Genomic DNA, 72,089 nt, shown 5'->3' with positions numbered 1-72,089 from the left:
CATTTGTTCTTTCAGCATTTTACCTCAGGACTGTCAGGAAGCCCAACTATGTGACAAGCTATGAATATACTAATGTTTTATTAACTTTGGGTTTGTGTAATACAAGGATATCAGCCCCTAAAATAGGATGCCTTTGCCACAGAATCCAGCCCAGAAACCAGACCAGAAATCAATGCAAAGGATCTTATGAATTCAGCAATTTTCTACCCTTGAGGGAGGCCAGAGAAGAAAAACTCCTCATCTCAGGAGCTGCTATCATCTCTCACACAGGACCAAACCAAAATGTTACCTAGGAGAGAATTTGTTTCCTGGTACTTCCCGTGCTCCCCACGCACTAGGTGGACACAGCTTCAAGAGAAGCTGTTCCTGCACACTGCAGGCTTGCACTCATTCCTTCATCAGAACTCGGACGTGACCACAGCAAAGGTGCTGAAGACCCCTTCCCTTACCTTTAATAATGAAATAGGTTCACCTGGGCTCATGAGGCATGCACTCTACACTCTCAACCTGCTGACACAGATTTTTTAATTGAGCTATGCTAAAAAGATTGCACAGCTCAGTAAAATACATCCTGTCCACAGACAGCCCAGATGATAGGCTCTCTTCTTTATCCTGTATTTACACTATGTGGAAACGTATTTTTGAAAGTGCAATCAATACCAGTCCTTTAGAATTTAGCTCTAATAGGGAGTATTATAGTGAAAAAAAATCAGAAGATAATGGCATATTAAATCTTATCTCAGTAAAGTAGAATAGTGGTTTTATTAATGAGAAATATTAGAGCAGGAGGCAGAAGGAACTACTGAAACTTACTGCTATGATCCTACGTTCTATGCCATGGCAGAGGCCATGAACCTAAGGGCTCGCTTTAATTAAAGAACATTAAAAAACCCTAAATCTCAAACAAATTGAAAAGAAAATACCCTGTACTGGCCACTGCGTCGTTCCATTCCTTTATTGCCATTGGTGACAGTTTTAAATTTAAATCTGAATACATCTAATTTCAACTCCCAAAACTTGGGGTTTTTTTTAATATTCTCACATATTTCTTAGAAGATATCTGTCCTTTCTCAGATACCTGCAAATCACAATTCATTCTCTTTCTCTTTTGCCAGCCAAATATTTCCTGGAATCTCTCAATTTACAGCAAACTTTTTCCTTTCTTGACTCTTCACTGAATTTTCTCAGACTTGGCAACTTCTGTTTTGAATTTTGCACATTCAAAAATGATCCAACATTCTGAAAAAAGTTGCTCTAGAGCTAAATACAAAAGTAGCCTATCTTCTGGTTTTCTTTTCATGTATCTCTGATTCACTCTGCAGTTTAGTTCAAATAATTAGGGAAATGCAATCAAAGTTGTTAGTAATAATAAGATGCAGAATCCGAATGAAGTGTTCTTCATGGGCAGTATTAAAATCATGGTTTACACTCTAGCCAATAACTTGTTCATTTTCAAGTATCACAGATTACAGTGAAAAGATAATGGGCCAAGAAAAAAAATTAATCCCAGTACTTTGGACTCCTGGTGTCTGGTTTGATTTTGGTTTTGGTTTTTTGGGGGGGATGGGGGTTTGAAGTTTTGTGCAGTTTTGTGGAATTACTCTTACTAAGAAAAGAATGCAGCTATTCTCAAAAGATCGCTGTTATTAACATATCACTCACAACCTTTATAAGATAGTCTGGTGTACTGTAATAGTCGTGAAGAAAAACCTGCTGTATTGCATGCATGCATGCTCAGCTGCAAGCGAGAAACAAAACAATCCTTAGAAATGCCAAAGCACAGAGGAAGTATTAAACAATCTGAGATGTTGAACAGATTGTAAATAAATAAAATGGAAAATGGTTAGTCATATCTGAAGACATCATTAAAAATTTCCAATAATTTATTAGCTGGTAAGTTTTTTGCCTCAAGCCAAGAAAATTTATTTTTCTAATTCTCATATTTTCATGTTGGAAACCAGAAGAACAAGAAGAAAAATATTATTTCTTTACCAGGTACAGCAAACAGTTTAACTGCAGAGGGGAGGCAAAGGAAACTTTTTAAATAAGATTTGATATTACTAAAATCTACTCAGAAATTGATCGGGTGCAGTCAAATGACTGTGAAATGATAAGACCATCTGAACCAATTATATTTCACAGAATTGACAGCCACTAACATAATTTTGAACATTGGAACCAGTTTGCTCATATAACTAATGCCTACTGTTGAGGTCTGTATTTCAATAAAGCAAATGTGCAAATGGCATGGTTCCTGTTAGAAAAGAGTCTTCCATCAAGTTAAATAGCTGCACAACAAAATCCAGATAGCTATCATTCAACATCATTTTCGCATCTGTCTAAATTCTTGTTGCAGTAAACAAGACAAAAAGTGCTAGAGGTTCAGAAATTACCAGGATTTATTGTTCTTATTCCATTTGCTAGCCTTTCCAAGACAATGTCTACAATAAACAACATCATTAATAATCATCATCATCATCATCATTACAGTTAAAAAAACCCTGAAAAAATCCAGAAATATTATAGAAATAGAACTATACTATAATGTGGACTTCTCTGAGAGCAGCATCTATAGAGGACACACTCTCTAGGCAATTTTGATAATTTGTTAATTAGAAGATCTCTTATTGCCACACTGCCATTCCTTTTTTTTTTTTTAAGAAACCCAGATGAACACCCACATAATAGTAGAGAACTACAATTGGTGTCAAAACAGTAATAGGTATTTGTCACTAATAAATTAGCATCATTCAATATTTAATTACCATAATTCCACATATTTTGTTGTTCCTGTTGGCCCAGCTCTTTGCCAAAATTGGGCATGTCATTTTTGTTAAGATACTTCCAGCAAACTCCTCATTCTTTCAGCAACCTCTCAAAACAAAATCTTTTCATGACCTCCCTGATTAGCTCCCATGTCACCATTTCAGAGAAGGTGCTGCCTTAGGGACCTGGCAGAGGAGAAAAAATAGAAATTCAACATACTAATTTAGCATTAGTAATCTTTTTTGCAGCTGCAATGATCTGGAGAGAAGTAAATTACAAGGTATTGGGAATCAAAGGGTGACTGGATTTGCTATTTTCTGATGATATAAAACTCCTCTAGCCTGTAATAGCAAATTTTGCCCAGCACACCACTTTAAGAGTGTAATTTAGCAACATATTGTTTAGGCTTGATCTCTTTTGTGGTCTGTTCCATGAGATCAGACAGTTTTAACTTCAAAAAACCTGGAGTATGTGTCTCAGTTTTAAGTGCTGCTACAGTTTGAGATCATTAGCATAGATTTTTTTAGACATATTCAGAAAAAAAAAATAAATACAAATCCCAGCATCTAAAAATAAAGAAAATTTTTACCTCAGGTATCCGGGTGTCAGAAAAATCCTTGTAATTATTATAAATTAAGCCGATTTTTAATATTAGAAAATAGAGTTATATTATTTTAGTAAGAAAGCTTTTCTATCACTGCAGTAAAAATCTTCCCTCCTTAATGCTTATGCAGGAAGAAAAGCATACTTTTCACAATTTGAGCTCCAGCTTGCTCCCTTTGTTTCTCAGTGAGCATTACCCAAAAATTTATCCAGCACAGAAAGACATCTACTCACTTAACAATTTCCTGAAGAAAACTGTTCATTAACCTTTTAAAAGGAACAGTTTCTCCTAAGAGAGGAGGCATGTTTCAGATAAAAGGACAGAGAGAGCCCATAATCGAAAGAGTTTTCATATTAAAGGTTGGTTGGCAGGCATCAATAGCATGAAAACCCAAGAAATATAGAAGTAATTAAAAACCAAAACCTCAGCCTTCTTGCTAGCATCCCAATTGTAGCCAAACTCCACTAGACAAATTGCTGGCTGCAAGCCACCTTTTATTTTCAGATAAAAGCTTGGTATGTCTAATGTACGGTTGTGCTTTTCACATATCTATTCCCTTCAAAGGTAGCAATTTTCTCAAAGCAGGGGAATATTCATGTGTAGAGGAGTCCTTTAGTAGCTGACTCCAGTCACTGTGCCCCAGATTTCCCCCTGTACTCAGGGGGTGCTGGGCCACCACTTTGGGCCAGCAAAGAATTGCACTCAGTGGAATGATTTGCGCTCTATGCTGAACTTATTCCATGCTGAAGCTGACCTCAAGACATTCTCCTTCTGAACCTCTGCTTTCTAAAGGTCTCTGTTTAAATGATTCTTTCTTTTCCTCTTAACAGTTTCATCTTCACCAAGGCCTTGTTCTTTACTTATTTCTGAAGTTACCAGATGGCAGCATTGACTAAAGTAAGAAAAGAGAACACAAGGCCTGAATGTACACAGGACTATTTTCATACTGAACAAATGGCAAACAACATGTTTTAAAAAGTCTTACAGACATAACAATCTCAAAACTCTTCATGCAATAAATGTACGCAAAATAATTTCTGCCACTAGCATTATTTCTTTTCCACAATCCTCTCAGAATTGAAAGCAGGGGTTTATTTTGCCTTTTTATTCCCCAGTCTGGCCTTTTCCAGGACAAAATATATGACTTTACAGTGCAAAACACTGAGAGTGGTTTCTGGGGTTTTTTTAAATTCATTTGTGAATTCATTTGAAGTGCTTCATTCACTTACATTTTTTTAATATTACCAAATAATAGATTCTGACCACTGAGCTTCATACATGTGTGAGACTCCATCTACTTGCAAGTAAGAGATCTAGTAGCAATAAAAGAGTGCAGTGAATAATGGCAGTGGGTGTATGTGGTGCATGAGCAGAGAAATGTAGTCAGCTTGTTCTGCCATTGGTAGCCGTCCTCAACACCCTAAATTTTTGAGCAGTTTTAATTGCTTGTCTCCCTTGATTAATAGTTGAAGGAGACATGAAGTTATGCTTTAGGAAGCAAAGGATAGTGGATAGGAAGGAAATAATACAATTTTAAGACATCTGAATGTGAAGAAAAGGCACTTGAAATAAGTCCAATGAAGGACATCTACACTGGAGTTTCAAAGAGGTGACAGCACTGTCCAGGCTATTTGCAGATCATTATATAAGCTTCATTTTTAACATCCTTCATCGTCTGAGGTAAGTGAAAGACAATTAAAATCAAAATTAAAACTAAAAACACTGAATTGGAGAAACAAAAGAAATCCTATAAGCAAAGGTTATTACTTTAGAAACTATTTCTGTCCACTGCCCTTCCTATTTTCTTGCTAATCTGCACTGGTGCCTGAGAGGAGAAATATTCAGAAATACTCAGCCCCACTGAAATCCAATTTCTTTTTCTATTTTTAAAATTAAAGGTCTTGAGTCAAACCATGATGTATTATGCAATGAATCTGTAACAGGAAGAGCTGTATAACATTGCCAGCTAGTGGTCACTTGACTTCAGAGCACAATAACTCAATTCTAGCACAGTTTAAATATTTTTGAAATGTAATAAAACCTTTTATAGTTGTAGCTTAAGAAGATGACAAATAAATTGTGAACATATTTCAATACCTTAGCCATCAGAACATAAAATTCTGCATGAAGGTAACATTTAGCTCATGAATATGCTATTCCTTCATTTATGTTTTGGTTTCCACTTGAAAAGTACATTAAATTTTTAAGTTCATACCAGCACTGATTCCAGTGGTGCAGGTAACATATCTTCATTAATGTTGTTTAACTTTACTATATAATCTCTAAGCTGTATCTTCTAACACCTGGATAATAATATGCTGGGTTTTTTTTTTACAATTGTTGCTGCTATAGACTTTTTATTCATTAGAAGTGAGCTTTCACAAAGACACAGACATCAGCAAAACAAACATGTAATGGATACAAAAGAGACTACAAAAATTCCAGAATCTGCATTTATAATAACACATGCATTTATAATAATTGCACTTACAATATTAATGATGCATCTTTCTGAATTCTCTCTGCAGTCTAAGGTCTGGATTCAAACAAGTTGTTTGATGAACATATAAAGGGGCATGAACACCAAGTAATGCATAATACACAGTATAAGAGACAAAAGGAGGAGAGAAAGAATGGATCCTAACATAAATGTCGTGCCCTGCAAAAACATATACACTTAAATGTTTCTATGGATAGCTTCACTAGCTACACTACAAAAATTAAGTCAGTTGGCATTTGTGTGTCAGTATGCAAAGGTCATAGAGCAGAATATAGATTTGGGAAGCCAACATTTCCTTCAGGCTAACATAAGAAAAAATGGAAAATTTAGGGAATTATAAAAGAAATTAAAAGCAAGCAGATGATGATGATGTAAACAGCTATCACCAAAGAGTTCATATTAAGTCATTGTTGGCCTTAATATGTTAAATGTTTCTCATCATTTGCAGCCAGTTTTAAAATTGCACTTTTCACACTTGCATCAGAATTGGGAGCAGTCATCCCCTTGCAACAAATATGTGTTAATTCATCCTGCCCTGCAGACAGATCTGTTGTGTGGATTTCATTTCTGAGCTGGCTGTGGTTATGGAGCCCGCACAGTTCAGAATGAGAGTGCACCATGCTCATGCTGGCAGTGTGCACCAGCAGGACCAATCTGGTTTTGCCTGTAAAGGACTGGGCAAGCATATCGTAAAATCAATCTGTTTAAGGTCCTTCCAGCCTCACGGCACCATTCTGCAAAGATTTACGTGCCCATTTAATTTTATTCTGACTTCAGCAGGACTACTCATGGATAGGTACAAGCATAGCAGGCAGCTTTGCAAATGACTCTGAGAGTCAGGATAATTCCAAGGTGTGACCTGAGATACTGAGTCTCAGGGCCGAGTCTACAGTTGTCTGGAAAATTGTGCTGCCATTAAAATTCATGTGAGGACTATCCCTAGAGGAAAAGATCTGGCAACAAAGTCAGAGACCTACCGAGGAGGCCTTACTCAGAATCCTTTAAAATTATCCACTACTTACAGTGGAAGACCTAATTTAAAAGATGTCTTTAGAAAGGGGATCCACCTTTTAATCTGAAAGAGGGGTTTAAAAAGGCAAAAGGAAATTTGTTCCCTTTAGACCAAATCCACATGAGCCACTTCAGAGCAGTTTTGAAGCCCTTCCATTAACTGACCCTACAGAACAGTTTTCTTTCACAGGATGGTTTTCCTGTACACTGGACAAGTGCCTTGGGCATTGCAATTAGTCTCTGTTTCACAACAAAGTCCAGTCAGCCTTTAAACATTTCATCTTTAGATATCTGCACTCTACCTGTGTGGTGGAGACTTTTGGCATAGGGGATCAAGCTAGATGAAACTCAGAGTAAAAATCCCCTGAACAACAAATATATAAAAAACCTGAAGTCCAGAACCAGCTTCCAAATACCAATCCGTTTCTGATGTACCATATGATCTCCTAATGAAGATATAAAAATAGGTACTGAGTAAACAAAGCCAAGCTCTTTTTACATTGTAAGTCACAATTAACAGAACACAGGTCTTCAAAGACACAGGCATAACTTGTTAACAAATTATTTAATCAGCCTCAGGAGTGCCAGGTACTGTGCATCCCAGGTTTCTGATGGCACAAGCAGACTTCCTGTCAGGCACTGAAGTTAGTAAGTCTAAATGGGCTGTAGTCATCCCAACAAGTGTCCAGGGATTACTTAGATTTTCCTAGCCAACATAATGCACTACAGAGCTCATCCTGTTCAAATTCTTCAATACTTCCAAAAGTCCCCACCTGCTGGGAAATGCATGTTTTCACATTACATATTCAGGCTCTTCTATCAATGACTGGCACATATCCTCCTCCAGCCAAAGGATGCTCTGCAGCTCCAGCTTCCCCTGAGTCACAGTTGGCAGCCTTGGTAGTGCTATGATCCAGTTCTATACGTCACGGTTTTTTCCCCCATTTCCAGTGAGAGGAAGTTTATGGTTTTGCTTTCTTGCCAAAAAGGTATTGGCAACACTTTTTCAGCTAACTTGATAGTTTCTAAGCAGCTTGTGTAGGAGCGCTTTAAGGCTGACAGTCTTACAGTTCCAATGCTGTCCATGACTGCAAAAGTACATTTGTCACTCTTGAATCATTCTATGCTGTGCCACCACTGGTCAATTTTTACAATGTTTTATATAATCCCCTCCACAATCTTCAACTCTCTACAGTTCAAAAACTTTGACCAGCCAAAGCCTCATTAATCTCTACTTCCACTTTTCCCTCTTTGTCCCACATAAACCACTACCTGATCAGGCATTTATTCTCCTCCTTCCAGCAATTACTACCTTCAATACACATACATATGCTTTATTATTTTTTTAAATACTTAGAATTTCTGCTGATGTATGCTTCACTTGTGTACAGAAAGCAGTATTTCTAAATTTTCTGTAATGCAATTGCACAGCTAGATCATCTGACCAAGATAAAGGAAAGACACTAAAACCGAACTTTGTAGCATTGCCACCAATGCAAGAAATGATCCTCTGATAGACTTGCTTTTTGGTAGCACCACTTGCCTTTGTCAACACAAAGAAAAGTACTCTCTAGTTGCTACCCACTCTACTAAAATGCCGTCAGTCATGGCAAGGCTTTTGACTCACTCCTGTATTTCTGGGAAATTAATGTAGCAAAATTTAATGCCAGATGTTACAGAAGAGGGAGGTGATTTCATTAAACAAAATTATCTCAAATACACTGTGCATGCAGTTGCATTCTGTGAAGTACCAAGGTGTGGTTTCTCTCTTTCTTTTACAGGCTGGGGATGAGCAGATGGAGAACAGCCCTGTGAGAAGGCCCTGGGGGTGTTGGTGGGTGAGAGGCTGGACATGACCCAGCCATGGGCACTCCCAGCCCAGAGAGCCAAACATGTCCTGGGCTGCATCCAAAATAGTGTGGGCAGCAGGGGAGGGAGGGGATTCTGTCCCTCTGCTCTGCTCAGCTCAGCTCAGCTCAGCTCTGCTCTGCTCTGCTCTGCTCTGCTCTGCTCTGCTCTGCTCTGCTCTGCTCTGCTCTGCTCTGCTCTGCTCTGCTCTGCTCTGGTGAGACCCCACCTGGAACCCTGCATCCAGCTCTGGAGCCTCCAACAGGACAGGATAGCTCTCACAGGAAGGACGTGGACCTACCTTTAGAGTAAGGCAAAGGAGGCCATCAAGTTGATCAGAGGGATGGAGCACCTCTCCTATGAGGAAAGGCCAAGAGAATTGGGATGGTTCAACATGGAGAGGAGAAGGCTTCAAGGTACTCAGTCACAGACTTTCAGTACCTAAAGGAAGCCTTACAAGGAAGAGGGAAAGTGACTATTTGCAAGGGCATGCAGTGACAGGACAAGGGGGAATGTCAAACTTTCAAACTGAAAGACTGCAGGTTTTGATTAGACACTAGGAAGAAATTCCAGGGGAATGGTAAGCACTGGAACAGGTTGTCCACAGAAGATGTGGATGCCCCATCCTTGGAAATGCTCAAGGCAAGGTTGCATGAAGCACTGAGCAACCTGGCCCAGTACAAGTGTCCCTGCTCATGGTAGGCAAGTTGGAATTTGATGATCTTTAATGTCCTACTCAAGCTATTCCATGATTCTAGAGTTCTATGACATCTAAGCAGTCTGGCCAGAATCACTTGGGCTTACCATGAAGGACAAACACTGCTGTCTATGCAACTCTCAAACATCTTGATTTTTTTGGATTGACTACTGCACACTCTGTCATGTGCTGAGCATAATCCTTTAATTTGGACAGTGCTGGAGCAAAATTCCCAAGACTTGTGGTTCTTTTCATTTCCTCTATGAATATTTTATGGTTCCAGATCTCTCAATTTGACAGCAAAGTTTACTGCAGGTTTTTCCTTCTTGCTATCTGTGTTGGGTCTGTACAGCATGGCTTTTGGGAGAGCAGGGGCCACAGAAGTGGCATCTTTGAGAAGCTGCAGGAATGTCCAACAGAGCCAGTTCCCTGTGGCTCGAAAGACAAATGTGCCATTGGCCAGAGCTGGCCCAATTATAAATGGTGGTAAAGCCTCTGTGATAACATATTTAGGAAGAAATCAAAGCACAGGTGGTGTCACAGTTTTAGCTGTGAGCAGAAAGAGCAGGGTGAGAACAACTCTGCAGACAGAGGTCAGTGCAGAAGGAGAGGCAGGAGGTGTTCCAGGCCCCAGAGCCGAGATTCCCCTGCAGCCCTGGTGCAGATTGTGGTGAGGCAGCTGTGCCCCTGCAGCCCGTGGAGGTTCGTGGGGGTGCAGAGATCCACCTGCAGCATGTGGAGGAGCCCAGTGCCAGCAGGTGGATGCTATAGGAAGCTGTCACCCTGTGAGAGAACTGTGGAGAGAACAGCTCTGCTCCCATGCTGGAGCCATCTCTCCTTGAAGCACTGCACCCCATGGAAGAGTGACCCAGGCTGCAGCAGTTTTGGGAGGACTGCTGCCCATGGGATGGACTCACACTGCAGCAGGTCACACAGAGCTGGTGCTCCTGAGAGGGACTGACATCAGAGAAGTTCATGGAGAGCTGTCTGCCATGGGAGAGACCCCACAGTGCAGCTGGGAAACGACTCCTCTCCCAGCCATGGATAAACCAAGGCTAATGAACTGACCATAATCCCTATTCCCTGTCAATCTGCACCACTGGGATAGCAGGTAGAGCTTGGGAAGGAAGGAAGGAAACAGTGGGGGAAAAGGTGTTTTCAAGGGCTTTTTTTTACTTCTCATTATCATAATTATTATGATTGTTTTAGCAATAAATCCACTTTATATCTCTAAGTTGAACCTGTTTTGCCCTGATGGTATTTGATAAGTGATTTCTCCTGGTCCTTATCTCAATCCATGAACCCTTTGTTACATTCCTCTCCCCTGTCCAGCTGCAGAGGGGAGTAAGTGAGCAGCTTTTGTGGCTGCCTGGCATGCAGCCAGCATCAACCCATGACACTATCAAGGAATATGAATGAAAAACTATATACACTATTCTGAAGCAATTAACACATACCATACCCTTGCTTGGCTGTTTCTAAGGTTTTCACACGTTCTTCTGTTAACACTTCAGTCACACCAGTCTTAATATTTTTGGTATAAACCTCTATACATTCTCTAAGTTAATTATCTTTGTTTCCACTTGTTTTTCAATAATTTAGCCATCTAACCTCACAGAGGCATGACTCCTACTGTGTCTCACTACTTTCAATTGCAAGTTTATTTAACACAACAGCTGACTCTGGCCAAAGGTATCCTAGTATTTGCCACATTTAATTACAAAACTGGAGTGTTTTCTGCTTTCCATCACCTGTTTCAGCAAACACATTTCTACTGCACAGAGGGTGAGTATTTTTGGAAATTATTTAATTAAATTTTTTTTCAGGTTAATGAAACTCAGCTTAACCTGTACACAAACAGAAGACAACTGTTCAAGATTACTAAAATTTTTGCAAGATTTGAGCAACAGAGACTATACAAGATTGTGCATGAATAGGCAAAGATTTTTTGTCTATCCACAGGATAATGCAACTGATCTCAGATTTCACAACTGGCACTTTCAAAGAGACAACAAGGACTTTTCACTTCCTCAGTATGTCTGTCCTGGGGGTTGTCTTATTTAGTGTTAGAACCACAGCTTGCATCCAGTTGGTAAAGCTTTTTGTGGTCCTTGGAGTTTAAGAGTGATGTCAAATATAATTTTATCAGATAGTTCAGTATCTTTTTGACATAACACAGGTGTTGTATTGTCTAAAAGAACTGACAAGGTCTCAGACTAACATCCAAGAAGTGTGTATGATGTTTTACCCAAGCATTTGAAGCTCAGTGCCTTAAGGCACTTTTTAACTCAAAACACCTCTCTGGGGTTTGTGGATGGATGTTACTTCCTCAGCTAAGATTTTCTTCTATGACTAATTTCTCTTAGGAGTAAAGTGGTACTATCTTTTTACAAAGACACCTGCACCTTACAGTACTCTTGAGACCATAACATGAAAGCTAATGCTGTGAAAACAAAAGTCAAGATTTTCTGGTATTTCTTACTATTAGCAGTAAGCTTTCTAAACATCTGCAACTAGCAGTGACAGACACTTCCAGTCTCTCCTGCCAATGGGATTATCATCACAACCTTAGCCAGTAAAAAAACAATGCAGTCAAAGTCTTAAGTGATCAGCACATTCAATGCTCTAAACAGGATCACTGTGTCAGCCTTTCCTTAGACTTTTAGGTCTTCTTTTACGTGGGACAAGAGCCATGCAAGAAAACATCAAACTAACCTTCCCTTGATAACAAGCATCTGAACACTCCAATTAAAGCATTAGTATTTTCTGCTAAATGCTGTCATGTACCAGCTGCTACAAACCTTCTCAAAAGTTGCATGGGCCGAAAAGGATTGTCATCTAAGGACGAAAATTATATTGCAGCATGAAAAAATAAATAGAAGACATTTTGCAGCACTGTAGCTAAGAAAGTGTATCCTTCTTGGAATCAGTTACAAAATGGACACCGGAGACTTGTGGCAGTTGGAGGCTTCCAACTTTAAAGAACAAGTTATCTGAGGGGTTAAGTTTCCCTCTGTTTCCTGTAAGTCTGTAGCACATGGGGTAACAGAGGAAAATGGGTATGTGAGATGGGGTTGAATTCTGTTCTTTGAAGGCTGTTTCTCAGTTTTCAGAGATCAAGTTTGCTGTGCAGGTTTTCTTAACAGCTTTTGATTCATAGGTTAAAATTCAAAATCTAGGTATATTTCAGATAAAACCTTCGCCAAAATCATTGATCAATGTCATGTCAAAAATATTTCTTTTCAAAGCTAGGTCTTCAAGGAAAACACTTTTTATCAAAATGATATTAACAAAACTTTCTGAAACCAGTGCTAATCTTTCATGTAGCTTTATCCAGAGAAACCTTGCTCACCTCATGAGGTTTTTTATCAGGTTTGAAAATTCAGTTGGTTAGAAAGTCATGCTGTCTTCTTTCCTTTTTTTTCTTCAGTAATACTATGCTATCTCAAATGCACTTCTGGTACACTTAATTACCTTATTTGCACTCTGCTCTAGGTAGGTTGGCATTTCCGGTAATTATGTTAGAAATACAATAACATAAGCTGAAACTCTTAGGTTGAGTCTGTTGTCTTTGCAATTAGGGAAAGATAAACATTTTAAAAGAAAATTTTAAAAGTACACATGGAATCTTTACTGTTCCATTTTTATTGAATTCCTCTTTATTGAAATATGACTACATTCAACACTGAATAAAACCAAATAAATTCAGATATATTTACCATGGGCTCCTTCCACAAACTTGGAGATAAGCTTTTACTTTTGTGTATTTCGTAGTAAAGTAAAAGACCTCAACCCACTGCTTGAGGCAACTGTGCAGAACTTTTTAATATGATTGCTACATGGTGATTTGATGTATTTTTCCCCCTAGAGATGGAAGAAATAGGGCAAATGAGTTGTTTTTACTACCTTCAGTTATTACCTGGAGTCATGAGTTGTTTTTCCTTTTGACAGACGCTGTAATGTCAAGGTGGCACCAGCCCACTCTTGGCAAAGCTCTATCCTAGGAAAGTGTTTTGCTCATAATAGGCTGCCTGACAGTCTGACCTTTATCACATTTTTCTTTCCTGTCACCTTCAGGAAGGGCAGTTGTGATGCTGTTGACGTATTTCATACACAGACAAATAATTTCAGAATTATTTGAAACACTAAAAATTAAGTTCTTCTCTTGATCTTGCAACATCTTCTGGTGTTTGTGTTTTGTACTAAAAATAAAAAAACTCTGAGTTTATTTTTGATTATTTGGTTCCAGGATCATTAAGAGTTTCTAGTGCTCTGTATTTCCCACAGTGCTCTCCCAAACATGCCTTCATGTCTGAAAAATGAAAGCTAACTTGTTGCTAGGGAAAGCTTACTTCTTGAGGAAAAATGGAAAACTATTGTCCAAGAAGATTAAATCCTTAACCACTCACTTAAAGTCACAAATTATCAGCTCTGCAGACAGATTTTTTCCTCTAAGGACTGCACAGAGGCCTGCAACATCTCTCTGAGGTCAAAATGCGTGCCTGACAAGGATATGCAGAATGCAATTAGCTTTAGGTGGCACAGTCTAGTTAATACCTATATTTCTCAATCTTCTTTTACAGTTTTATTTTTCTTTCAATGCTAAAAAATATATAATGTACACCTTTTGAATGTATCTTTAAATATTGTACTTAAAACATGCTACTATTCTACTTAAATACACTTTTCACACTTTCTGGAACCACTAGCTGCACTGAATTAACACTCCCAATGCATTAAAGCATGAACCCAAAGCATAATAGGACAAGGTAGCTGGGCAAGTCTGAAGTTATGTTTCAGCTATTTATGAGCCAGCTACAGGTGATGCCAATAACAAAAAAATACATTTTGTTTATTATGCAGGTATAAAGAAGCAAGACAGCAAGAAAAACCTACTTTTAGGCTTTATGCAACATGGAAGGATGCTTAGACCTGCATGTTTAATTTTTTCCTTCAGTGCTTAACACTGAAGTCTTAAAATTCAGTCTATTACTAGAGCAATTTTGTCATGTTTTGGTTCTTTTTCAGAGGATGTTTGAATCACTGCACTGAAAAATGGCATCAAGTTAGCAAAAAATGTTATCTGTATATGATAAAGCAGACACCCCCTTATATGATTAAATTTCTCTTGCAAAAGAGAACTCATCAGGACTTTCAAAAAAGACTGCAGTATTTTGCTGCAATATGTAAAATATGCCCAAAAATACTCATCAAACCTGGGAGGAAGAGAAGGGAAAAAACAGTAATTGCCTATAAAATAAAAACTTCCTATAAAACAGGTTTTCTGAACAAAACAATACAACCACTGCAAAGTTTTCAAGATCAACACTTTTCACATGTGTGGAAAAGTAATTTGTCATGAATGATGTTGGCTGACTGTTATTCAACACCAGCTTTTCTTGCATCATTAAATAAGGGCCTGCTGAGCAGATTTTTGCCTACATTCAGATGAGCAGAGCTAGCAGCACAATTTTCTTTACAGCCTGCTTCTCACACAATTATATTGACACATAAGCATTAAGGTATACATCAGGCATCAGTTAAGGGACCCTTCAGACACCAGCAGTTTTCTGAAACCCATAAGCCTAAATTCTTACTGGGGCATGCAATCAGAAGTGGCCATTTTTTCATGTCAACAGAAAAAAGGACTATAAAAAATATTGACTTCCAAACTGCTAACAAGTAATGCAGTCGATTGCACTTAAATCACACAGCTCTGTAATTCTCTGAGACTCAGCTCATGATGCAGCATTTACTTTCAAATTAAGGAAGGATTTTAAAACATTTGCTCTAAGGTGCTAGTGCTGAACATGCAATACATAAAGGCGCTTTTATAGCAACAGAAAAGAGACTGCAAGGGCAACAGAGTGGCAATGCTAGGCCTGGGATTGTACCCTGAATCATGCCCAACATCTTCCATTCTCTTACTGCAGTGTTCTTTTAGGAAACAGAGCAAGACTATTATTTTGAGGCAATGGGAGAAGACAAACAGCACCTACCTTGCTGTAAGACTTGCTGAAGAGAAATTACCTAGGAAATAAAAAACTGATTTAATTTAGTTCTTTATACATGCTGGATTCAAGATTTTACTCTTAGATCAATCTCACCAGCAAGCTCCTGAAATGGAACCATGGGACAGCATGCCACTAAACAGAGGACTAGAAGTCATGCTCAGTTTCCTCAGTCACATAAAAAATAGACTATTCTGCTGATCCATTCATCCTGGTTTACCAGGTTGACTTTTTCAGGTTGACCAGGAAGAATCTCAGCTTAGCCAACTGAGCTTGGAAGATCCTGTAAGTGAAAGCTTTTGGACCACAACACAAAAGTATGACCAAAATTTTTAAACAACTTTTTAAATCAAATTCTCTTCTTGTTAGGAGATATATTGATGCTAGTATATATAACAGATTGCTTAACATGGTTTTTAAAACAATCTAAGTCATAGGTTTATTTATGACAGATTTTATTATGATCTTCTAGGATATTATATGCAAAATTACATTTTTTACGTTGGACTTCTGGAGGGCAGACTTTGGCCTATTTAGGAGACTTATTCAGAGAGTTCCCTGGGAAGCAGCCCTTAAAAACAAAGGAGCTCAGGAAAGGTGGGTGTGCTTCAAAACCAGAGATCTTGGGGGCACAGGAACAGACTGTCCCTGTGTGCCGAAAGACAAGTCAACAAGGTAAATGTCCAGCCTGGATGGGCAAGGAGGTTTTGGAGGAACTGTCCTGGGTTGATTATGATGTTAAATTGTATCCTCATTCGTCCACCTAACCCAGACACAGATTTTGTATTGTTAAAATTTCATGTAAGAGTAAAAGTGAGTGGAAAAGAAGCACCGAGTCTGTTATCAGAGACTGTACTTGCTCCCCCCACATCGGGAGCTTTGACTACAGCACAGACAGACAACAAGACACAGATCGCCTTGGCTTTCCAGCTAGCTGGAGCAGAGAGGTCTTCCTGGACTGTTTTCTTTCCCTTTCCTGAAACGAATCGAACCTGCTCTAGACTGGGGACTCGGGGGAGCACCGAGAGCTTGCACCCGTGGACTACCGGGAGCCCAGCCTGGGCAGCGGCATTTTCCAGCGCCAGAGGGACTGATAACAAAGCGAACACCCACAGGAAAGAGACCCTCTGAAGTTTGTCATCTCTTCTGAACGGCGAGAGGTTTTGTAATTTGATATCGTTCATTTCTGTGCTGGGTGGTGCTGTGCCTGTGAAATAAACAGGTTTTTTCCACTTCTCTCAGAGAAATCTCTTCCCGAACCGGTTGGGGGTGGGAGAAAAGGGGGCAAGTATTGGAGATTTTCTCCCAAATTTGCCCTAAACCAGGACAAATACAGGAACTTACGAATAAAAAGAGGCTGTATCATCTTTGGAAGGAGGGTCAGGTCTCTCAGGAAATATTTAAGGGGGCTGCTAGAGCATGTAGGAAAAAAATTAAGGAGGCCAAAGCTCAGTTTGAACTTAAAATGGCGACTTCTGTAAAGGATAATAAAAATTGTTTCTACAAATATATTAATGGCAAAAGGAAGGGTAAGACCAGCCTTTGTTCTTGATTAGATGCTGGAGGGAATTTAGTAACTGCAGATGAGAAGGCAGAAGTGCTCAATGCCTTCTTTGCCTCAGTTTTTAGTGGGAAAACAGCTTGCCTTCTGGACAACTGTCCTCTTGGGTTGGTTGATGGTGTCAGAGAGCAGAATGGTCCCCCTGTTATCCAGGAGGAGGCAGTCAGAGAACTGCTGAGATGTTTGGATATTCATAAATCAATGGGCCCAAATGGGATCCATCCTAGGGTGATGAGGGAGCTGGCAGATGAGCTTGTGAAGCTGCTCTCCATCATTTACCAACAGTCCTGGCTTACTGGTGAGGTTCCAGATGACTGGAAGCTGGCCAATGTGACACCCATTCAAAAAAAAGGGTGGGAAGGAGGATCCTGGTAATTTTAGGCCAGTCAGCCTGACCTCAGTACCCAGTAAGGTAATGGAGCTGTTTATACTGAGTGCCATCACACAGCACTTACAGGATGGCCAGGGTATCAGACCCAGCCAGTGTGGGTTTAGGAGGGGTAGGTCGTGTTTGGCCAACCTGATCTCCTTTTATGACCAGGTGACCCACCTGGTGGATGCAGGAAGGGCTGTGGATGTTGTCTGTTTGGACTTCAGCAAGGCCTTTGACACTGTCTCCCACAGCACACTCCTGGAACAGCTGGCAGCCCTCGGCTTGGGCAGGAGCACTCTGTGCTGGGTTAGGAACTGGCTGGATGGCCGGGCCCAGAGAGTGGTGGTGAGTGGGGCTGCATCCAGCTGGGGGCTGGGCACCAGTGGTTTCCCTCAGGGGTCTATGCTGGGGCCAGTTCTGTTCAATATTTTTATTGATGATGTGGATGAGGGAATTGAATCTTTCATTAGTAAATTTGCAGAGGGCACTAAGCTGGGAGTGTGTGTTGATCTGTTGGAAGGGAGGAGAGCTCTGCAGAGGGACGTGGAACTGTTGGATGGATGGGCAGAGTCCAACAAGATGAAGTTTAATAGGTCCAAGTGCCAGGTCCTACATTTTGGCCACAATAACCCCCTGCAGCGTTACAGGCTGGGGACAGTGTGGCTGGACAGTGCCCAGGCAGAAAGGGACCTGGGGGTACTGGGGACAGCCAGCTGGACATGAGCCAGCAGTGTGTCCTTGTGGCCAAGGAGGCCAATGGCATCCTGGCCTGTACCAGGAGTGGTGTGGCCAGCAGGAGCAGGGAGGTCATTCTCCCCCTGAACTCGGCACTGGTGAGGCTGTGTGGTGAGAACCTCGAGTGCTGTGTCCAGTTCTGGGCCCTCAGTTCAGGAGGGACGTTGAGACGCTTGAGCGCGTCCAGAGGAGGCAACGAGGCTGGTGAGGGGCTTGGAACACAAACCCTGTGGGGGATGGCTGAGGGAGCTGGGGTTGTTTAGCCTGGAGAAAATGAGACTCAGGGGTGACCTCATCACTCTCTACAACTTCCTGAAAGGTGTTTGCAGTCTGGTGGGGGTTGGTCTCTTTCTTCAGGCAGCAACTGACAGAACGAGAGGACACAGCCTTAAGCTGCACCAAGGGAAATATAGGCTGGATATTAGGAAAAAGTTTTTTACAGAAGGAGTGACAAAGTACTGGAATGGTCTGCCTGGGGAGGTGGTGGAATCACCATCCCTGGATGTGATTTAAAAACAGACTGGATGTGGCACTCAGTGCCATGGTTGAGATGTTAGGGCATGGGTTGGACTCAATGATCTTGAAGGTCTCTTCCAACACAGTCATTCTGTGAATTCTGTGAAATACCATAGCATCATATTTTCAAGATAAATGCATGTCCATGGCAGAGCAAAATCTCTGAGGACAGAGGAAAAGAAGTTTCCCAAGTATATTTTTCCAGAGCTTTGTACTGTTATTCATCACGTCTTCCCCTGCTTTTTCTTTGGGGTGGGGGGAAGACTGTCTGATTTCTTCTGACAAAAATTATAAAAAAAAAAAACAAACAAGGAAAGTAAATTGCATCAGAACAACTAAAACTTTGTTTCTCTGGATCAGCACAGCTAAACACAGACACCAGCAGCTACCCCAAAAAAGCATGCCCATTAGTACCCTGAGGAAGCGAGGCTCTGTCTCACTCTTACTGCATATTCTTACATTGCAATAAAACATGCTCTGGAGCAATGGTCCCCTCTCTGGAGTACCTCAGGCCTACAAGGAGAAAAGTATTAATTATTGTCTGCTTTTTACCTAAAATAAAGGTATTTTATTTACCACAGAAGAGTATTTAGAAATAATTACAACTTTACTAACACATAACATGTCTTGGCACTGCAATCTCATCTGGTGTTTATCCAGATGGTCACACTTACGGTAGGCAGTACACAGGGTATCCTTGAGGAAGACTGGGTGCCTCACAAGGGTAGGAGGCAGTTGACAGTAACACCCCTTGCTCATTCTTTCACTTTCAGTCTAAGTGAAACATTGAGTGACATACTGACATTTAGATGTGCCCATTTAAGCAGATCTGTGGACTATATTACCTATTTGCATCTAAACTAACCCTCACAAAATGACCCAGTCTCACAAAAAGGTTCTGGGAAGAAAGCCTTGCAGATTGAAGGAAACACAAATGATACAAGCACTAACAGATCAGTCGTAGAGGTGATACTTCTGCTCCTAGTGCAAGTTCTTCGTCAACCACTTTGCATGGTGATATCACTGACAATGTAGTCAGATTTGAGAAAAAGTTGGCCAAAAAAAATTGAAAACTATCAAGGTTAGCATCAGAAATACAAATGTACAAGTGTTATTGCTAACAATGAACCTCTATTTGTGTATATATTGTACCTTTAGGCATTAGCTAACAACAGTATGGAGCTAAAAGGATTAACAGGGCATTAACAAACTAGCCATCCAGAACATGAAGAACAACATTTACAAGTTTTTTCAGCAATGTTTAAAGTCCTGTGATATTCAATCCAGTATTTCAGAAACTTCACAGAAAACTTTGCTGAAGGTTTGAAGAAACAAATACTACAGCAAGCTATTGGTTGTGGGAAATTTGAAACTACAAGTGTTCCTAAACCTGTCTCAGTTTATGGTACTTGCTAATTTTTTTTACATGATAAAGTACATAAAGAGCAACTTTTTTGTCAATCCCTAATAAAAAGATGTAATGGACAAGGTAGCTGCTCAACAGTAGATCATTCCTTTATTAAAATTTCTGTTTAGTGAAAAAACTGGGTAAACGTAACTACTTGATAAAGTGGCTGCTTTGAATAGAATAAAAAAGGGATCTAAGGATAAGGTTACAGTAAGAGTGAAATTCATTCACTGATCACTCATGTGCAAGCTAATGCAGCAAACAAATTGGAGATAAAAGCACACAAAGTCCTTTGTGTCCATTGTCATCAATGTGGTTAGCTTTATAAAAAACAAGATCTTTCAATATTAGAATATTTACAATACTTTGGAAACAGATGGGGGGTTACCATGAAAGTCTTTTATACTACAGGGTTCACTGTTTATCCCATGCCAAAATCACATTTTTCTTTCCGAAAGAAAAGCAATTGTTCCACATCTCCTGACTTTTTCTGTGATGAAAAGGACCTGCCAGTACTATGCTAAAATTTTTGAAAAATAATTTAATTTTTAACAACAATAATTTAAAAATTTAACAACATTTAATGTGTGTCTTCAAGATAAAGATGTTTTTTCTAACAATGAGCAAGAAATCTTTTCTTTTTAAAATAAACTTATTGTATGGAGGGAGCATTTAGAAAACAGAAGTTTGGAAATGTTCCCATCATCATGCCATTTTGTTGCAGAAAGAAATGTAGAAGTGTCATCAATAAAACCCTCCAATACCTGTACACTTGTACAGCGAAGTAACTTTCTAACCTGTTTTAAAAAATCTTCCGGAGGCACGTTTTTCAATACATTTGTTAAACACACAAAAATTCAAGACCTTTCAATTCATTTGCAAATCCAACTGACTGACATCAGGGAAAATGGAGGCATTCTAGTTGAGTGTTAAGCTGACTGTTAACACACCTCTGCCTAAGTAGTGGGCAGGACTGAAAAACAAGCATCATGATTAGTTAGCACAATCTTCAACACTTTCCATTTGGATCAGTATCTTTGTGAGGTATCTTTTCAGTGATGACAGATATTAAAGAGATATTAAATACATATTAAAGTTTAAAATCAAGATGAATTGAACGTAGAACCAAATCTCTGAAACTCTGTACCACAGTGTTGATTGAAAATTTCTAAAAACAATGAGGCATCAGGTATTTCTGACCATCACTTACCAGTTTTCTACTGGGAACAGAAAAATACTGTACACTACTCATAAAAATACTTGAAATTTGTTTATCTAATCTACAGCTTACCTTTTCACATTTTTATTGTGTACTTAATTAGCAGAGTAGTACATATAGTAATTTATATACAGTAAGGGTGCATGCTTAAAATATTTTTTTTGCATCCATCTCTGGATTTCCCATCAAAGGAAACCAGCTGTTGGAGTGAGGAGGCCACAAAGATGATCTGATGACTGGAGCATCTCTCCTGTGAAGACAAGCTGAGAGAGCTGGGGCTGTTTAGCCAGCAGAAAAGAATGTTCTAGGGTGAACCCTTCAATATATAAAAAAGACTTACAGGAAAGGAGGTGGCATTTCAGCAGGGCATGTAGTGACAGGACAAAGGGTTAGAGTTTTAAAATTAAAAGGGTGAAGTTTAGATTGGACATAGGGAAGAAAATGTCTACAGTAAGGGTAGTGAGGCACTGTCACAGACTGCCCAGAGAAGCTGTGGATGTTCCATTCCTGGAAGTCCTGGAAATGTTCAAGGTCGGGCTGGACAGGGTGGCTCTGAGCAATCTGCTCTAGTGAAGTAAAAGCTGTCCCTGTCTCATGATCTTTTAAAGGTCCCTTCCAACCATTCTGTGATTCTGAGATTCTACTTCAAAAATCTGATCCATTGCTGGGATAAATCTGCAGTTTAATTTATTATTCAAATTATTTCATTTTTAATATATTTTATTATTTGCAGCAATAAACTTGACAACTGCTACTTCTAACACTAACATACTGTATTTTATTCCATATATCAAATATAAGACATTCTAAGCTGGGATCATGAAAAACCTACCCAACCACAGTCTGGCTTGCAGCAAAAAAGACCATCCAGCATAGAAGCCCACGCTTGAATTGCAAGATTTTCAAAGAAAAACAGCCAAAAACCTAAGCCTCCTCAGAAAAAGCATATTAATTCTGCCATCATGTTCAGATCAGAAATTATTCTCAGCGATTTTTTTGTACTTTCATTCTTCACTTCTCTATCTCATGGATGTCATGTCAGATACCAAAGGAATTTCTAGACAAAGCATGCTTTTCACCACTCCTGATGACACAGACACAACACAACAGAACAGGAATTCAGGAATGTCAGGTACTGTCATCCAACATGAGGATAAAGCCACTTCTGTTCTGAAGCAGCAAAGGCACAACAATGAACTTAAAAGAACACACACTTACTTATGAAATCTAGAAAGCTTAATATTTATATTCATTATGCATTAGGAAATTTATTAACTTAAAAATCAACCTGCACAGTACAAAATGTTTCTTATCTGTGCTCAACGTGGAACAAGTTTCAAAATACATATTTTTAAAATTTGTTCAGTCAATACACAATCCTTTTAAAAAACTGTATAACTGTACCCTTATTACATTTATAAATACATGATTTACACAGCACCCCATCTGGAAAAACTAAAGCTCCTTACAAATATCTACATATATTGCATACATATAAAACATTCATAGGAGTATTTCATCAAAGTTGCATTTAATAGTCCATTTACATTGCAGCAAAATATGTATAAATCTCTATCTTCTTCATAAAATGTCTCTAAAAATCAGCACATTTGTTACAATTCATAACTCCTTTGAAGCATCTTTTAGGAAAAAAAAATATTAATGTATCCGTGATATTCAGCAGGTAAGACAGTGATATGAATGCTGAATGTGATTAATAACTGAACACTAAGAAGCAGTTAAGGCAGTGGTGAAAGGAATTAATAGGAAAAATTAGTTTATATGGCAGATAAAGTGACAAAATGCAGTACATACATATACATCTTGATGTAAAGTACTATGGCACCCACTCAGAAGTGTCTGCATTTCTGACACTGCCGGCTTTAAAATTAAAATTTTATTTTTTATAGTCCAAATGTTATTGGGACCTGGTTCTTGCGTGCCATCTGGACTTGCTTTAACTGCATGAAACTGAATATTCTGGAATGTGGGTTTAGGGTTTCCATATAACCTTCATTTATGGGTAACTACTGTCACGTGTGACCACACACATTCAGAATTCTGCCATCTCAGTTTCATCACTGCTTTCTGGTAACTACTAGACTACCTGTTAGTAAATAATATTTGAGAATTTCATTGATAACTACTATTTCAGGTACCAAAACTATATAGACATGAGTGCCTCCCATATCATGAAGACTACATGTGGCATAGATGCAGACAAAAAGGCATAAGAAATACAAAACAACCTATTATAGTGATGGCAGAAATTGTTTTGGCTGAAACCTGTTTATTTTGCATTATCTCACAATTTTAGGAGCTAAACATACAAGCCCTTAAAAAATTCTCTTTCTATATTCAGGCTTCTACCCAATATCAGAATTTGACACGGCACTTGCAGTCCTATATTGGGCAGAATCACACCAGTTTGTGACCTGCTGCTCTGAATAACCACTTCCGCAAGCATGACATCCACCTCAAGTATCAAACAGTAAGTGACAGCCTGTCACAGTTGCCTTCCTCTTGAAGGCAAGATACTCTGTACCTCCCACCAAGCTTCCAGAGAGACAATTCATTGCATGAATTTCTTCCATCAGCCCCTCAGAATTTAGCCTTCATACACTGCTATCCTGCAGCAATGGTTCAGTGTCCTCTTCATTACTTTGGTCTAGGTTGTTACTCAGACTACCGCTGGTGCTGTTGCTGTGTTTTTTGGTACTGCTGGCTTTTCTGTTCTCAGGAATAAATAAGGCGACTAGAAAAGCCAGAAGAACAATGCACGCTCCAACCAGGAAGGGGGGACCAGGAATGATCGCACTCTACAGGAAAACAAGCATAGTAAAGAATTCATGTTTCAGACATTGACTTCTGCATTATGAACTACACCACTAAGGCAGGAAATCATGAGAGACATATTTATGGCGACTATAAAATTTTTGCATACAGGTTCATATGTACATTGTAGAGTGAATTTTCTGCATCTAAAATCCCCACAAATTCTTTCCCTGATCTCCACACTGATCTAAAAACCAAAACCACATAAAATTGTCAACTGACAGTATGACTGCCTAGCAAACAAAACAGATGTTGACTTGATGCTTTTTTGTAATTTTGTTTTTTGCTTTAGGGAACATCCCTGTTAAAATCAACAACACTCCTCTGAACATTAATAGAATAAAGTTTTAACATCCAGAAGCACAAAATACTCAATAAATCTTAGCTTTGCTTTTCCATGGCTGAGATACTGTAGGATCAAGTTAGCCAAATAAACAAGCATCCCAAAAAAACAATATATGGGTGAGCAAAACAACAGTAAGACCATTCTCATTGCCGAGACATGTTATTCATGCATGGTAACTTAGCATTTAGAGTTATTCTCGCTTGCTTCTAAGCAGTTTATTTGAAAATTCAAAAACAAAACTTACCCACATTTCATAGCCCCAACTAAAAACAAACACCAGAAAGGTTTTAAGATAAATTTTAAATCAGCCAAGTTTGATGACAAACCTCTACAAAAGAAGTGTCAACAATCCAGCTTTTCTTTTTAATCTTTAACTTTTCTGTAACTGTGTAAACTACTAGATAAAAATCAGAAGACAAAACTTGTCAATTCAGTGTACTTTTATTCTACCAAATGAAATGTAGGAAGCTATTCTCAAATGATGTGGGAAAGTAGCTGAGCGTAAGTATAGAGCAACAGGGTATTTCTCTTGCCTCAATTTTTGTTACAATCAGAGGCCTAAATTTTTACCTGATGGTCTGTACACATGAAGTGTATAAAAATATCAAAAATATACCTTGATGATATTAAATCTTCAAGAGGTACTACATACACAGATACTTAAAGAAGAAATTAACTTCCACAAATTAATGCACCATCATTTGTAGTATAACAGCTGATTTATCTGATCAGCTTTTGAGCATTACATGATTGTGGTTTCACTGAGAGGAATAAAAATCTTTCAAAAGCTGCCCTTTGTCACTGCATTGCCAAGTGTTATTATTATCCTCCAACACAGCCTACAGCTCCACTGTTTGCTCTAAGAACTCAAACTTCAGTTCCAGTAAACTTACGTCTTGAAGTTACCTGGTACTGTCATAATACTGAAACCAATGCTACTACTACTGTAAATCTAAATACTTATACTATCACATTTAAATTAGGAGCTATCTCAATAATTTAATAAAACTGAAAAGTGAGAATTAAGTAGTTTAAGAATAAGATATGAAGATTTTAAGTCAACCAAAAAAAAACAGATTTCTGGCCCTATGAGTTCTATGCAGCAAACTGCACGTAAAATTTTGAACTAACCTTATCACTAAGATTCTGCTTTGTCTTTTTTTCAGAAGTGTTATCAGTTAGCAACTCATTGAGTTCCACATGGAAGAGAAAGAAAATAAAGCCATACAGGGCTGGTCCCAGGCCATTGCACAGTCCTCTTACTCCAGTTATTATTCCTTGGACAACACCTAATGAGAAAAATAAAAAAAAGTAGCATTTTTTTTTTATGCAAGGAAGAAATGCTCAGAGCCAAGAGCTCTCTGAGTCCATTTTAGTAATTGTTCCAAAATAGAGCATATCATAATTATTTCTACATTCTAAGATGTAAGAAGTGCATTGAAGACAAATTTGTCAGATTTGTCAGATCTGACAAATTTGTCAGATTCAGATTTTTTTTTAAAATAATCCTCTGCATCATCACAGTTCTGTCACTATACTAGAAGAATTATGATTTTTATTATTGTATATTCTTTCATTATTATGATAATGAAGTTTATGTATGTTTAATTTTTTATATTAGAGTTCTTCCATTCTCACCCAAAGCCTAGAATAAAGATAGTAAAGATAGCAGAGCTTAAATGTGGTTTACACTCAATTTATTTTCAAGTGAAATTCACAGTGATGTACCTAAGTGGTAAGAAATGTGGTTGAGAAAATGTGCACAAATTGTGACCAGTATTTATTTAAATACCAAGTAACTTACTCTGGGCAGTAAATTAAGTGTACAGCACTAAATTCACAATACTTGACTGGCTGTAGTTTTACACCAAATTCTTTTTAAAACTTGATTAATCAAAGTTCTATTTCTGTTTCAACTTCATTAAGTGATTGTGATAACAGTGCAAGAAGTGTTTTGATGATATTAACTTCACATAGTAAGAGTCTAAAAAATGCTGTTTTACACTTTTAATAATATGCGTCATTCTTAATGCAGTAATTTGTAAAGTGAGAGGAAAAGAAAACATGCAAAAAGATAGCTGTCCAAGTTTTTAATTCATAGGCTGGTAATATGAAAGTTTAAAATCTTTATGCCACTAGGTGGCAAAACCTCAGTCTTGAAAGCATTAACAACAGTTTCCTTTTTGTGAAATCAAAGTTCAATGGCTTCTGTCAGCTTAACTAAAGTAGTCATTTCCTGATCTAAACAAAAAACAAGTCTTTAAAAATCTTTAAAATGTCTTGGAAAAAAAAAAAAATGGGGGAGAGGGGAATAATTACAAAAACCCATTTGAAATACTATCTTTTTCATCTTTCAACAGAAAACCACCTCCTGGAACAGCATCTTTGTACTTCTCAGATTAACTGCATTTACCTAACTTCAGGTTGTACAATAGTCAACTATAACTGGTAGTTGAAATGTATATGTACAGCATTTTTTAAAAGAGAATACTAAATTCAGTTATTCTTACTAGCACTTAAATTCGTGATGACTTCTCATTTTGCTTTAGAGAAGAAGTAATTTCTGACTGTACATTGCTTGTCAGATCAAAACCAGTACATTTCGTGTTTTCTCAGATTAATTTCTCAGATTCTTTTCAATGCCTTGAAAATCTGAAGTATTGTATCAAATAGGGCCAACTTTTCTACAAAAAATAAAGCTTCTTTCCTACATTTATTCCAATCTGGTAAAATGTGCAATTAAAAAGATAGTATTGTTACATTAATCCTCACTGTCTACTTAGAGAATACAGCACATAATAAAAGGAAGAGAAAAAAAGAGAAAGTTTTTGTTGCCTTCATAGTACTTTTACAGAAAGACAAGAAGTAGCTCATCAGAAATCACATATTTTACAATGCAACTATGATAAACTTGTGCACTTCCTTCGTCTCTACATGGACTGGCAGACTTCCATAAGTACTACCAAGTGAAGACTCAAAGATAACTTGAAAAGTACACCTAGATAACTCTTCTGCTTCCCAGACAAAAAAGTAATAATGATGCATAAACAGCAATTGACCCAATACTAACCTTGTTGATCTGCCTCTGCATTTCGTGAAACCAGAGCACTAATTGCTGGGAATGTAATGCTTGACATCGCTGCTACAGCTCCTGCTGCCCACATCATCCTGTGTTAAATACGTAATTCAAATTAAAAATGAGACTGCCCTTATAATTACTCCCCACACTCCCAAGAGGACTATAAGGGCACCCTTATTTAACACTTAATTCTCTTTCAAAATGTTCTTATTAAAATACCTAAAGACTGGAAGTTATCTGGTTATCTTCCTTCTCCTCTCCCATATATTATTCTGAACTTGTTGGAACAGAAGCATATTTGATTTGATTCTACCCTAGCAGAGAAAAATAGGGGAATGGGAGTGAAGTGGGCTTTTCTCCCCAGACATAGTACAAAGAAACTATTTCCCAGAGTGTCCCAGTGACGCAATTCTCTAGCTTCTGCAACTGACTAGGAAGTACTCTGATGAACAACAAGCACTCCTCCCTCTCAGTAGGACACATTTCCTAAAGAAGTTGTTCTAGTTTATGGTGCTCATTGTCTCTACTTAAAGACAGTTTTTCCAACAGAAAAAACTCTAGATAGTTTCTAAGACTGATTATAGTTGGAGTTAGAGAATATGTTAGGAAAACAAAAACAAGTATTAGTCCAATACCTAATGGTTAAAATAGATCTAGTGGAATTACTAGAGAGAACATGCTACTTACTAGCTTGTGAATTTAAGAAAGAATTTTAACCACATTCATAGACTTAATACTCAGTGGAACAAAATGCTGCAAAGACTCGCTTTTCAAAAGGGCTGTATGTACAGGAAATTCTATCATTCCTACATATGCAAAATACAGACCAAATTTTGGTAATGTAATGAAAATGGGAATGCTTAATTCACAGAACATGTGAATACCCATGACAACAGAATTAAAGAGTAGAATTTTTTTGGAAAAAAAAAAAAAACCTTTCAGTTCCTTGACAAGTGTATACATACCAAAATGTATGCTTACCATGACTGAGATCCAAAACCATACCAAGCCAGCTGAAAGATCTGAAAGCCAAGGCCAAGGAGAACTGTGTTTTTGTTCCCTATAGATCTCATCAAGACACTGAGGAACACAGTCTGCAAGAGAAATTGGTTCAACCAAAAGTTGTTTTAAAAAGTCAGACTTGCTAAAGTAATTTCTCCCATGCAAAGGAATTCAGAAGACCTTTCAAATGATGAGGAAATTCGTACCATTTGTCCTCTTACTTCTCCTGAATTAAGCCCCAAATACAAATAAGTCATTTCAATATTTAATGTACAGATACTCTTAACGAGTTACTATGTTGGGACAATGAGAAGCACATGTATTGCCTTCTCTGTGTACATTAGATGACAGTGTCTATTTCTAATGCAAACAGGCTTCCATTTTCACCTCTACAAACCTATTTTTATTACAGAATAGAGCACTCCACAAAATAAAAGTTGTTACCAAGCAAAGACAGTGCAGACTGGACATGACTTGATTTTACTACATATACTAGAGAAAAAAGACAAGAAGACTTTTAGCTCAGAAGAAAGTTAACTCCTTAGGTTAGCTGAATTGCTTTTCAAATTTACATATAAACTTACAAGTTTACAGCAAGTCTGCTGCTTTGTCATCTTCATCACATACACTGAAATTTGACCGATTCCTAGGCACCATTAATTATGTTTTCTACTGACTCTTTACACCACTGACATGACCTTTTCATTTGTACATGGAAGCTAATCCTAACCAAAGATCAATGTTTCTATTTGTTAGAAGTGTTACTGCTGAGAGGGAGGGAGATCCCAATTCAGATACAACAACAAGACACTCATGGCAAGAAGCAGACAGTAATGCAAATGGACAACCTGACTCACTTAATGGACCTACACACATTTTTCTTTAACAGGAGAAACACAGAGGTAGAAATATTATAAAATAAAGGCCTTATAAAATCAGGCCTTGCTCTGATGAATTATCAGCTAGCCTGTAAATTCCCAGAAGAAAAAAATTAAAGGAATGAAAACTCAGTTAAAGACAGGTTTTCTTACTATTCTAGTAAGAAAAATAAGTTTACACCTGCATAAACAATAGATTTGTCCCATGACAATCAGTGAAGAAAATATGTAAACAATCCAAAAATGAAGAGATTTGAGAGACAGATAGAATGCCAGTTGCTAACCAGTGAATTAAGTAGCAAGAAAACTACTAGCCAATCGGAGTAAAATCCACTCTTTGAAAACTCTGTGAAAATAAGTGCGGTGAATAAAGAACTAGCTTTTCCTAGATGAAGTAACTGAGTCTCGTCTGCTTTATTTCAACACAGCAATGCTTCAGTAAAAATACAGACAAAAGCAACCAGGACCGCATAGCAGAATATACTTCCTCTCCTGTCTTGTGTCTCTTCCTGATTGTACTGAGTCTGGCTGAGATGGATTAATTTTCCCACAGCAGCTTTCATAGATCCGTGGGTAGCTGGAAAGGTGCTGTTAACACACCAGTGCTTCGGCTACTGCTGAGCAGTGCTGGCAGAGTATCAGTGCTGTCTCTCAACATTCCCCCCACAGTAAATTGGGAATGCATAAAGTCCTGGGAGGGGACAAAACTTGGCCAGCTGACCCAAACTGAACAAAAGGGATAACTCATCCCATATGGTATCAGCTCAGATATAAATGCTAGGGAAAGGAGGAGGAATGGGGCACTTGATATTCACAACGTTTGCCTTCCAGAGCAACTGCTATGTGTGCAGAAGCCTCACTTCACAGGAAGTGAGTTGATGGGAAGCAGAAAATAAACTTTTCACTTTGTTTGTGCATGCCTAAACTTTTGCTTTAACAAAATTGCCTTATCTCCACCTAAGAATTGTTTTTCACCTTAATTTTTCTACCCTGGCTGGCTGGGGAGTGCTGTAGCAACTTGGTGGGCACTTGGCATCCAGCCAAAGACAACTGTTAACCCTAGCTGTCTAAATGTTTCTCATTTTTAGTTTGAATGCTTCACAGAAAAAAAATACAGTAATTTTACCTTCAGGTATTCAGTTAATTCTGGAGATATCCAACATGCCAATACAAATCAGTATTTATGAAGCAAAGATTATTTCACTAAGCTGTACTCTTCAAAGAGCTCAAAAATCAATATATTTTCCTCATTTTAACACTGAAAATTATCAACCAGAAGGGAAGCCATCCTAGAGATTTTCAGTAAAAATACTGGTCTTCATAGAGGATGACTGCCAAATGTGAGTGCACACAATAGCCTCTGAACAAACCACAGCACAAAGATTAAAATAATGACTTGAATTGCTAATGAAGGCCACAACTGACACCAGTAAAACTGGTAAACATTGATGAATGTGTTGTTTACATCAAAACAGTAAGACCTTCATTCTGCTAAGAATGGCAGCAAGGTTACAACATACTCTATATGCCATTCCTCCTCTTGTTATCAGAACAGGAAGACAAATTGTATCCATAAATATACCAAAGATCGCATCATAAAAACTCTTTGATTTACAAAAGACAAAAAGGATTTGTTGAAAAATCATCTCACTGTTGCAAATTAAAAAATATGACAAGAAGATACCAAGGCCTTGCAGCTCCTCATCCTCCAAGCTGAGCCTAAGTAACCCTGGAAAGACTGGTTGTATGCAAGTTTGACAGCACGAGCCAATTGAACAGGTGAAAGTAGCATGACTTTTATTTAAAATAAGGCATTTCCCTTTCAGAATGCCTTGCATTTAGTAGAAAATTTCCTGCATAATTTTAATGATTTTAAGTCAGAGTTCCAATGAATTTACTGATCCGAGTTGAGCAGATTTTATTTTTCTGATGCCCAGATCCAGTATTTCTAAGGAAATCTGATATAAAGCAAGAAACCTACATGGACTGTATTATGAATACAACATTTAGTGAATGCAAGATACACTGGAATGTTAGAGCATGTGCAAAGTTTTTAGATTAGCTTAAATGAAGCACTATAAAGAACAAAGCTTACCTGAGCTATTATGGACAGAATGCCCACCACAGCTATAAATGCTGCAATGCTAGCAGATCCAAAGCCTATAACCTGTAGAAAAGCACAAACTGCATAAAACAAATGCCAAACACAATCCAGGGCAATTAGTAGCAGCATCTATCTTCTCAATGAAAACACTCATCCCTACTTATACAGGATCCATACAGGAAGTGTTCACTTTCAAGAATAATCCTTAACTTGACTCTTTGCCAAGAAAAGTATAAAGGAAAAAAAAAAAAAAAACAAAACCTGCCTTAAAAAGAGGATACAGAGGAAGTCATGTAGCTGGAAACTTAAGTTCTCTATCCCTCCCACAAACAAAATGGGTCTGACAAGCAAAATCCCACCTCAAGCCAGAAACTGATGTACTGAATGAGAGCAAAGGCCTGCTTGAGGTAAACACGCGCTTAAGATATTGCAGGGTTTATGCACCAGGAGTCAAGGGTTACGCAGTTTTTGGCTTAACAAAGCACCCTTCCTTTAATTTTAAAGCTTTACTTTGTCAGAAAGCAGGTGCCTGAGCAAAGTCTGTAACCAGAAAGATGTCATAGGGAATACTTATTTGAACATCCTTAGTAAGATGTGAAAACACCAACATTTACCTGTCTCAAGTACAGAAAGAAACTAGAATACTGGCCAGCCTCAGGCAGATACGAGAGCAACACTGTAATGCAGATTGGGAGAACTGTAGGATCTTTCCTAACCTTCTTCAGAGACTGTAAAACAAAAGAACAAAGCAGGTATTGAAACATTTGTACAAACGCTAATGAAAGCATAAAGAAAGAAGAAGATAGATTCCCTTTTTTTGTGCATGCTTACAAATCAAAACAATTACACATGGATACTGTTAAGCTGAACCATAAGTCACAAACAATCTCATATACAGTTTGGGGGAACCCAATTCTTTGATAAAGTTTCCATTAATATTTTTGAAGCTGTTCAGTGCCAAGTAAGAACAATTCCCCAAAACCAGCATTATATAAGGGAAATACCTAATGTCTTCTCCATAATAATCTCTATAATAATAATAATTTGTTTTGAAAGATACTAGCAAGTAATATACATTTCTTACACTTGTTCACCCATTACATTAATTACTTTAAGGAACAAATAAATTGTGGAAGACTATTTCTGCAGCTGCAGCCTTTCAAGCATGCCATTCATCTCTCAAAATTCACAAGCAGTTCACAGCAGGTCAGATCTCACGAAGAAAAATCACTCTTTCCTTTCTTAAGATACCACGGTGTAACAAAACATAAACTGAAGTGTAAGTAAACAAGTTACTACAAAGACTGCACAGTATGTTTTAGCCATTACTATATATACCTATTTAAAAAAAAAAAAAAAAAAAAAAAGAATCAGGCTTTATAGATCCATTCCCTATTAGAAAGAGATCACATATAACCAAAAGTGGAAATCAAGAGTAGGGAGAGATATTGCCCTGGTAGGGAGAGATACAAAATGAGTATATAAAACCTTAAAATATTGGCTTTTGAGGTGTAAGAATTCAGCATTTCTCTCTGCAATAAAATAGACTACCTAAGTTAGAAAATTAAAGCACTGTCCCTTTGGATGTCACACCAAACATTATTTTCAAATCCAGAATTATTTAATCCACAAAGTTTGGTTTGATTTTGGTTTTTAAATGTAGTTAGATCTCTATGGGCAAGAGCAGAGAATAGAGACTATGGTATACTGAATAGTGAAGCTACCAGTAAGGCTAAAGACTTCTCACACTTACAAACTGCAACTAATAATTATTACTTATTAATCACAAAATAGTTAATAATTACTTATTGAAGCGCATCTTACTGCAAAAGGATCTGCCTGTTCCCATGATATAGAAGATCCCCATGAAGCAGGTCTTATTTTTTCCGGCAGAGATTCTGGTACAGCTAGCAGGATGAAGCAGATGTCCACAACAGCCACCAACGTGGCCACCATTACAACCACACTATCCCCATAGCTGGCAGACAGGTATGCTCCAATGGCAGGACTAGTTACCAAACTTGCTGCAAAGGTGGCAGATACCTATGCACAACAACAGTTTACAAACTCATCAAAGTGGTTATTCTCCCATTACACAAAAATTAAGTAACTTGCTTACCACCACCACTCCTCCCCAGAAGTGTGATTTTAAAAAAACACCATTAAAAATTCAAGTAAAAAACCCCAAACCAAACTAAAAAGTGCATTAACAACATACCATTTACAACAGTAAATATGGGTCTCAAGTACAGTTTCTACAGCCTCCTTAACAGCGCACCATACTAGACAGGATTTGCAATCTAAGATGATCAGGTTTGGCTCTTACTTTCAAATGGACTAAAATCTTTATTTTGTTTTCTAATTACAAAGTGACTTGACTGAAAAAGTTGTCAGTACATTTAAATGCCTGCCTAAAAGAAGTTCAAAATTAAGGACGTCTATCAATACACCTCCAAAACCTAATACAGATATTAGGAAAGCAAACTAAGCAGGAACTATATTACCACTGAAAGGACTAGTTTGCACTAACTAAATTATTTTCCTTGTGTTTTGATTATTAAGAAAGGTCATGTCTAAGTTCTTAAAAATAGTGTTTTATACATTTTCATCCTTACTCACCATTCTGACATTAGAAAAGGCCATTCTGTACCAAGAAGTCATATGAACTAGAAGTGCAACTTACAGGTGCTGGAAAACCATTACTGGACTAAATTACTTGCATTTTCTTTAACATTTAATGTTTTGTTTGCAAAACTTAAAGACATTCTTTCTTACACATACCCTCTATGCAAGTTGTCAAATATTAATTCTGTTCCCATAAGCACACAGCACTCTGTTCACTGCTTGAACTCTAACACAGTGTCTTGACCCATGGTTCCTGTATCAACCTCTTTATATTAATCAGGAAACAAGTTGTACATCAAAATGCAAATTCAATACAAAGGTAATAATCTGACCTTTTTCCCCAAACTAAGCATATCTTACCAGTCCGTAGGCTGTAGTTCTTTCATGTTCTTGTGTTACATCAGCTACATAGGCAAATATTACAGAAAAGGTAACAGAAAAGATTCCAGATACTGAAATCATAGCGAAGTACCACCTAATAATTTAAAAGCAACAGTTAGAAAGTGTGAGCTAAGATCTCTTACTTTTTTCTTACTAATAAGCAAGTTTGTTTAAGCCTAAGAGGAGAGCTCCTTGAGAACTAACACAGAACTTTACTGGAGATGAATGAATGACTGTGCAGTCTCACTTAAATACTGGAAAACAGCATTTTAATTTTTTTTTATATTCTTCTGTTTACTTCACATCAGCCTAAAAGAAGAAGCATTCCCTTGAGGACATGGCACCTATAGAATTTTGAACTCTCAAGTTCAAGTAATGAAAAATGAACTATCTTAGAAGTAATTTCATCAGCCTGTTAAGGAATCATATATATAATTAACATATATATAATATGATATTTATCATATATACATAATGCTGTGGAAGCTGAATTCTGAATGCATTCAGAGTGTACAAAATATTCTTCTGTAATTCTTCCAAGTTTCAAAATTAATGTAAATGCAACTGAAGTCTTAACTGTAATGACTTGGTTTCAAAGTCCTAATCAAAGAGGTAAAATATCTCACCTGCAACAATTAGACTTTTCTTTAGCAAATAAATGCTAAGGTTCATTCAGCTTTAAAAACATATTTATTACTGTCAATGACCAAGGGAAAAACTTAACAGCTGATCTTAAAACAGAGTTAGACAGGATTATCAAATCAAAATGCTTTAGTTGTATGAATATAGTTCACATTCCATTATTTCTGCTTTTAGGATACACAGTTTGAATACATCTTGAACAGAAAAGCTCCAGAATAATGCAGTCGTGCCTTGAAAGGAAATCTGCTTTCTTCTTGCTTTCATCTTATTGTCCCTCTCCCATTTCCCCAAACATCTCCTCTGAATATCTGGTCTCCTGACAAGCTTGCTACTGCAGCTTGCAGCACTTACCATGGGCTTATTCGCATTAATGGAATTGGGACACAGGTGAAGAAAACTGTAAGAAGAAGAAAAGATTTTCTTCCCCAAGCATCTGAGAGAGCACCTATTAGTGGAGCACTGAGAAATGACAAAAAACCCTGTGACAGAAGAAAAACAATTAATATGTCTGTATCTACATTTCTGAGGCTCACTTTAATTACAATATAAAAAAGGAATAAAATTGAAAATTTATTTGAAACTGAACACATTAGTTGTAGATAACTGAAAATTTACACACTTTGTTCTACAGTCTAATTTTCTGTGATTTTGATATTTCATGTTTCAAATCTATTAAGCCTGAGTGAATTTAAAAAAAAAACCAATATGTTTTTCAAGATCCATTTGATTCAATATAGAAGTAATACAGACAGCAAAATCTTCTTTAAAATCTCCAAAATACAGTCAAGTTATACACAGGACATTATCTTAGCCTCTATAAAGAGGCTCAGTGCTATATTTCAAACCCAGGTTGCCCTCTAATTTGGACTGTCCTAGGAGAGAGCTTTGGGTAACATTACTGCGCTCTGAAACAAATATAACAGTTTAAATTAAATTAAACACTTACTGCTCTATACTATATACTCATCCTGTACAGTACATCTGTACAGTGCAAGAACTATGAAGATCATTTGAGCAAGCCTGGCAACTTGAGATCATGGGACACCATAATGAGATCCCCGTGGTGAAGGTCAGACTCAGTGTACAGTGTTCAGTAAAGAAAAAAATTAACTAAGGATCAAATACTAGATTTTCCAGAATTTCATGAAGTCCTAGAATCTAGGCCTCAAATCCATTTTATTACACAGGAGAATTAAAATAAGTAAAGGATTTCATGGGTTTGTTAACTGAGGAACAGCTCCTCCTAATTAGTACATTCTTCATTTATCAATCCAACATACCAAAATACCTTGGAAGTTTGCTCCAGCTAACTTTAGCCTACCTCTCTTATTCAAATATTGTCACAAGTTTAACATATGCATACAGACTGCTATACTAAGTAACTGTTCTGCCAAATCCTTACAAACAAACCTGATTTTCAACGTTTTCAGCAAGTAGATTGAGAGCAAAAGCTGTAAAGCAAGACTACCAGATCGTCAGAAATTTAAGATGTCTTACTCAGTTGAAATTAGTGTTTCTGCTCCTTAGAATCAGCTTTTAGTGCCACATAAATTAAGATGTTTTGCTATGAAAAATACTTCCCATGTTCCACAAACAAAATTCTAAAGAAAAAAGACACGGAAGTACAAGCTCCTTCTAGACTTTGATCGCTCATTTATTAGACCTGTTAGAGCAATCCAGACATTCATTACATTACTGCACTTTTCTACAGATATGCTCTGTACAAAATCTATGGGAACCCTCTATTTACTACTTTTAATACACAGTTACATTGCACTGTGAGTGAAAAACTTAAAACAGGAAGAGGAACATGAACTTTGTTTTGTATGAGAACAATGAGAAGATAACTTCCTCTTTCAGTCTGAGACAAACCAACATCCTGAGTGCACTGTGCTTTGCCAATCCACCATGAAAGACAGCAAGACAGCAAGTCTATCTTAAAGATGTTACGTTCTTACAACTAAAAGCAATGATTTAGATTTGTTATGGGACATAAAGAAAAATAATTTCTGAGTGCTATAAATTATTTAGTTATAAGTTACAGCAAGGGCTTTGCAGCGTCTCAGTACAACAGTTATCAAACAGTTATCAAAGAGAACTTTTCATTAGTTATGCTAGAAAACTCTTGCAAGCTTTTTTGTGGCCACAATTCAGCATAACCCCTGTGTGAATGTAGTGGTCTAAGTAAGCTATAAGCTGCCCTGAACATCACAGAATGTTCTAGAGTGGATGAAAAAAAAAAAAAAAAAGACCAGGAAATATAACAAACCTGATGAAAATTAGCTCTTATGCCACATTTTACATTTTAAGACAAAATCACAGTGATTGAGTTCTTCATTTTCTATCACAATGGTATCATTATGATTGCATTAATTTGTCTCTGATATAAATGATTTAACATTAGGAAGTAGACAATAAAAACCTAGCTTTATTCTCAGACAGATCCTTATCAAAATTACAATAGCCACAAGTGGTACCTATTCAAATGAGAGGAATTTAAATTTCTGAGAAAGATTCCACTTGTCTCAAGATGCTGACACTTCTGCAGTAAAACTTAAATTCAGCCCAAGAAACAACCACTACAGTAAAAAAATGGTTTAAGAATTAACTAAATTCTCAGTGGTTTGTATGTTCTTATGGAAAATGCAGGTGAGACAAGTCAAAATATGAGAACACACAGGACATTCATGTCAGAGATTTAAAAAACATCTTACCTTAACACCCTGAATAAGACCATTCATTAAAAATGTATGATGGGGAAATGTTTCATGTAAGACCTAACGGGGGAAAAAAGCAGTTTTTAACAAGGAGAGACAGGAGAGAGTTGATTCTAAGTTTAAAATTGATTTATAAAACAGGATAGCTCTATGAGAACTTGTTAAAACTATCCCAAAATAAAAACAAAAAAGAAAAAACAAACCAAAACAACACCAAAAAAAAAAAAAAACCAAACCAAACCAAAAACCCTAGAATAACCAGAACAAAAGTATCTTCTATCTCTTTTTTGTCTTCACAAGAAAAAATATGGATTTAATAGCAATTTATCAGCATAAATTCCTATACTGGCCAAGACTGTAATGCAGAGATAATTACTTTGGGACACTTTGCTTAAAAAGAGGATCAATGTAACCAAAAACCACCTCCATGCAGTAAAAATTACAATTTTTTTATGTAGTTAATTCTATAAAAAGGTTGACTCAAACACTGTCAATATTTAAGAGTGAAAATGGGATTCAGCTAACTTACATTGACAAGGAAAAAACAGTGCTATATTCACAACTGACCACACAGCAGCTATTAAATAGCAAGACAGTTAGAAACATTTCAAATTAATAAGTAGATGCTCACAAATACCAGCAAGAGTTCTGAGTGCTTAAATATAGTTACAAATTCATGTAAGGTGCTTTACCAGCAGTCTTAATTCAAGGGCAAGAATGTTAATCTATGCTAAACAGATTTACCATAAATATGCAAGAGAGTTTAGGGGCCTCACAGGTATTACCATGTTGGCTAAAAAAACTTATTGTGATGTTCAAATTGACACCAATTACAAAAGTTACTTTGTGTATACTGAGAAAGTGTCACTGAAAGTATAAGCATTTTTTTAGAAAGACTGAGATTCTCAGATCATAGGTTTAATCAAAGTGGTGGTTCTCTTACTAATTCCTGGGCAGATAATTCTCCTTATTTACATCACTTTTCACTTCTGGTATCATCTTTTGGTTAGGTATTTAAAACACTTTTTCACCTGTTAGAAAACTGATGTTATGAAATGAGGAGAAAAAAGGCCAGGATTCAAATTGCAGATCTAAAATTAGAAGTCTTCTAACTTAAAGAAAACAACAAAATGAAAAAAAAATATGAAATTCAGAGTTAAATCTAATTACTTGTGAATTGTTTTCCAGTGTTTTTTTTCTGAGTGGCAACCAGTGCTGATACTAAGTTTGAGTTTTTTTATATTCATTTATTGCTTTATAGACAAGAGAAATGCAAGTTGACAAACTGCTAGGTCAAACTGCTTTACTCAAGTTCTACCAATAGAAAGATATTCAAAATACATATATATTGAAGAGAGAACATATAATTAAGTAATTAACACTGCTTATGGTAATTTACTAATATTGGTTTAAAGTCTATAAATAAAAATAATGTCCATAAGCTTTGGGCAGTGTTTGACTAGAACAGCCTTTATGTGTTTTATAAACACTTTAAATCTTTTCTTCTCCAAGTATAGTGTCATGTAACAAACAGTACAGCTTTGCTGAGAGATGTCAAAATAAGTGAAATAGCAATTTAAAAAATGAATTTTAAATAATCTCAGCTATCAAAAATACACACAATTTATTTTCATAGAATGCAACATTTTAATTAAACTGAAAGTTGACAATGACCTACAGCATCATGAAAAAACCCACACAAAATTGAGTAACCATGAGCTTTGATCAACAGACCAGACATTTCCATTTCTGCCCCTCCTACCTGACAAACCTGCTTGAGCAAAAGTGGATAGCTGTCAATTCAAAGGCTGAACCTTGCTCATAAGATATCTCTACACTTCTTGTACTGCTGCCTCATAAGCAGGTCAATGTAAGCTACCACAGGTACATCACAAGACAGATGCAAAGTATAAACCAGACCTGAATTTATATATACCTAACAGCAGACATTCAGTGTTTGCAATGCTGATTACAAATAAAAAATATCAACTATGGACCTATTCCAACTGGAGTATACTACTGGGCAACTACTGAAGAATCCACCTAATACACAGTTGTATTAAAATTGGTGGGGGTCTGCAGATCTATAAGAATTACGATTTGCACACTTATCCTTTTAAATGAGAAGTGTCAAACTTGGGTAAATTGAAATTGAGCACTTTGGTTAAGAAAAAAAAGCAAAGAGAAATAAAAGATAAGAAAGATTACCCAGCAAGCTTCCCCATATTTTGACACTGGTAATGCAGGATGACAGGACAGTTATTTTGTGAGACAACTGCTTTGTGGAAATCTGTTAACTGTTTATGTGAACTTTTTTATTAACTTTTATTAACTTTATTAAATTAAGAAGTTCAGTGATTGTCTTCAGAAAATTTAGGCAAACACATTCCAAGAGTTATTTACATTATCTTATTTGGAGTAGGAAAAAAATTAACTCTTTCAACCACACAAAATTTTGCTTGCCATGTATTCAAAGTGGTCTCAAGTATTAGGCAATGAAAACCTGGACTAGTACACCTCCTGAGATTGCTTACAGGCAGGCCCCACTAAAACAAACGAGATCCATATCTTCAAATGAAATGCTTCATATCCTATTACCAAACACTCAACTGTTGATCTGGAAAATAACCAAAGTAGATTAAATAAGTATGAAATCCATTTCTTACATGAATGCCTCTGCATTTTACTCTACATTACATGCTGACAGAACAGTTGGCCCACAGGAGTACACATAGTTAATGAAGGATAGCATAGTTTATTCAATTGTTACAACTGGAAGACTAATTAAACTATGAAGTCTTGAAAAAGCCAGAATTTCTAGAGATACTTCAATCAATAGACTGAACTGGTGTTACTCTACAAGACAAATAAGAGTTAAAGAGGAGCACAGCAGACTTTATCTATTTTTCTTTATCCTCTAGTCTTTCAGCAGTCCAGACCTCAGCTGCTAAGACTTCTGGAATTCAGGTAATGAGATATGCATTTATGTAAAGCAAATTAAACCCCAAATCCCTAGAAATTAGCAAATTAACATACATCATACCAAAATAACAGCTGAGGAACTGTGATGAACTGATGCTTACCGTTAGCATTGGAGTTGTCAAGAGGCCCCAGGCAAAGAATTCTAGAAATATGACCACCACCGCATGGTATACGCTCGGCCGACCAATACCTTGTTGCTAAGAACGAAAAACAAATGCAGTGGTTGTACACATCCAGTTCATTACATGTGCAAATTATCTCTTGCAAACATGTTTTGAGCGTAACCACTTTTCAGCATGACCTACTAACCAAGCCCTTGGGAACAACAATAAGCCAAACAAGGGAGGAGAAATTGTTCTGTATTACAAAACAACTAAAGATCTCTAGGGAACTTGAAACAGTTTGTTCCCCGGAACACCTGCTGACTGAAAAGGATTATTGGCCCTATTCCTGACATTACCCTGCACTGCTCTCACCTCCAACATGCCTTCAGGCTTTCTGCCCCTCGAGCATTATTGACAACCCTTCCACAACAGAGTGACAAATTGTATGTCTCTCCCTTCTTCCTCCATAAGTGACAAGACACATCCACTTTACTAAGATCACAGCATTGTTTCAACAAAACTATGGTAATGTTTTTATGCTCAGAGGAGCAACAATTTTTGTATTTGAAAATGCCTAAGTATGAGAAAATAAGGAGCTGCTTATGTCATCTGTACAAATATTTTCTGTTAATTGCTGACCAGCTGATTCTATACTTGTGTCCAAAAATACAGACTGCTGACTGAGAAACTATTCTACTGGTCAACAAGTAATTCCAGAAAGAATCAGCAAACTATCAAAGTGCTCATGATTCTGTGAAACTGCTGCCATTCAAGATCAAAGAATTTGATCCCAGATGAGATTAATGAAATGGGCAGAACCCTTGGGAAAGGCATGTTTAACAAGAACTGCTGCTTGCTTGCTTGCTTCCCAAAAGAGATTTAAGCAGATGTGCTGAACAATCTAGTGGCCTTCACTGCACTGAGAGCAATGGTTGACAAGGGGGGACTGACAGATATAATTTAGATGGACTTCCGTAAAGCCTTCAACACAGCTCCATATGACACCCTTATCTCCAAAGAGGAAACACATGGATTTGAAGTGTGCACTATTTAGTGGATAAAGAACAGGCTGGATGGATGCAGCCAGTGCGTTGTGCTCAATGGCTCTGTGTCCAGGTGGAGGCTGGTGATGAGTGGTGTCCCTCAGGGCTCTAATCTGGGACCAGTGTTCTTCAGTATCTTCACTGATGACACAGGCAGAGAAACTGAGTGCAGCTTCAACAAGACTGCAGATGACACAAAGCTGTGCGGTACAGCTGACACAATAGAAGGACAGGCTGCCATCCACAGAGAAGGGGACAAGCTTGAGAATAGGGCCCACTCGTATCTCATGAAGTCTAACAGGTCTAAACGGTAAGGAGCTGCACCTGGGTCAGGGCAATCCAGACATGAACACAGACTAGGAGAAGAGAACAGCCCTGAGAAGGACTTGGGGGTTCTTGTGGATGAAACGTTGGACAAAAGACAGCAATGTGCACTCACATCCTAGAAGACCAACCACATCCAGGGCTGCATCAAAAGAGGAGTAGCCAGCAAGTGAAGGGAGGAGATTTTTGACCCTCTGTTCTGTCCTCAGGAGACCTCATCTGTAACACTGTGTCCAGCTCTGGAGCCATCAGCACAGGAAGGACATGAACCTATTATAGTGCATCCAGAGGAGACCATTAAGTTATCAGAAGGCTGGAACATCTCTCCTATGAAGACAGGCTGGGAGCGCTGGAACTGTTCAGCCTCCAAGAAGAAGGTTCCAGGGAGACCTCTGTGGCCTCTCACTGCTTGAAGGGGTCTTTTGGAAAAGAACGACTTTTAAAAAAGGAAGAGTGACTTTTTACATGGGCAGAATATGATAGGAGAAGGGGAATGCTTTTAAATGAAAAAAGGAGAGATTTAGATTAGGTATTAGGATGAAAGTACTTACTTAATAAATAGTGAGGCACTGCATCAAGTTGCCTAGAGAAGTTGTGGACATTCCATATCTGGAAGTGTTAAAAGCTACCTAGATGAGGCCCTGAGCAACTTATCTAGTGGGTGGAATCTTCTCCACTGGTGAAGAAATTACATTATTTTCAAGGTTCCTTCCAACCAAAGGCATTCAGTAATGTTTTAATTTCTGACTACCCCTTGGCATAGTAACTTTTATATAGTTTTTGTGTTCTTGCCCATCTCCTAACAACTGTCCTGCAGAAGATTTTTTTCAGTGTTTCCAGCCAATCCACCATTGCACTCCAACAGAAAAGTGCAATTTAATAATGCAGAATTCTGCTGAAGGGACACTATCCAGTGATAAATATCAACCTGACTCATTTCAGCAAGTGGAGAGCAGGGTGAACATGAAACTCAGGATCTCCCACTGAACAAGAAAGAAGTCAGCCTAGGATGAAGGTAAAGTACAGACACCTTTGGTGTTTCTCCCCTGCTCAAAAACTTTCACTCAAATTGGTATTAATCACATGTTTTGAAAATCCTTGCATTACAAGATTCATTTAAGCTGTCTATAGAAAAAAATGTGAAGAAATTCCTATTGTTTAAACAGTAAATGCATAGATCTGTAAGAATTTTTAGATAAGTCAATTTATCAAAACCTGTAGCAACAGTGTATCCTAGCTAATAACATTAAATTCATTTCCTACATTGCAGCTTGCTTCAAAGCATGAAGATTTGAAGAAAACAGTTCTCTTTCTCCTGGGAAACAATATAATATCATAGATCAAAGACTACCTCTGGAAGGCTAATAACTTTCAAGTATTATTAACATTTCTCCATACATTACCATGCAAGTTTTAATTTCTAAATAGCAAAGATTCCAAAGGCTATGAGAGTAAAAAAAAAAAAAAAAAACACCAAAAAAAACCTCCTTCATATAAGAACTCTTTAAGTACTTCTAAGATAACAGAATAACAATTTCATTAATTTTTTTTTGCCAAGATGCCTGTTGGTCAGATTAGCACTTAACACTAATTATACGGAAATCTGAAGACTCCTTCCACAGCAGTTTCCTCTGAAAAAAGCAGATTTTACAGTAGAGTAAGTAAGGGACTCCCCAGACCTTCCCCTACCTCTACTTCCCTCATAACTTTATATCACTAAGTGTGTTGCTGCATCATAAATATCTGGTCTGCATTTAGCAAACATTTCTAATGCCATAAAATATGAAGTTTTGTTAATAATGTTTTTATTACATGCAAACTTGATCTGAGATTTATATGGTTTAGCAGAAAGATGATGTACATACATACTCAAAGACATGCATGGAGATTAAAATAGTCTGCAAACAATTTCTGGCAGTATCATGCAGCTTAAAGTTAGCTGCACTGACCTACTAAAAAAACCAGAAAACACCACAGCCTTTTGGATTTATGCCATGACCTGGAAAACTGGAATTCAGATCCTGAAAGGAACATGTACCTGTTAAAACTAAGACAGGTTTGAAGCATTCTATGTCAAATGTACTAACACTACCAATCTGTGATCCACATTGACTGCAGTTGACGATTTTCAATTTTCTTTACAGTGTCCTAAATCCCTAGATTAATTAAAAATCTTGTGCTAAAGGCTGCTTTGGAAAACTCAGATCATGAAAACAGGACAAGTCACTGACATTATCATATGGACTGATAAAGACAGTTAATTCTGTACTTCCCAAAAATTCCACCACAGAAGCTCCCAGTTTTTAATCAAGCATCACCTATTTTTTAAGAAAAAAAAATAATTTATGATTGATCATGTACACAGCCTGGTCCACAGAATAAAAAAAAGCAATGAAAACTCTTTACTTGGCTCAAAATCAAGGAGTCTTCTAAAAACACTTCACACATGCCTTTATCATAAAGCTGTATCAGAACTACTGGGCAAGGTTCATTTCTGCATTGAGAAAATATCCTGCAACAAAACTCCATGCAATTTACACAAAGTACTTTGAGTATGCAAAAAATTTTTATAAACCTTGAAACACAAGGACCTTTAGGCTTCTTGAATAAACAATATGGGAACAACTTACCAAATTCCTTATGATTAAAAAGATTTTAAAAGGATTTCAGAAATAGTGCAGATATGGTCAACATACAAGCTGCTTGCCTCGTTCACTGCCCTCAAAAGTGGCAGTGCCATAAGTAAGTGCCCTCAGGAAAGCCTTAAAATTGTTATGGGCTGATGTCCTACTCACATGGATCACCTTCATGTGACAGACCTGTGTGTGGGCTGAGAAACTATGTATCAACCCTGCAACTGTCTTCAAATGCAGCTGTTTGTCAAGGTTTTATACTTGCACAATCATTAATAAGCAAAACATTACTTCATCTCAAATGCTTAACAATACAAGTTTGAGGCCATCATTGTAAAATCTGAAGTCCTAAGAATTCTAGCAAAACATCTGTTATGTCCCCAGTTTTACACTTCTGCTCCTTCAATGCCTCTTTCCACTGCCCAATTCTTAAAAAAACCAACAAAAAAAAAAAACCACCATTTTTTTCTTCTGCCTTTCTTGGAGTCAGAATAAATCCAAAAGTTAATTTGAAGGAAAAAAACTGGGGTAACTACTGGGAGGCAGTAGATTTTTTTTTTTTTTTTTAAAGCAAAACAGCTGTTGAATATTAATAAATCCAAGAAAGAATGTCAAATGATAAATCCAGCTGGTAATAATCGCTCATAGAAAAGGAGGGAAACACATTCTAGTATTAGTAAGAGTACCTTATCTAAGACATTCTGAAGAACAGCTAGTACAATTTACCCTAAAATATTCCACAGCAAAATGCAATCTTATAGCCAGTCCCAGATCTGCAGAGCAAACCAAGAGCAGGCAGTATTTCTTATTCGTACCGTTTTTAGGTAACTATTTATCTGTTAATTCTATAAATTCTATATTATATAAATTCTATATTATATAAATTCTATATTATATAAATCTATAATGTAATAATTAAAATTGTCTGAATGTCTGAAAAAGCACCTTAACATCAACTTCAAGCATGCCTAACTGTTTATTTCTTTAAAGAAATATGCTTTTTTGAGAACAAAATCACTTCTCACTGTTCAAATCCTCAAGTCTTCCAGAGCACCTTTTCAAAATTTTCCTATTTTGATGAGGGTCACACAGTCCTGATAGGTAAATTAAGCAAAAGATTCAATTGGATAAATACAGCAGGCTTTTTTTCCTCCCATAAGGGTGAAGCTGCAGAGCAGGACATGAAGGGTTTGTTTCATTATCCTACTGGAACAGCCCTAGGCAACCGCCACAGGCCTCACAGCTGATCCTGTCCTGAAGAGGAAGGTATCTCCCTAAAGTACCTTTCCAGTCACATAATCCTATTATCTTTCAGGCAGATAACAACCAAACTCAAAATGAACCCTCTGAACTGACAAACCACAGGAACTCGCCTTTGTCCCCCTACACCATCCTGTGGGAAATTCCTTCCCACCAGGCACTAGTGTATCTTAGGAGAGCCTGCTAGCTGCTTGTTCTACTTGCAGTACAGACATACCTTTGCAAAGAGCACTCACTGTCCTACATGTAAAACAACATTAAAATGAATTTGTATGAATTTTGTTACCTTTTAAGTGCCTACAGAAAAATTTTTCCCTGCAAAAATTAACTGATTAAAAGTTATTTTTCGTACTACCACCTGCACTGCAGTCCACTACGTCCACTCTGATATTTCCAAGAAACAAAAGAACTGAATTAACGGAATCAGTACACTGATTCTCCAAGAAACATGCTTTCATGTATGAATCATTCAGATCTTGGAGTTCATGACAAATTATAAAATTAATTCCCTTTACACAATGATCTTCATTATTTCATTAGTTCATAGTTTCATTTTCTTCACTATTTCATTAGTTTCCCAAAAAATATAACCATTTCAAATGCCAACTTTTCCTGGTATGTCTCACTACAAGACTATTTAATCATTATAGCTTATTCTTGCACAATCAATCTTTCTTCATGCTACGTTCTCTTTCTTCTACACATATTACCCAGGTAGCTCTCTGGGGATACTGCATTTTTATCTCTTTCTAGTGACTATTTTAATTTTCAAACAGAAGCATTTTGGATCCATCTTAATTCCAGCTGCTGACCACAAATGCTGTTTACTGGAACTGGCAAAAATTCAGTGTAAAAATACTTAGAACAAAGGTGAAAGTGCTTTCCAATCCAGTACAGCATTTTACATATGCCTTGTGAGCTGCAATATAAATCATAACTAATTCAGATTATACATTGTCCAAACTTGTATTTCAGTTGCAAAACAAACACCTTAAGCAGATCTGTATCTGGACTGGAAGATCATGACACTTTCTCAACAGAAAGCTAGGCTGAATCATATTGCCCAGGCCTAGAGTATCAGAACAACAATTCATTCAAAATAGAAAATTTTCCAAGGAGAAATTGAGCCTTAAAAAGTTCCTGGAGTTCTTCAAAGCAAATGTACAGAGAAGGAAAATCACATCAATAACCCTTCTGAAAATTAAGTAAACATACTCAAAGATGCTCACTAAAGGCTCTTAAAGCAAGCAAACTCCTCACAGGAATTGAAAAGAAAGTAAACAAACAAACCAACACACACACACACAAAAAAATTTTAAAAAAACCAACCCAAAAAAGCCCCCAAAACACACACAAAAATAACCCAACAACTTAAACAAATAAACCCACTGCAATCTGTTCATGCAGCACAGCAACATTACCAGATGACTCCTACTCCTCTGTCCTAGTACCTGTGTTGTTTAACACATTCAGAAGTGAGCTGTAAAAAAGGATGAAAGTGAAATGACAAAGTTCATTGATGACAAAACGCAACTCACTTTGGAAGAGTTATAGGGCAACAGTAAAGAACAACAAAAGTTCATGGACTCTGTAGAACAAATTAAACAATATATTGAAAATAATGTATATAAATTTAAATATACATTATGCAAACAAGAAGAAATAATTTTAATTCCACATATAGGATGATTACAACACAGGAATGTGATCCAGGAAAAAAAGAGCTAAATGAAAGAAATTAGTCTAGCATTCAGCAGTGGCTTACTAAAGCACATTCAAAAGAATATGTTATATTTTATTATATGATTATATTATATTATTATATTATATTATTATATTATATTATTATATTATATTGTATTATATTATTATTATATTACTCTATTCTATTCTATTACATTACTGCATTAACATGTGATGTGCCTGCCTTACTAATCCTCCTCTTCTGATGTTCTGACCATTTTTATTAGCTCTGCATAAAGATCCTCTTCTTATCCCATGACTGTTTCATTCAGAAGCTTTAAGCAATATGCATTGTTGCATACAGAAGCACAAGAGGCCCACAGAAATAAAAATAACACTACCAAAGGTACAGAGGAATGCTGAAGCATCTTCCTCAAAACCGCAATAAAAATATCTGCAGAAAGATACAAATGGGATTCATTGAACTGGGAGTGACATGAAGGGTATTAAGAAAAATTTGCCACTACCTCCTTATATTAAAATACAAGAAAATAAGTGGCACTTCACACAATCTATTCTTGAGGTCTAAAATGTCTTGCCATATTGTATTTCCTGCTGGGAACACATCCCTGTTTAAGCTTAGACTGGACAAGTTTAGAAGCAGGCATCTTCTAAGGCATGCAAAGCATGAAGACCATTTCTGGTTCAGTCTTCATGACTGAAGCCATTGAGGTAGGAAGTCAAGCCAAGAAAACAATGCCATACATCCTGCTACATTCTGAAAGCACCAGTATGTACAGTAACTCACTGCTTAATTAAACTACTTTGTACAGAAATAACATATAACCAGCATATTACACTACAGCAAGTTGGAAGCCAACTTATCTGTTTAAGTTTTCTTTGTAAAACTTAGAAATACATAGAACACTGAGAAACTCCTCTAAAAACCCCTGGCTGCTTAGTTAATACATGCTTCTCCATGGGGCAGATAGTTACTATTGTAACTACTACTGTCCAGTAGGCTACGTTTGGATCTTCATAACTAATCACATAGCTATGACTTATAATTTAAGTTTTTACTGCCCTAGCCTACAGTACGTCTCTGTCTCTCTTTGTTTCTTAAAATGCTAATCCATCACAGTCTCTTGGAACACATCATCCACACTGATAGAACCTGGGGCATCAGTGAAAGTAGATTTGTAACAGCAGAAGTGCCCTCTCAGCAAAAATATAAACCAGAGTGATTTGCTTCTAAACAGAACAGCTGAACATTCCTGCTAACAGTTCAGACTGTTAATGTAAGTTTAACAGGATGGGAAGATTCAGACTGACATTGGCAGTCTTGAGAAGGCAATATTCTTCATCTCTAATTATTCAGATTTAACAGCAAAAATACCCTGTGTGGGAGAAAACAGTGCTCCACAAAGGATTAAACACCCAAACTGACAAATGAACAATGTTTTTACCACCTACAGTACAACTGAAATTCTAAAAGCAAGAAATTTAAGAAACCAGCTTACTGAATTCACTAACCTGACCTGTTTCACTAAAGTCTCATAACACTAAATCATGCAGCCTTAGTTTTACTGTGCTGTATTCTTTATGGAGTATAAAAAAGAAAAATCCTAACACTGAGGACAAGAACATGTAATTTTGGGGTACATACAGTTGTGCTTCACTGTGTAGGATATTTTAAATAATAAAGGCTGTTAAACTTCCACGATCTACAGCTCAGAATGTTTCTATTATCTTTCCAAAATATATAAAAGTCTTTGCCTTGATAATACCTGAGGTGTTTTACAGTGTCCAAAAACATGAAACTAACAACTGATTAATTCCATTCTCTATTTAGGATTTCTCCCACAAAAGCACTTTAATTAGACAGTATGACACTGTATTTTGCTGAAAAAGTTCCTTAGTGTGACATTTTACCGACAATAGGTTGCACAGAAATGAAGTGCACAGTGCAAATATTCTGAATGCCATGCTAAGTTTTTACTAGCAATATTCATATTCATGCATTCAGATGTAACAAGATTGCACAACAGTTAACAAAATGTCCCATGGTATCATTTACTTAAATTTCTGAGGCTCACTGAAGTCACGGTAATACAGCCAAGAAAAATTATTTCATTCCACTGGAATTCAGTTAACCATACTATTATTGTTCTTATTAATTTTGAGGCAGTAATTCTATTCATAAGAAGTCATTTGTTTAGCATTTGTATTTCAGCTCTTTGATTCGGTGAAGCCAGTGTATTCAACAAGGCGAAGTTAGTTACAGCTATATCAAAAACCAGAACCTTCTTACATCCAAGCTGGAGGGGTAAAAAGAGAAAGCCTTGCACAACCTGACAGACTTGGTCATATTCTTCCACTTTGCTTCAATGATCTGATGTGAGGAAAGAGTAAAAATAAAAATGAAAAATTAAGACATTCTTCACAGACCAAAGAAGCAGCTCACAAAAATTTCACTTCTGCATTTTTTTCTTCAGCAGCAGTCCAAGCAACGAGCTTCCTCTTCCAAATGTCAGGGGTATCCCACTGATATCAAACAGATCTCTGCAACTACATCTAAAGCCATGATCTGGCCCCTCATATTTTATTATGAATAAGCTCTTTCAATAAAGTCTAGGCAGAGAGAGTTGTAGCAATATGACAACCACGTGAGAATCACAGGGAGGCGCAGGAACTGCAATTACAAAACAGGCTGTTCAGTTAGGAACAGATGCAGACCCTAGCATGATATAACTGCACTTATGAGATAAGGCTAGAGCCCCATGCCATTCTGTCTTGTACGAGATGCTTCTGAGGAATACAAAGTCCTCCAAGGCCATAACTAAGAGGGAAGGAACAAAAAAATACACTCAGAAACACAAACTTCAGATCATTTTACAAAATTAAGGATTCATGTCACTTTGAAGCTAAATTTTCAAACTTACAGAACAGCATATATTAAGTACTTAAAAGCACTTTTTAAACACTTAATCTAACGTTACCAAACATTACATGTATTAATAAAAAAAACAGGTTAGCACCTTTTTCAGTTATGGATTTAATTTCCATTTCAGTTTTACTTTTCAAAATTAGAGAAAGAAAACAGTTTTTTGATTTCTTTTTAAATTTCCCTATATGTATCTTCCATTTCCTAGCCTCTGTTCATACATCAAAAAATTCAGCTGTTTTTCTTCTATATAGTGAGACCAATCCTCTGTATCTTTCACCATATCTTCTGAGTTGATAAAACTGAACCCTTCTCTTTCTTAACTAACAGTACTTTAAAACATTAACTTTTCAAAACTCTTTCAGAGATATTTTTGTAGTCTGACTTCAGATTGAGTTACTGCATCCCACATACACTAGACTCTTTAATGGGAACTGCTGTACACGAACCTGGAATAGCAATTCTACCATACAGCAGACATCAGCTGAAGAGTCCATCCAATCTGCTTTTTGGAGGACATAACCATTTCTAAAAGACAACCAAAAGGCTCAAATACAGAAGTGATACGGTATAAGAAGTGTGAAGCAGTCATTTTGGAATTAATTTACATAAAAATATTACTTTACTAATTAATTCCAAGGAACAACATTTTTCTACATCTTTAAAGTACCTTAAAATCTTCATCAAATACAAGTAAGGTAGAAAGAATGTACGTACATCAAACAAATGGTTTCAAGATTTTTTTTTAATATTCTTCATCTCTAGCCATGATATCACATTAATGCTACACTGTTGATGTTCAGCTAAAAATACTTCTTCACCCTCACATAAAACAGCACACTATCTCTGATAACAGAGATGCTTATCTGTGGGTGGACATGTAACACACAAAGGAGATGCTGGCTCCCTGACACAAACCTAGCATTGTTTTAGAACTTTTGGCATATGCAGTGCTTTCAGCATACCCAATTTTGTGAGTAAACTAATATTAAATTATTCAGGTACACATGAACATAAATATACCCCAAGAAAATTTATTAACAGCTTGCAATTCAGACACAAAAAAAAAAAAAAAATTATGTGATTTCAACTTGCCAAAAAAGATTCAGCGCAGTAAGGCATTGCCTTGTTCTGCACCTGTACCCCTTCAAAAACTGTCAGTGCCAGGATCACCCATTTCATTATTTTGTGTCTTCCACGGGTTCTTCTACTCCGTCTTGATCTCCGGGCTAACTCCAACAACACAGGATGGGTTATATCGCCTCAGCCAGTATCCTGCCTGAAACAAGTCACCTGTCATCTACTGCAGAAAGCTCAAGGGATGCGACCTCTGATCTGGTTTTAAGGCACCTTGTGAGCACACTAATGTGCTGAGGGAAAGGATTAAGCCTTTTTCTGCAGAAAGCAATTACGCAGCGCTACCACATTTATAAACGTAACTTTGCAGCGAGCTAGCGCACGGATCACTCACTCCCTTCCAGCTCCTTTTTTTGCACAACACGATCTCACTGCTTTAGTGTGAACAGACGAAACAGAAAGCACAGCAACTTATAAAAATTGCATACGGTAACGCCGTGGGTTAGGTTCAACAAGAAGCACCTCCAAGAGCTCCTAAGGAAAACTTAAGTTTTACCCTCCTGGCACCTAGGATTCATACACTTTAAAAGAAAACTTATTTACAGCCACCTGCTCATAGGTGCGGTTACTCAGGTTACTCCGCCCGGGACAAACTCGAACATACCGGGGTTGTCAGGGACGGGCAGGGCAGGGCCGACCCGAAGAACCCGCCGCACCCCAACTTCCATAAGGCACCCGGGGCAGGACACTCCAGGAAACATCTCGGCGGGCAGCTGTGGAGGAGCAACCCCTCACGGGCGGGCCGGGCACTGCTACCCACGGGCAGCCCGGCCCAGCCCGCAACGCACGGCCGCCCTCAGGGCTGGCAGGATCCGCACGCAGCCGCCGCCGCCACTTCCATGAAGCCCCCGCTCCCATCCGGCACTCACCACGCCACAGCCGCCCGCCGTCAGGCCGATCCTCTTCACCAGCATGATGCAGCCGCCCCACCTGGCGCCGCCGCCGCCCTCCCACGACGGCTGCAACGACGACAACGGAGGCAGCGGCGGCTCCTCCTTCTCCTTTGCAACCCGGTCCCGGGCTGGCGGCGGCTCCGGCTCCGGCTCGGGGCTCATGTCGCTCCCACCATGACCGCTCCCGGAGCGGCCGGGCCGGACCGGGCCGCCGGCGGCTGCAGCGGCCGCCTCCACCGGGCTCACGTGACTGCGCGGCCCCGCCCTCCTCGCGCCCAACCGCCCCCGCCCCTGAGGCGGGTTCCCGGGGGGGCGCGCGTGGTAGCAGTCTTCCCTCCGGGAATCGGGGGTCATTGAGGTTGGAAAGGGCTTCTGGGGTCATCGAGTCTAACCTACGACCGAACACCACCTTGTTACCTAGACCATGGTACTGAGTGCCACACACAGTCCTTAAAGACTTTCAGGGTTACTGACTCCACCACGCCCTGGGGAGCCCATTCCAATCTCTAGTCACCCCTTCTGTGAAGAATTCTTCCTAATGTCCAACCTTTCCTGATGTAAACCTTTACCGGCACACTTAAGCCTGTGTCCTCTTGTCCTGCCAGGGAAAGATGACGACCCCCACCTGGCTACGCCCTCCTGTCAGGCGATTGTTTAGAGTGATAAGGTCTCTCATTCTCCTTTTCTCCAGGCTAAACACCCCCACCTCCCTCAGCCATTACTTGTGCTCCAGACTCTTCACCAGCTGTGTTGCTCTTCTCTGGACATGCACCATCACCTCAACATGCTTGAATTGATGGGCCCAGAACGGGATTCAAGGTGCGGCCTTACCAGTGTTGAGTACAGGGACAGTCATTGTCCTGGTCCTGCTGAACACACTCCTACTGATCCACAAGGTGAATGTTTTCCAGACTAGCATTCTGTGTGTCTCAGGTAAACCTTTCTGAAGCCCTTGGTACTTTGTCATCCGGCAGATGTAACGGCAGGCTCAGTTTTCTCTCACTGAAGTACTGCAAGACCAGCTGATTGTTGTTAGCAGTGCCCTAGGTTCATCACTAGGAGCAGAACTGGTTATCTCCAGTGCCACTAGGTGTGCACTGTTAAACAGGGTGCTTTGAGGCAGCATGGTGCTGACAGTGAAGGTTGTAGCTACTGCCAGACCCTGGAACATCAATATAGCCAACCAGTCGCCCATTTGGAATAAGCTCTGAACCCAGGAGCACAAAACATCCCCACATGGCCAGCACCATGAAACTTCTATATCGTGCAGAAGGATATGAAGTACCACATTCTTCCATCTGGATATGCTACAGGAGTCAAGCTGCTACTTTTCCTCAACTGGTTCCTCAACTGTTCTCTGCTAAGTACAGGTTACGGGATCAAAATTTTCAGTTTGCTAGAACAATAAAGGTTAATTTAAAATGCTGTTAGCTGTATGTCTGTTTTGTCAGAGTATAACAAACTATATATCTCCTAAATATAGTGCATTGTGAAATTGGTCTTCTATGCTTCATTATCCAGTGATTTAACAAACATGCTTTTCTATCGAACTACTGTGCATTGACTTAAAAACTTTTATTTACATGAATGTCTTTTAAAGCACTATTTTGTTTAAAGACATCACCATTTTAGGAGGAACACTGGTTACTGTAAAGTAAATGGATACGCCAAATTATATTCCTTATTATATAGGGATTAGCAGATTAATATATATTCCTTATATTTCCTTGCCAGCCCAAGCCAATTTGTGTAGAATTTCATGGTTGCTTTCCACTTTTTTTTTGTTCCAGTAGCCTAGAAGCTGTTACAAAACGTTTCATTTCTTCAAAAATAGTCACCATGAAATATTGTAATATTTTTGCTCTTTTCAAGACTTAACCATTTTTCTACTAACTTGAAAGGCAAGGGACTTTATCCTGTACAGTTCCCAGTGTTTGGTTTTGTTGTTGGTTTGTTTTGTTTGGGTTTTTTTTTTCAATTAACAGGCTTCCAAAGGATGAGAATGTTTTTTATTCAGATTCCTCAGTCAGAAAGGTACAAATTTAAGCTTGATGTATCAGCCAGAAACCTGTCTACCACTTGAAGTTCACGTAAAATGTATTACTTTAATTCATCATTGTATTTTGAAAATTTCGCCATTAAAATATTTACATATATTTTATGTAAATATTTTAAAATAATATATAATAAAATATAAGTAATAAAACTGAAGTGTTTAATCCACTTCATATACAAATCAATATCAAATGATCATCTGTAATGGCTATGGATATGGGCTCAACAGACCACTACTTTATGTCCTTGTTACATACAGAATTTAAAGTTAGAACAATTTTGTTGACATGCTGAGCTACATATAGGAGCTGGTTATCCATATAAGTGGAAACAAAACAAAGGAATAAATACTCAGTTTATGAAGTGTTGTCACTAGTACGGTTCCTCTCACTTCTGTGCTCTTTGTTTTTTAGAGTATTCTTAGCAATATTTTTAAGCTATCTGGAGGGGATATTAATAGCAAAGATACAGAGTTTATTAGAGAATGCTTATTCAGCTCAATCAAAACTATAAAGAGTTGTAAAAATACAATGAACTTAAATGACTTGAAATGTCAGCTGAAAGTGTTGGTAAGTGAAGATAGGGCAAAAGAATTCTAATTAGTCATTTGGTTTGTAGATTTCTAAGTTAGCTAATTATACTTTAAAAAGACACTAGAAACTGTATAGATAGCTTCTTGAGAGAATTCTTACATCTGACAGTAGCTAGTCAGCTGCTTAGCGATAATAAAAATATTCTCTGAGATTTAAAACTGTACTTTATCTCAGCTTAGATAAACTTACCTGCAAGTTTTTTTTATTTCAATCCATTTTTTTGTAGTTAATGAAGTTAAGTTGCCCATTTTATTGAAGAAAAAGTACAAAATATTCATGGTAAGAATACGAACCAGAGCTAATGTTTTTTTCACATAGTTTAGTGAGGCTTTGTGAAGTGTGACCACCTGCAGCACTGTTTAAAGAAAATATTTCTGGGCAAAAGAACTAAGTCCAGGATTAACAAAATTATCTGAAGGTGAATCATATGATGATCTCAATAAATCATGGCCAAGAATATCCCAAGGAGGATGCCCTTGGGATGGCTGTATGCCTGAGGTGCTGTCCCTGCATCCATCCATGCCATGCCTCCCTGTGCTGCTCTCTCAGACAGACACCGTTGGTGCTCAGAGCATCTATCTCCAGGCTCTGGCACGGCACATAGCCAGGCACTGCTGCTTTCATGGACCACAGGTGCCAACAAACACCCTGCACATAGTCCTGAGTGCCCTCCTGACCATTGCTGGTGTCATGGCAGGGCATTAATGCCAGGGGGCTGGCTAGCACTGAGGGTTCTTGCCAAGGAGTGGTAGATGTGGTGTATGGCCAGCATTCGTGTGTATGGTGCTGCTGGCCTGAGCTGAATGCTACTCTGTGGGACACCTGGGCCTGGCCTGCCCTTTCTGGGCATGTGTCATGTCTCTTGGATGTGTCTGAGTCATCCTTTGTGTCCATGTGACCACCCATGGCAAGAATATGCTGTGAGGGTTGCTATTTCCTCTCTGTGGGACGCTGAACTAAATTGAGACCACTGGATAATGACTCAAAACATTCCCTATTTGTGGAGACCAGGGAGTTTTGTTGAAGCCCGACTTGAAGATGGAAGAGTTTAGCTTTTGACTGTGTAGTGGCTAACCCCTGATGTGATAAGGCAGAGAGTGACTGATAGGCTATGAGTGAGATAGGAAATAATCCCGTGGAGACAGGGTGGTGCCTTTTGTCATGATAAATTGTCCTCCCTTGCACAAACCGCCATTCCCCCACTGCCCCCTGCACCTCCCCTTTGTTTCCCCTCCCTTCCTCCGTCTCCCACCACCCCCACCTCCACCTCCCCAAGTACTGGGGTCATTCATACGTGGCCTGAGGGTTGTATGGCTGATGGGTCATATTGGGCCGTAATTGACTCAGCTGCCCTGGCAGGGGGCAACTGTATTGTCTTGGACCCTACGTGGGCAGCTATGTTTTCTCAGAAGGTGTCAAGGGCACCCAAAGTGTCCAGTGATCCACAAAATTACATCATCCAATGTGAAGCTCCCTGTCCTGGGGGAGGTACCTAGGCACATGGGTGTTCCCACCTGAACCTGACTATAAACCAAATAGATTTTGTGTTCAGCAGATTTTCCTGGGGATTTTCCCCCTCCAGTTCTTTGGTACTTCTCCCGTCACCCAACAGATCAGTTTTGCAACCACCACTTTGACTGAGATTGCTCAGCAACCAAGTCTTGGTGAAGGGCCTATGGGTGGTGGGAGCTTCACACTCTTGTGTTTTCTCTCTCTCTCTCTTTTTTTTTGTTCATTACATTCTTGTGCTTTCTCTTTCTTTTCCCTTGTGCATGTCTTGGGTGATGTTGTTCCGTTTTTATATTGTAATGCTTCCTGGTTGTTATATTACTAGAGATAATAAAAACCAAAACTGCTACATACCTGTTTTCCTTTGCAATCGAACTATTCTGTAATAAACCCTACATGTGTATATTTACGAACACTGAAACTATTCAGTGGTGTTTCACCCCAAAGGATCTTTTAACAAGAACTTGGGTTGCCCTTGCCTTCTGCAGTGCTTTTTACTCTCTACTAATGCTGCTGTGCCCTCATCATCTTCATGTAGAAACAGGTCTTGGCCACTGGCCTTCCAACACAGCTCAGGATTCCTGGCTTTTCCTGTAGTCTCCCCACCTCTTCAAGAACACTGGGCATTTTTGGTTCTCTTCAGACATCTCATAGGACAGCTCTTTGTCAATATTGCATTCCCAGTCCTCCTCCTCAGCCAAGGCCCCTGGCTCACTAGATACATGGGCTTCAACATGCTCCATCACCTTCTGCAGGCTCTGGATGGCCTCTGTCCCCTCCAGGCCTGTCAGCTCTGGCTGCCTGAGGTTGAAAAATGTATTCACCTGGTAGATGAGAAAGGAGAGAGGGAGGAATTCTTGATGAGTTCTTCTACATGTTCTTTACATTGAGGCTGGAAGAGTACTTGGAATAGGCTGCCCAGAGAGGTCACAGAGTCTCCCACTCCAGAGACATTCCAAATCCACTTGTACACCTCTGTAACCTTCTCTAGGTGACCCTGCCTTTCCAGGGCAGTTGGACTAGATGACCTCCAGAGATAATTTCCAACTGTTCTGTGATTCTGTGATTTATATTTGCCTAGTTCCCACCAAAAAATATCTCCTGGGGACCTGATAGTGGTGACCACTGGGACAGGAGATGATGGGACTATAGCCATGTGGCACCACAGCTGGCCCAAGGAAGTAAAAGCTCATTCCCCTTTCCCATGCCATCCCATCTTGTCCTTGGCACTCACCTTCCTGGGTCTGTCATTGAACTGAAGACCATGTCAGGGAGGCAAGCTGGTCCTTGGCTTCCTGCAGCAGGAATTCCTTCTCCAGAATGTCCAGCTGCCATTGTAGGGTAACTTTGTTCCACTGAGCCCTCTGCCTGGGCCAGGCCCAGCTGCTCCTCTACAGAGCCTTCATCTGCAGGCTTGGCAGTCTTCTGGGAGGCTGGAAATTCGCATCCTCCAAAAGGATTTCCAGTTCTGTCTTCAGCATCCACTGCCACAGACTTGCCAGGGGCATCCAGTGAGAATGCTGACTCCTGAAGGAGCTGCTCTCCTGAGAGTGGGCACTCCAGGGCTCTGCATTCCTTCAATGCCCTCACAAGCCAGGTCAAGGAGCTCGAGCATCACAGTGGGCTCTGGGCATTACAGACCCCTGGCAACTGACCCCAGCAGTCACTCCCAGTGCAGGTGTTCTGTGGCACTATACCCCAGACACAATGTCTGATAAGGAGTTGCTACAGCACCCAATCCATCAAAACCACCAAAATTCCATATTTGTCATTTTCATAGTATGGGAGATAATGCCATCTTGAATAGGAAATCATGCTTCCAGCTACTTTTAGAAGTATAGAGGGTCAAGACGAACATGACCTTTTGCAGTGGAGTACAGCAGCTGTGCAACTTGGTTGTTGGGAAATTTGGCTGCTGCTATCTTACTTTATCAAGGGGTTTTACCAGCCTTATTTGGAGTACCTTTTATAAAGGCTGGAGTTTTTGCAATGAAAACCTGCATTCTTACATGTGTTAATCTTGAAGAACATTATTTTTAGGCATTGAATGGTTTTGGTTTCTGAAAAAATTTAACATATATGTAGCCACATAAGTGAGCAGACAAGAAATAGAAGTCTACAGACCTTGCACTTTTTGAGGAAGGAGAGGAAAGCTGATTTACACAGTACAACTGTGGTCATAGCCAAGTTGAAGAAGCTGAGTATGGCCTATCGGAGCATGTCCAATTTCTCTGGCATTCAGTGGGAGCTATGTGCCTGGGTAGGCAGACATAAAGTTGCCCTGGATTCACTGCAATTGTTTGAGCGAGGTTAAAAGGAGATTCAGCTCACATATTCTCAACTTAAAAGTAGTATTTTTTGGAGGTAGAAATTGGTAGCTGTTGTGTAGAGCACAATGCTTTGTATATAGAAAGAAATATAATTTTTTATTATTTCAAAGATTCTAAAATTTAATTGCTGTTATGTCTTGTATAATATTCATGGAAGAGTTTACAGAAGTTTAGTACCTGCATTTGGACACTTGCTTATCACACGTCTTCCCTCTTATTTTAGTACAGAAGAGAGAGAGAAATCTCCCCTCAAATTCAGTTTTTACATTTATACGGGAAACTGTTTGCAATATCTTAGTCTTCTGGTTTCAGAAATCTTATGGTGTTACACAGGGATTAAAATAAAGTTGCTGCCATCAACCTGTGAAACATCCTAGCAGGGACAGAGAGAATAAAGCAAGGGCAGCACAAGCACCAGGTCAGACTGACCTCTCTCGCCCTAACAAGAACAGTAGAACAGCATTTTACTCACTCAATAAGAATAGTGGGACAGAACAACCTTTACTCTTATCAAGGAACTCAGAACACAACTGCTTATCTTTGGAGAAATAAATAAAGGATGTAACTTAGGGAAACAGAAGTCATGCAAATGCTAGCAGGATGCCAGCTCAGCTGTGTAAGTGTGACAAAGTAGAAGTTATGGAAAGCAAAGATCCTGTGCTTAAAAGCAGGGGGTAGAGGAGCAGCCACCTAAAAAGGATGCTGGATGTTGAAGACAGATCCCAGAGAATCATATAAGGACTTCCAATAACAGGTGTGACTATGTCAAATAAAGTCAAGGAGGTGAGGATAGCTAATGAATATGTAATCAGTGTATATAATAAGTTCTCTGCTCATCTCTGCTCGAATGGAGGAAGGATCCCCCAGGTAAGCAACATGCTGCAATAAAGAATTTTTGCTTTCTAGCGCTCAAAACTTTGTTAGAAAGTTTCTATTTGGCTGATTTCGCTATCACTGGGAAACTCCTTGTGGGTGAGTGAGATGATGGTGCTATGGCAGCTGGGTGAGCTATGCTGCTTCAGAGCTGCTGATTCATGCCATGCCATGCCATGCCATGCCATGCCATGCCATGCCATGCCATGCCATGCCATGCCATGCCATGCCATGCCATGCCATGCCATGCCATGCCATGCCATGCCATGCCATGCCATGCCATGCCATCCCATCCCATCCCATGCCATCCCATCCCATCCCATCCCATCCCATGCCATCCCATCCCATCCCATCCCATCCCATCCCATCCCATCCCATCCCATCCCATCCCATCCCATCCCATCCCATCCCATCCCATCCCATCCCATCCCATCCCATCCCATCCCATCCCATCCCATCCCATCCCATCCCATGAGGCTGTGCATGGCTCTTACTGCCATTTGGGGTGTCCTGTAAGATGAGCTTATAGTCAGCAAGGGCACAGCCAGTGAACTCTAGCAGGCTGGAAGCTGACATTTCTGTGTGAGTGGTTTGCTCTTGGGTGAGATTTTTCAGGTACTTTTTTTTTATTTTTTTAAATATTGCAGAATAGTCATAAATATACCAATTCATAGCTGCATTATTAGGAACCTAAGAACTGAATGGATTCACCAAGGGGAAATTATGCTTGACCAAATCTGATAGCCTCCTATGATGACATGGTGGATGGGTTGGCAAGTGGAAAGCAGTGGATGTAGTCTGCTGTGACTTCAGCAAAGGTTTTTACAGTGTCTCCCACAACATCCTCATAGGTAAGATCAGAAAATGTGGGTTAGGTGAATGGATAGTGAGGTGGATCAAGAACTGGCTAAATGGCATAGCGCAGAAGACCATGACCAGTGGAATTCAATCCAGTTGGAGACCTGCAGTCAGTGGTTCTCCTCTGGGATCAATATTGAGTCCTGTATTATCCAGCTTGTTTATCAACAATCTGGAAAAGGGGGTAGAGTGTATGCTCAGCAAGTTTGGTGATATGAATCTGGGGAAGTGGCACAACTCAAGGTTATGCTCTAGTTAGATTAGAGTGTTGGGTGGAGAGACACCTGATGAGATTCAACAAGGGCAAGTGTAGGGTCCTGTACCTGGGGAGGATTAACCCCAAGTGCCAGCATATCTGCAGAAGAGAACAGCTCTGTAGAAAAGGCTATCTGCAGGAAAAGGACTTGGAACAGCTCTCCAGAAAGGAACTTGGGAGTCTTGGTGGATCACAACTTGAGTACGACCTGGCTGTGCCCTTATGGCTAGGAGAGCCAAGGGTATCCTGGGGTGCATCGGGAATAATGTGGCCAACAAGTGTTATGATTCAATGGATGTTAAAGTCCTCTGCCCAAATTAAGGTGCAAAGGAGACCAAATGTGCAACATCATCAGTTCAACAGTACAGGCTTTATTTGGCAAAACTGGTTGTATAACAAAAGGAGAGAGAGAGGGAGAAGGAGAGAGATAGTCCAAGTAGAAGATAGTTACCACCATGGGTGTGGGATCATCCTATTAGTTAGTGCCCTGAGCTTCTTCTGATGCTGGGTACCCACACCCTGGCTCACTCCCTGAGTAATTTTTATATAGTATCTTATTTGCACAAGAAACAAAGGTGGCTTTCAGTTCCTCATTAGTAGGAGTAATTGTCAGTTCCTCATTAGCAGGAAAGGGAGAGGAGAAATGGCTTTGGCTATCATTCATGTTCAAGTCTTAATTCAATGGTCATTGAGGTCTATTCTGGCAGTTATATAGCATACAACAGTAGAACACTTGCAGTGAAAAGTATCAGTTTCTGTCCTGGCAAAGGGAAAACTGAAACTATTTTGCTGTTTATGTTTTGTAAGGACTGCTACTGTTTTCTTCAACAAGTTTCACAATCCAGTGTTTGTTTAAGACATATACTACAAATGTCATTAATACTTTCCTTACTGCAGGCCAAGGGAGGTGATCCTGCCCCTCTGCTTGTTCCTGGTGAGACCACATCTGGAGTGCCATGTCTAGTTCTGGGCTCATCAGTACAAGAGAGACACAGAGACCCTGGAGACAGTCCAGTGGAGGCTATAAAGATGATTTAGGGTCTGGAGTATCTCTGTTATGAGAAGAGACTGCAGGAGCTGGGCTTCTTTAGTCTACAGAAGACTGAGAGGACATCTCATTAATGCATACAAATATCTCAGAGGGTGTCAGGAGGATGGTGCCAGTTTTAGCAGTGTCCAGTGACAGGACATGGAGCTATGGCCTTAGACAAAAACACAAGTTTTATCTCAACATGAGGAAGAAATTCTTTACATTGAATCTGGCACAGTACTTGGAACAAGCTGCCCAAAAAGTTGTAGTCTCCCTCTGGAGACATTCCAGTCCAAGGAACACTTCAACATATTCCTCTGTAACCTTCTCGAGGTTACCCTGCCTTTACAGGGCAGTTGGACTAAATGACCTTCAAAGGTCACTTACAATCCTAACAACTCTGTGATTCTGAATGCTCAGAAGTGCTTGAAAATTGAAATAGACGTTTTCAAAATATTAGGAAGTACCCAGATGAGAAAGAAGATGAAAATACTACAGTATGTCATGAATCCATGAAGTCTTTATGATTTTTAAAGATAGCTTTTGTTCTATCTTTATGTACACCCATCTCAAAAAGGAAGTAATTAACAAAAGAGTCAGGGAATGGCTTTAGTATATGAGAGGTAACAGAGGGAAGGGATGGTTACAATAGCAGTTATAAAATCCTGACTGGCGTGGAGAAAGTGCTGTCATTGCTTGATATTCTGTTAGGCAGGAAAAGGAGGCATTAAATGGAATTATCAAGAAACAAGTTTAAAGCCAACAAAAGCAAGTGTTTTTCCAGTCAAATTGTAACTAAATCATTAAACCAATTTCTACAGGATATTTTGGTTAAAAAACTACAAGTGGTTTAAAAGATAATTACACATATTTATGGAATGAAACTCTTAATAATAATATGTAATAATAATTAATAATATGTAATAATAAATAATAATAACTCTTAATAAGCTCTTAATAAAGAGCTATTAACCAGAACAAAGTCTTCCAAGCTGTTGGCTTCACATGGGTGGGGGGAGTTTTTCAGGAGTCCCTCTGCTGTGATTGTGCTTTGCATAAATATACACTGTCTCTGAACAAGGATAGCTGGAAGTTTGGTGTAGCTCTGCATATCTGCTCTTCAGTCCTAAGTCCTAAGTCTGAACAGTCTTACAGACTCAGAGCCTGTGAAACAGGAACCACAATTGCACTGTCTGACCAACTTTCCAAGTATGCAGTGGTTGATCTGAAAAAAGTAAAACTGCCCCATTTGTTTCACTGATGTGCTCTTTTGAAAATTGGTAATAAATTGTATGTCAGTGCTGATAACCATAATTACTGATAAAATAAATACCAAAGGTTACAGAATCATTTGAATGCAGAAGATGATATTGTTTGGGTCAACAGAGTATGTGAAAGTGATCCCTGCAGCTGGTGAGGGTGCTTTCTCTTGGCAGGGTGCTGATGAAAGTAGCCTTACTCAGTGAGCTGTCAATAAAACAACAGGAAAGCTTCTATCAATGGCACAATAGTGTTTACAAGAGGTGGACCAGCTTGTTCTGCAGCGCAGGCACCTTCCATGGTTTCTGCCTTGAGTCTGAGCTGTAGGTTACAGTAATGTGATGAACTATAAGTATTAGGGACCAGAAACACCCTTCACTCTCTGCCTTCTCAATACGTCATAGTTCCCAGTGAGAAGAGCTTAGAACCAATGAGCCATCCTTACTCTTCAATTCCTCTGTGTCATTAAAGACAGGGAACAAAACCAGAGGTATATGTTCATACTGCAATTTAGTTGTGAATGCTGCAAGAATTCATTACTGTTTTGCTCAGATTCATCATAGCCTAGTCCCAAACATTCACTAAAGTACAATTACATTCTTTTAAGCTCTTGGGTCCCCTTGTGGTTTATTAATTTCAGTGAGGGAGGATGACTTTGAAGGAAACTCATGTAAGTGAGGTACTCCGAGGACCACTGACCAACACTATTTCTGTGTTGCACTTTTCTACTTATAATCAAATATCTCATAAACTGTGTTTTTTCCAAAGTGTTTCTTTTAGAGCTCATCCAAGTTATACAGTAGACAGCTTTCTTCCTGTGTCAGCCCTTTGTAATTGATAAGGTAATCATAAAAGCAGCAAAGACAAAATTCTTTAAGGAGAAATCTAGTGTAGATAAAACCTGGGAATCTCCCACTTTCATTTGATAGTCTTTACTAACACAAAATACTCAGAGTAATGAAAAGATCAAATCCTACCAGCTATTAAAAAGAAGTCCCACTAGATGGGGTTATAGTTTCAAAGGAAGAATATTTTCTCATCTGTTTTGAGGAGAAGCATTTTTTTTGCTTCTTATTAGTACAAATTGGCAACATAATCCTGTGAAGTTAGATTGTCCTTTTGTTTTCAATTCACTAGTAGATTTTTTTTTACCATTTTGACCATTTCTCCATTCAGCACAAATTGTAGCTTTATCTGAGTAAATTATTGATGTGTTTGGGAAGTATTGCCACTGTTCATAGATTTCAGTGGCTGAAATTGAGTCTTTTCTGTCCCTAGCACTACTTCATTACTATTTTATATGCTGCCATGCAGCAGTTACAGAGGAAAAAAACTAGCACAGATTGTCTTAATTTGGCATTAATAATGTCATTGGTGCCATAATCTATGAACTGTTTGGAAGAGAGGTTTTGTTTATTTATTAATTTTTGTGAAAGAGAACTGGTTAGCACAGGGATGCTGGGTAGGACTGGATTTGAATTCTCCTGAAATCCATACTATATATAAGTATATGTAAGTAATAATTATTCTAATAATTTTTCTTAGATACTTGTTACTATTCAGTTTTAAAAGAAGTTTCTCAAATGAGAATTCATCAAATACAGGAGTAACCAAAATTAAAAGTGCATGAACAAAAATCCAGTGAAAACAAACTGCGAGTAAAAGACAAAACTAATTTTTGATGTTATCTGGTTTGTGATTATTTAAAAACTTACATTAATATTCTTGTACCATATATTTGTTGTTGTTATGCTTAGAACACTTTAATTCCTACGTCAATTTAATTAATATTTATAGGAATGCCTTGCATTTTGCACTTTAAGGATGATGATAGGAATCTCAAGGGTCATTCTTGTTCTAATGAATTTAATTGAATAAGATTAGTACTAAATCATTTCTATCTACAATTTTTAATACAAAAGATGACAAATTAAATTTATCTTTTAAAACCACGGGAAGGGAAAAAAAAAGGGGGGGTAGAACTAGACAAGGATAGGAATGCAGGGAAATTAAGAGTAATCTAGAGTTAATTGCAAATGTTGAGAACTCCAGTAAGGAATATTGGAAAACCAGGCACCTTTAAAAATTATCTAAAAGTTATCAAAATTCTGGTTTTGGAAGTGATTTAACATCTCCCTTCCTTTGCCATAGTATGAGTTTTAATTTAGTTCAGATTCTGAGAATGGAATTTCTGACTTTATATTGAACCTGTAGTTAGTCAATGATTACGATAGGAGTGTAAACAACAGGTGCAACAAATGAGAAGACTATAGGATGAAGGAAAAGAAAAAACAACAAAGCATGAGGTTTTTTACTTCACTTTTGGCTCACTGACTCTTAATATTTAAACTTTATCTTTTTTTCCAGCAAAAGAGATTTTTAGCTTGGTAGCTGTCAGGAGTGCTGTCATTTACTGTGTGAAACCAAAAAAAGCATAATGAATATACAGTGACAATTTGTTTTCTCTCAAGTTCTTTAGGTGAAATAATTGAGTTCATTAATATGATTCTGAACATTCTTGCTGAACTTAAAAAAAAAAATTCTCCAGATAATTCAATGACATTATTAAGTGGAAAGTGGATTACAGGCTATTAGAGATTGTTGAACACTGAGATATATTATGTTAATTTATATGGTGCTTGCCAGGTATCTCCAATTTCATGTATGAACAACACTATAATTCAGCTCTGATGAAACTTTTGTTTGTGCTGCTAATTTGCTTCGTGAATAAGAAGTTGAGCTTTTGCTAAGCATAACATTTTTTTCTTCTCTGTGCTTTCACCTCAGAATTAACTAGAAGTCCCTTTTGCACAGTTTTTTTTTTTTAAATTGTGCATTTAGTACAATTATAGAACAATTAAGGCATTTAGTGTTGTGGTTTGTTCAAAATCTAGTTTTGTATCTAAAAATTTACCTGCTCTTTCCATTACTCAATTTCACTTGCATCACAAAATGTGTATATACACACATCCAGAATAAATGTATAAGGTGTTTGTAGGGTAGTTTCTGTCTTTTTTGAATGAGGAATCCCATAGCTACATACTATTTTACCTTATTTGTTGCAGCAGAATAGATTTACTGGCCTTCAGGGAAACTCAATTCATGAAAAATAGCTTACTGAGTCAGAAAATTTGTGTTTAAAAACTTTTTTTCAATCTGTGAAAGAAAAATGAATGTGGATGCTGGAGAGTTGCTTCTGTCCACAGCTCTAGAGACCTTCTAGCAGCCTGTAAGACCATGATGTTTTCTATCACACGATAGTAGATAAGATGTAGAGGCACGGGAGAAGATGTTTCTTTATATTTAGGTAAATATCTCTGCAGAAAGTTGCAACACTCCTTGGCTGAGTGGCAAAGGAGGAAGAGGGCAGAAGATCTCCCAAGTTCCTGTCTAGGGCTTCAGCTGTCAAAGACAGGAGAGCCAATAAATGAAGAAATCACCCTATGATGCTGCCAGCAGCCCCTGCTGCTGAGCCCATGGCTCTCCCAGTTTCATGCCAAAACTGCCCATTACATGCCTCCATGATGACCAAGAGACACCAATCTTGGGGGTAGTGTGCTGGCTGCCACCAGCATTCCACCCACTCTGACAACGCCACTACCTCACTAGAGCTTATGCCAGCAGCTCAGCCCCAGGGCACCCAGGGAAAGAAAAGTACAGAGGTCCCTTTCCTGAGGATTTAGAGAGCTTGAGCTCATTGTGGGAGCACTACAGGGCAGGGGGTTGGTGCCTTCTTATCTATAGATTACTGACAACTGTACAGCTCAGTAACAGAGGAGTGAGAAGACAGGACTGTGCTGTGGTCTGGTGGCTTCCCTCACTGCAGTCCAAAGCAGCCACCCCCCATTACCGTGGACAGCCCCTGCCCACTTACGCTTCCTTTCTGTATTTCACCTGGCAGCTCTCCTGCCAGACTGGGCTGGGACAGCCCTTTTCATGCCAATCCTGGGCTGTCATTGTCACCAACTGCTACCACCTGTCTTTTGCATACAACGGCACCACCACCACATCTCTTGGGCTGGTGCCAGAAAAGGGAAGCTGCCTTCTGGGACAACACCAGAGCAGGCACATTGATTTAGTTCTGCAGCACTATGACATGGCTGTTACTTTCCCCGTGTCCCGGTAGAAGGAATAATTAAATAATTTATATTTCAGAAAATGGTAATGCTGGAAATGGAAAATAATTAGCTGTAGTAGCAATTTGAAGAGCAGCACATTCAACAAAGTTTGAAAGATAATTAAAAGCATTGGGTCCTACTCAGTGCACTACATTAGATATTTGTGATACTTGATACTAAGGTTTACCTATTTGAGTCTAAATTTTGGAAGAAAAAGGCTCTTTTGTTTTGACTAAAGGCAATATTTCACACCCTTGGAATGAAAAACATGTAAAATCACAACCTCTTCATCAAGAGTGGTTGACACTACTGATCATTTTTTGGCTGCAGCATATCAGTCATTTCTTACTTTTTGACAGCAGTTTTGGAAACAAATTTCAATTTTATTAGTGTTTAGTTTGTATACAGCCATAAGAGTGATACACATGAGTATTTAAAAGTTTTGTAATGGGTTTGCTTCAGATTTATCAGTACAATAATGAAGATGTACTCTCCATCATTTCTAGCAATACTTTTCAAGTAGATTATATGAAAATACCATGGCCAGTTGTCATTCAAGATCAATGTTTTATTCTTTGTGAATTTAAAAAGGTGATATCCACTTTTTACCCCTTCTTTTTGTAGCAGTACATCGAAGACTAGACATTAATTTAGGTTTTCTGCTCAAAGTAGTCTTGGGATATTTTTTACAAGGTTCTTTATTTTTAAGTACGTGAAAATATTTGAGCTAGTTCAAATTTAGGTAAATGTCATATTGCTGGGTCATGTCCAGTCTCTCACCCACCAGCACGCCCCAAGTCCTTCTCCCTAGGGCTGCTCTCCATCTGTTCATCCCCAGCCTGTACAGGGGGTTGCCCTGACCCAGGTGCAGCTTCTTGAACCTGGTATTGCTAAACCTTGTGAGGTTCTCATGGACCTACTCCTCGAACTTCTCCATGTCCCTCTGGATGGATGGCATCCCATTCCTCAGGAGTGGCAACTGTACCACACACAGCCTAGGGTCATCTGCAAATTTGCTGAGGATGGACTTGATCCTCCTGTCTCTGTGACATTATCCTATTAAAACATTAATAATTCCAACCATCCTTTCATTGATTTAGTTAAAATAGTAGTTACTTTTTGCAAAGTCACAAATAATTAATTTAATCATAAAACACAAGGATTAGCTGACTATTCATGTTATTAATGAACAAATCAGATAAATGGATCACATTGATTCAGATCATAATACACAGTCTGCCAAGACTGTGGGACAGTATTGAAAATTAGCCCATTATAATAGTCTCAGACTAATCAATGAGGAGGATTAAGGTATATGCTTTCCGTCTGAAGGGGGATGTTGACATCAAGGAGAATGCATAGAGGGACCACATGGGAAATCTTGTTGGCTCACAGCAGTACTCAAAAAAAAAAATACTGAGCCACTATTTATAGGTTCAGAAAGTCATTTAGCTGATTTCTAATGGGAAATGAGTTAGAAGAAAGTTCTTCTAGGTTCTTGTTTAAAAGAGAGATGGTGTTTGACTTTTATCAACACAGATAACTACTTCATTTAAGCTGAGCTAAATCACTTCAGATTAATTTACTGGCTACATGTGGGGGCTGGAAATCAAAGCTCAACCGTAACTGTAGTGGGTGTTGCTTACTCACTTTATATTATAACAATCATTCAACCCCAAATAGCTGCAGTTTAACAGTTTGCAGGAGCTTGTACAATGTAAAAGATAAACTAAAGGATATAGGACAGTCAATTTGAAGTAAATGAAAAATGCCAAGGTGGCAGAACATACTTACTTAAGCCTGAATTTCTTCAAGAAACAGAAAATGTGAATATCAAAATTTAATGTATACAGCTGCATACCAGATATTTTCCCTATTGAAATTTCATGTGGCATTACCTTTAGCTACTTAACTAGATCTTTGGATGATACTACTGTTCCTCTGCTTCTCTGCTGTGAAGCAAAAGTTTCTTCAACTCATATTAAGTAGTAGAAAAGCCATTCTTAATGTTTTGACTCATCTATATCCTAGACCCTTCATATTGCATATGTCGCCAATTAGTAAGAAGAATTAAGTTCTCACCTTTTATCCTTTTTACTAAATTATAAAATATTAACTAAAACAGACATTAATTTTTTTTTTTTAAAAGGCCTAGAGGCTGGAGTATTTGCAGCATTTCACTTTGAATGACAGATTCATATATCCCCAGGCACTGTAAAGCAGTGTTTGGTAACTTTCCACAAGAGGAATGGTCATAGCAGCTAATGCTGCTCACCCCTTGCCTCCAATTTCCCTGGTAATGTCCCATTCAGAAAGTAGCTGGCTCCAGTTTTCAGTTTCTAGTGCAGAATCATATAAATACCTTGCAACAGTACATCGTCAGCTTTTTTTTTTTTTTACAAGATGTTCAATACCATTCTTTAAATTACTGATTATTTTGAAATCCCTCTTTCACTTGGAAGAAAATAGCTCTCAAAATACTCACCAGACAAAAACTATCACTAGTAGATAGTGGTTAACAAAGTAGCATTTTAAAGAATCAATGTAATTAATGTAAATTAATGGGTAAACTCACAGCACACATACCATGTACAGCTATGTAAGTTCTAGGTACTGGGAAATTGTGAATTCTAGTGATATAATCTATTATAACACTTTCTGAGAAACTTAGTAGTTGAGAATACGTGCTTCCAGTACAAAGAATGTTAAGCTTGAGTGGAGTCAGTTATCTCCCTTGAAGCTGTATTTACACCTGTATCAGATACCAGAATTCCTCCTTATCTGACTATTTGCTTCTCTTTCACATTCTTTGGAGTTTTTTGTAATTTTGAATATGTAGTCTTGGATCTTGCCTTCTGAGTTTCAGAAAGGACAAAAACCAAAGCAGTTACAGAACTGCTTAAGTATGCGTATATTTTAGAATCAGGTCAGAAGCACTTTCCTTTCTGCATTAGTCCTCTCTGATTTTGCACAGGTATAATGAAAGAGAAAGGAAAAGCAGGCATTTTGCACGTGTTTCCCATCCCCACTTGTAGTTCACAGAGTCATGTAATAAATGCTCCAACAGCTCGGGTTTATTCCATACTGCTTCTTCTTCAAATGACAAATTAATAACGGTAATGCTTTTTTTCCGGTAATAAAACTGCTGTTTCAAGGGTTTTTTTCAAAATTTTCTTCTTCACAGTCCTCCACAGCAAGGGGAGCAAACAAAACCAGGCATTTGTAACAATTTCAAGCAAATGAAGAAGCAGTCTATACACAAAAAGATAGCACTTACGACTTCTTTCCTTCCAAAAAAGGAAGCAAAAAGGGAACAAAATTACAGTAGCTGCTTTTATAAATAGAATCAAGGAATCTGGTACCCATTTGGCACAAAAAAATTGGAAAGTATCTGCTTTCCACATAGACATTTCGAATGTGTGGCCTCTCTGCTAACATGGCAGATGTATGCTGTATGTCACAATGTACACTTTATTTCACAGTAGACCTGACTTGCCTCCAAAGTCCCCAAAAATCCCAAGAACTGAACCTGGCATTTTGTACAAACTAATATGATTTATAGGCTGCAGCCTCAGGAATTCCCCTGAGGACACTAATTCTTCCTCTTGGTGGAAGCACAAGCCAACATGTCCTGAAAACTGTGGAGGCTTAGTGCTGTCACCTGAACAGCTCAATGACTGCAGGACACCAGTATGGACCTCCCTTAAGCAAACACATAATGCTTATAATTGTCTCCCTTGGCCCCATCCCTCTAACAGGCTTAAATCCCTCTCCCCACTCCCACCTGATTCCAGATGCTATCTGTTCTTTCTTTCTCTCATGGGAAGCTCTGCACATCTGCAGTGTTATTTATCCCACTTCTATAAATCAAAGGTTAATTTTAAGGCAGGAGAAGATAATCTATAAAATTATTTAAATCAGAGAAATAACAAGAGACCTGAAGGAAAGTTGGGAGTTAATGATTGCTGGGGGTGTCCTCTTGCATCCTAGACCAAGTGTCACCTTTTTTTGTTTGTTTTGTTGTTGTTGTTGTTGTTGTTGTTGAATTTTACACTTAGTTGTTCCTAATTTTGAGATAAAGCACACTTTAATATAGTAATAACATTTTGTTTTTGCATGACATAAAGCAGTGCTCAGGTCTCTTACCTGCTGCTTAAGAATACAGATACCTGGCCACATATGTATATTTCAGAAAGGTCAGGTGATCTTTCAATTAAAAATGTTGAAGAACAGTGGTGTAAGGAAATGTAGATGATGTGACGTGAGGTTCAGCTATGAGGAAGTCAGAGAGAGTTGTTCCTCTACAATCATACTGATGTATCCCTGGGCAAATTTCTAGTGCAATG

At 38.4% G+C, this 72,089-nt stretch overlaps 1 protein-coding gene across 1 annotated transcript; it reads right to left on the bottom strand.

Moving 5' to 3' along the window:
- Window positions 1–21,905: 21,905 nt before the first annotated feature.
- On the bottom strand, window positions 21,906–53,098 carry MFSD14B (major facilitator superfamily domain containing 14B). The gene is made up of 12 exons (XM_058827327.1): window positions 52,838–53,098; window positions 40,942–41,037; window positions 37,856–37,918; window positions 35,493–35,620; window positions 34,479–34,593; window positions 33,318–33,536; window positions 32,108–32,221; window positions 31,485–31,556; window positions 28,491–28,603; window positions 27,501–27,598; window positions 25,562–25,719; window positions 21,906–24,068 (listed from the first exon to the last, which is right to left on the bottom strand). The coding sequence occupies exons 1-12, from the start codon at window positions 53,021–53,023 to the stop codon at window positions 23,865–23,867; spliced, it is 1,566 nt and encodes a 521-aa protein (XP_058683310.1). The 5' UTR covers window positions 53,024–53,098; the 3' UTR covers window positions 21,906–23,864.
- Window positions 53,099–72,089: the final 18,991 nt, after the last annotated feature.

The sequence above is a fragment of the Poecile atricapillus genome, chromosome Z, assembly GCF_030490865.1.
Source record: "Poecile atricapillus isolate bPoeAtr1 chromosome Z, bPoeAtr1.hap1, whole genome shotgun sequence".
Taxonomy (NCBI): domain Eukaryota; kingdom Metazoa; phylum Chordata; class Aves; order Passeriformes; family Paridae; genus Poecile; species Poecile atricapillus.
This window is presented reverse-complemented; position numbering and strand designations above follow the sequence as displayed.

What these genes read in the sequence shown, in the direction of transcription:
- MFSD14B (XM_058827327.1), bottom strand. Translation starts at nt 53,023, where the DNA reads ATGAGCCCCGAGCCGGAGCCGGAGCCGCCGCCAGCCCGGGACCGGGTT. An exon ending in GTCTTATTCAGGGTGTTAAG is followed by an intron (nt 35,621 to 37,855) that starts GTAAGATGTTTT and finishes CTTCTGTCACAG; the next exon opens with GGTTTTTTGTCATTTCTCAG. An exon ending in AGCAGAATCTTAGTGATAAG is followed by an intron (nt 24,069 to 25,561) that starts GTTAGTTCAAAA and finishes GTTTTCCTGTAG; the next exon opens with AGTGCGATCATTCCTGGTCC.